This window comes from Rosa rugosa, chromosome 2 (genome assembly GCF_958449725.1).
Source record: "Rosa rugosa chromosome 2, drRosRugo1.1, whole genome shotgun sequence".
NCBI lineage: Eukaryota > Viridiplantae > Streptophyta > Magnoliopsida > Rosales > Rosaceae > Rosa > Rosa rugosa.
The window spans coordinates 45969510-46041425 of record NC_084821.1 but is presented as its reverse complement, the minus strand read 5'-3'; the positions used below and the strand labels follow the sequence as shown (position 1 = coordinate 46041425).

Sequence of the window (71916 nt, the reverse complement as noted above, 5' to 3'; positions counted from 1 at the left end):
GCCAGGTAACAAAAACCCAGTGGGACAAAAACAACCCTGGTCGAAGGAGAAAAAGAGTACAAAGCGCATATGTCCTAGGTAGCATGATTTTGAATGCTCCCCCTGATGAGAATCTCCCTCTGATTGTTGCAAGCTTCAGTCATGTATGTAATAAAATACATGCACCATATATATTAGATATGGTGTGTCGATCACATAGGTGAGACTATGTGTGCTTTGCATAAAGGGGACTGATCATGAACTGGAATTCCTGCAAAAGTTAGGGCATTACCAATAAAACTATGATGTTCTTTAATAAATCTTACCTGACATGATAAGAGTAGAACCAATTTCATATGCTCAAATTATAGATAAAGATATTAGCTAATGAATAACAATATAAAGGAACAACAATTGACACATTTACCTTTATCAGATCATTGAAATTTAAGTATGACATACTTTGCCATAAATATCAATTTGCATGTGTAATTGATAATTTCATATAGGCTCAATATGAGCTTTAGATAAATTCATAACTTCGCGAAAGTTAGAATATGTTGCAACATTATGAGTATGATTCGAATTCGAATTTCTTAGTCTTGTCATAGTACTCATTGAGGCAATAAGTCACTTTGACTATAATTGAATGAGTATGTATGAGCTTTAGACTTTTGATTCCATGAGTGAGCTTTAAGCTATTTCACTCATTCATGGACTTGCCTTTGGCAATATGAATCCATTAAGGATTTGGTTAAGCAATATGCTTATAATGACACATATGGTTTGGGGATTTGCTTTTAGTAATTTGCCTTTAAGATTTTCATAATAATCATGACAACCTGCTATAAGCCTCTCGTCAATATAATAGCTATATGTAACACTGTACTTATAGAAAAGTTGTCGCTTGGAGAAGAATGCCCATGTCTCTATAAAGAGAATTGTGTCATAGTGATTTTAATTCACTGGAATGAACACCCTCTTGTATTTTAGGGGTTATAAAGTCCAAATATATCATCACGTTTACAATATTCAAATTCATTGGAATTGCCTCTTTCTAATTTGGCCAATAGTATGATTTGTCGACACAGTGAAACGTGGTAGTATATAGCCCTTGATGATATTTAGTTGCAACTACAGATGAGATATCATCAATGAGAGATCTATCACACATTCAAAATATATGCATGCATTAGCTATAATAAGCTTATTCATATCAGGTACCCATGCCTCTTTTAGGGCATTTGTTGTCTCTCAAGGACAAATTAATTAAAGAATGTGGATCTTTGTATAACCTCATAACGAGTGTTATAGGGCTTGTATAATCTTCCCTTATAGGGAGATTAAAAACATTGGACTTGGTGGATATATCCCACATAATGCACGCCGTTACAATAGTGTTTCCTCCCCCTAACGGCGGGAAGACCATCTAGTTTGACCATTCGCAAAATATGTGTGCAAAAAATTTGGATTGGAAATCCATTAGTGGGTGGCGAGCCCAAACCAATTTTTAGGTCAAAAACTTGTCTTTAATAAGTGTCACTTTCTCAATTTCTCATAATTGATTGAGACTTTTTCTTAAGATAATAATAAGACATGGTGGATAAATATCACACACCAATTCATATCGTTTTTCATAATATTTCTCCCCTTAATGACGGGAGAATTGTCTTATTAAAGTGACAACTCGCAGATATGCCATAAATTATAACTTCCTCGTTAGGAAAGTTTGCAATTATTGTTGTATTATACAATAATGTAGAGTATGTATGTAGATGAGTCTACATGACATAGTAATGACACATTAGTCACGCCAAAATAATTTTATTTGGCTCAATGAAATTTTTAATTCATGATATAGTATACAGTAGTATACTTATAGTTGATTAATACAACTTAATGTAGGTGAAACTTTCATCACCAAATATATGCAATGGTATTCCACATATGTAACATAATATGAGCTCAGTTGGAGCTGACCATCAATCAAGATCTGCAGCTCTTGAGATGATTGTTACCTTAGCTTGTGGAAGCATCAATTGTGAAAAATTATCAACAATTGCAATGGATCATGTCCATAGTTGCATTATATGCAAGCAAGACAACTATGTTTGTCATTATATTTATCATGAACATTCATGGTTCAAATTGAATTTATTAATGAACACGTGGTTCATATTATTGTTTGACTCTGAAAACAAATGCCAAAATTATATACTCAAATTTCGAGTCTGGAACAGTAGTCCATATGAGTATAAGCATATACTCCAATAATAATAGATTTAGGGATCATAGCCCTCATACTCAAAACATTTGGTTTGAGTCTTCACAATTAGAAGCATGTTCTAAAAGTGGAGTGAACATTTGTACTCATAAAGAGAAGGGAAAAAGGTCCTGACATAATTGGAGATCAAGAAACAAGATGTTTCGATCTATTTGATTGTATAACAATCAGTGGAGGAATTTTAAGTCCTCATGAAATTGAATCAAGAAACATGTAGTTTCGATCTCATTATAAATTGACAATTTTATATTAAATTATCAGATAAGATAATAAGAGGAAATTAAATTGAAGTTGTCAAACTCATGAAAATACATACCTCGATTCTGTTGAAAATATAATTGATATTGTTGATATCAATTGGTGAGTAACATAATATTCCAAAATAGAGACAGATTTATTTAGAGTCAGTAATTGAAACATGCATTAATATAACATTGTAACAAAATAATCATAAATTTGGTGTAGTCTAGTTGGTTAATATATTTGGTTTGCATCCAAAAAGACCTGGGTTCAAGTCCCAGCTATGGAAAATAATTTTGTTATTTTTTCACAAACGACATAATCATATGAGGTAGATATGACAAAAATAATCATAAGTAATAAATGTTCATTATGATTGCATAAAATAAATAACTATGGTAAGTATCAAATAATGGTAATGGAATGAGTTACTTATAACAATAATTACCGGGAATGGTAATAAAATTGATAATAAAATGAGTTATTAATAACAATAACTACAAGATAATGGTAATTAGAAATATTATCATGATAATTGTAACTCTTGCAACAAATTCTCATGACAAATTCAGTTATGAAAGAATTGTAATAAAGGTAATTTAAACATAATAAATATGATTAAACAGATAAAGATAATGAAACATAATTATGTTTAATCGGTGCCCGAACATAGGCTTAAAATGTTTAATCAAAATAAATAGAGACAAAAAAAAACGCCTAAACATAGGCTTAAAATTTATCGGTATCAAGAAAACCGCCGCTGATCATGTAATCAATATGTTTTCCATTGTCCACAAAAAAATCAGAGACTTTGAGCTTGTTATCTTCACTGACAGATTCTCCACATAATTTTAGTTGGGAGGTAATCATATGTTTAGCGGAATTGAAAATCAGTGACAGATTTAAAGTTCTGAAGGCGCAAAATGCGTCCATTCATATCGTGCTCTAGATAGAACAATGGTTTTCTGGTGAGCAAATCGATCAGCCAATGCTTGCCAAATCTCAAGTGGATCTTTCACTGTAAGGTAATCATCTTTTAGGATCTTATCAAGATGATAACGCAAGAAAATCATAGGCTTGGCGGGATCTTGCACAGATGACTTATTGTCAACTTTGATGGCATTTCCAAGGTTTTTAGCCATAAGGTGAATTTCAGCATCAAATAGTTCTTGCCAGAAATTTTAAGAGGATCATAGTCCAATTTTGTTAGATGCGTCGTCTTTCTACAAAGAGAAAAGATGAGATATATTAGGATCCATAATTATTAGAACAATATGTTCTATGAAAAATTCATATATGAAACAAAGGTTTCGAAGAGTTCATAAATATGAACAATGGATCCCATAGGGAACACATGAGAAAAACATTCGTGTGATGTCTATAGAACCATAGGTTCTAAGACTACTCGGTCAGAGGACTCGAGTCTTGAGCAATGGAACATGTAGTTCTCATTGTCGTATATGAAATATAAATTTTCAACAATTATATTATATAAAAGATACATACAAATACATGTAAATGATCGCATAAAGAAAATTGATATTCATCTAGGAGAGAAAGAAGAAAAACTCATAGATCATTAGCCTTGGTCATAAGCAACTATGTTGCTCCATAAGGCTTGCGGATCATCATGGAGTTCAAAGAAGAAGAAGAAGAAAAATAAGAGCAAATTCGTGCTGATAACGTGTTATAAACTAGAGAAAAATATAGAGATAGAAGCGAGAAACAGAATATGGAGAAGGTAGAAGTGTGTATTTCATTCTCATTAGACCCCTTTATATAGGAGTAATGTTTACATCATAAGGACATAACTAATGAGTATTTACAGTGGACAACCACATTTATATAATATTTATAACAAAAAAAAATTACATATTTTGAACTGCTTTAGGGAATCGATATTTGAGAGAGAATTGCTGTGTGTTCTCATTGATAATAGGGGCCTATTTATATAGAGGATTACAAGGCATAGAATCTGAATTGTACAAGGAAATGTAATCATACAATCAATGAATATCTCTAAGATATTCTCCGAGATTATCTCTAATTAAAACCCTATTACCACTAGGTCAAGTAACCTAGAGTTTGGTCCAGACACAAATAAGAATTTACTTGAACACTCTCCCTTGTGTCGCCCAAACGCGGTATTTCTCTCGTTGTCTCGCTAAAAACCTTGCCGAGTAACAAAAACCCAGTAGGACAAAAATAACCTCGGTCGAAGGGGAAAAAGAGTACAACACACCCTTCACACTTCGAGACGAACATGTAGACATCTCCCCCTGATGTCTGCAGCTCCCCCTGATGACTACGATCATGGGAGTTCAGATAATTTCCGCAAGCCAATTCTTTCCACATGTCTCAAACGTTGATTTGGGCAATGACTTAGTAAACAAGTCTGCCACATTGTCCTCAGATCGAACCTAGTTTACTTTAATCTTGAGGAGCTTCTGTTGTTGCTGATTGTAGAAGAATTTAGGCGATATGTGCTTGGTGTTATCGCCTTTGATGTTGCCTTGCTTCATTTGTTCAATGCAAGCAGCATTATCCTCATAAATGCTCGTTGGCTCATATGTGGTAGACTTCAGACCACAATTTCTTCGAATATGCGTAACTATGGATCGAAGCCAAATACATTCACGAACTGCTTCGTGAAGAGCAATAATCTCTACATGATTCGAAGAGGTAGCGACTAAGGTCTGCTTTGTAGACCTCCAAGATATCGCGGTCTTTCCCATGGTGAATACATAACCAGTTTGGGAGCGACCTTTGTGTGGGTCAGAGAGGTACCCAGCATCAGCAAAACCTTCCAAAACACTTATATCGTTTTGGGATGGGGAGAGGGAACGCAGTCCACCATGTGTGGCGTCCCTGACACTTGATGGATCCGAATCCATCGTCTCTCTGTAGGGATAGAACAAGCCCATATCAATCGTACCACTTATGTATCGAAAGATATTTTTAACACTAGTCCAATGGCATCGTGTTGGCGCAGAGCTATATCTAGCTAGCAAGTTCACAACGAATGAGATGTCCGGTCTTGTGCATTGTGCTAAGTACAATAATGCGCCTATTGCACTTAGGTATGGCACTTCTGCCTCTAGCACTTCTTCGTCGTCATCTTTTGGACGGAATGGATCCTTCTTTGGATCAAGACTACGGACGATCATTGGGGTGCTTGAAGGCTTAACCTTGTCAGTGTTGAAATGCCTAAGCATCTTTTGGGTATAAGCTAATTGATGAATCAGGATACCATCTTCACGGTGCTCAAGTTCTAAATCGAGGCAAAACCGTGTTCTCCCAAGATCTTTCATCTCAAACTCGGATTTCAAGTGTTCAGCAGTTTCCCTTAACTCTTTAAGGGTGCCAATTATGTTCATGTTATCGACATAAACTGCTACTATTGCAAATCCGGAACTTGTCCTTTTTATGAACACACATGGGCATAGTTCATTGTTGACATATCCCTTACCAATCAAGTAGTCACTTAGACGGTTATACCACATCCGTCCGAATTGTTTCAATCCATATAGTGAGCGTTTCAATCTAATCGCAAACGCGCTCCGTGGTTTAGAGCCACTTGATTTGGGAAACTAAAGTCCATCTGGGACCTTCATGTATATTTCTGTATCTAGATCCCCATATAGATACGCAGTAACCACATCCATAAGCTGCATGTTCAGTTTTTCGGAAACTACCAAACTGACAAGGTAGCGGAACGTAATGACGTCCATTATGGGAGAATAGGTCTCCTCGTAGTCGATTCCAGGACGTTGTGAGAAACCTTGCGCCACAAGGCGAGCTTTGTACCTTACAATCTCATTTCTCTCATTACGCTTTCTAACGAATACCCATTTATGACCAACTGGTTTGGTGTTGGGCGGTATTTGTACAACTTTTCCAAATACCTTTCTTTTCGCTAGAGAATCAAGTTCTGCCTGGATCGCATCTTTCCATTTAGGCCAGTCAGCTCTACGTTGGCATTCATCAACGAAGCGTGGTTCGATGTCATCGGTCTCAATAATCTCACGCGCCACTGAATACGCAAATACATCATCAATGATGATGGAGCTTCTTTCCCACGTCCCATGTACACTAGTGTAATTTACAGAGATCTCTACGTTCTTAGGGATAGGTTCTGACATTGAGGCGTCCCCCAATGATGTCTGTTGGACATAACCATAATCCGGAACATTCTCATGGGACGGATTTTGAGTATCGATGATCAAAGGATTTGTTTGTGCCTCATTCGCTCTCTTTCTAGGGCGAGTAACCTTCGAACCAATTGGTCTACTGCGCTTCCTTGCGGGACCAGCGACCAATTGGTCCACATCATTGCCCAGAAGGGCAATGACGCCATCTCCTGGTGTCACAGGAGTGGCGTTATGTCCAGTATTCGGGACATCGATCCTTGCAGGCACGTTTGCAGCAGGTATGTGTGATCTCGTCACTTTGGCAACATCAGAAAACGCATCAGGCAGAGTGTCTGCTACGTTCTGAAGCTTGATTATTCTTCGCACTTCAAGTTCGGACTGTGCGGTACGGGGATTGAGATGAGACATAGTGGGGACAGACCACGACAATTCCTGTCGTTCCTGTTGAACATCTGTGTTCTTATCTCCCCCTAACGATGGGAAGACTGTCTCATCAAAGTGACAATCCTCAAATCTAGTGGTAAAGAGATCGCCTGTCAAGGGTTCAAGATAGCGGACGATAGTTGGAGATTCATAACCAACATAGATGCCCATTCGTCATTGTGGACCCATCTTAGTACTCTGTGGCGGCGTAATAGGCACATAAATGGCACACCCAAAAATGCGTAAGTGCGAGATATCAGGCTCGTACCCAGTCACTAGCTGTAACGCAGAGTAAGATTGGGTTGCAGTGGGTCGTAGACGAATTAGCGTTGCTGCATGCAATATTGCATATCCCCAAGTAGAAACAAGGAGACTGGTGCGCATAACCAATGTCTGTGCTATCATCTGTAGTCGTTTGATAGCGGCTTCCGCGAGACCATTTTGGGTATGAACATGGGGAACTGGATGCTCTACATCAATCCCCAGTGACATGCAATAGTCACTGAATGTTTTCGATGTAAACTCCCCAGCATTATCAAGTCGAATTGACTTAATAGGATGGTCAGGGTAGTGAGCCCATAGACGGATAATCTGGGCGAGGAGTTTAGCATAAGCAACATTTCGAGTAGACAATAGCGCGACATGTGACCAGCGTGTCGACGCATCAACCAATACCATAAAATATTTAAAGGTCCGCATGATGGTTGAATTGGTCCACAGATATCCCCTTGGATTCTTTGTAAGAACGGAATGAGTATTTTGGGATCCTTTGCGTAGGACGGTCTCGGTCCTAATTTCCCGAAGGAACAGGCTTTGCAAAAATGAGTGAGGGGCCTTAGAAGCAACCAATAAGGATTTTGGTTGGGCCTGAGCGTCTGTAGCGCTATTAGAAGTAAAATGTGTGACTACATCACCCATCATGGCGTTGGAACCATGGAAAGTGGCATCCATGGCATCTTGATCATGGGGAGAATCATCCATGGCGTCATGGCCATGGGTAGCGCCATTTATGGGGTTGTCATAAGGGACTTAGGCGGCCCTATGGCTTCCCAAGACAGCTGCAACACCAGATGTTGCGGTGGCTGCTGTCTTACTAAGTCCGGGAATCAATTTTCGATTCTTGCTTCTTCTCACTCTGAAGAATGGATGTCCGTGTGAAGTCTTTAGTATACGGAGCATCATATCACGACCAGGATGTCCTAATCGGTCATGCCAAAGCCAATATGTGTCTGAATCCAAGAGATCTTCTCTTATCACATTATTGGATTCAATAGGTCGAATTGTAGTGACATAAAGTCCACTAGATTGACACATAAGCTTCTCTAAGATGCGCTTTCGTCTGTAGTCATTGGAGGTAATGCAAAGGAACTCTTTTCCGTTCTCAGTATGCGTTTCCGCATGGAATTCGTTGGCTCTTATATCTTTAAAGCTCAATAAGGTTCGATTTGCCTTAGGAGCGTAGAGAGCTTCTGCGACTTTAATCAAGGTGCCATTTGGCAATAGGAATTGGGTCATTCCATGTCCTTGAACTAAACCTGATGGCCCAGCCATCGTAGTCACAAAGGAATGTGTAGGCAACATCTCTAAGAATAATTGCCTATGGCGTAGAATGGTGTGCGTAGTCGCACTATCCGCAAGACATTGTAGTTCTCCAGAATTCATTCCTAAAAGAAAAGCGGTAATTAAAAAAGAGTCATAAAGAAAAGAACTCAACTTTTATTAATAAGCCAAACGGAATTACATCATTGTTTCTTTGACCAAAGAAAATCTAATCCAATAAACTAGCTAATGCAAAACAATGGCGGTCGTCTAACTTCTTTCGGTAATTCCAATGCAAATGTGACCAGGTGAGTAGAGAGATGTCGGTGGAGCGAGGCTCACTTAAGTTCCACTTATCTCAAAACCTTCCTAGACATCACATTTACATTGAGTACGCCTACTTTGAAGAAAGATTAAACCATTGGCATCTACTACAAAAATAATATGGCAATTGCCTACATCTCTTGGAAAATAAAAATGACTTAATCAAAATCGCCAGTTTCTTGGCCCTTGAAATCGTCCACCCTAAGAGCAACGTCATCCTCTTGATCTTCTTGCTCCATGTAGTGCGCCTCCCTTGCTTCACGATACGCCTTGTATGCGTCTGCAACATTCTGGGATACTCTACATGCTTTGGCCCAATGTCCAGTTGATCCACATCGAAGACAAACATCATTATGGTCAAGCTCCCTTGATCGAGGAGCCTTTGGGGCGCGATTTGGACGACCATTCCCTTTGGTGGCGGCACCACCATGGCCGGAGGCTCCGCCTCTCTCTCTCTTCACACGTTGACCTCCACGGTTCCATGCACGCCTCTCTTGGCGGTTTCCTTCCTCTTTAGGGCGAGTATATGGACCAGAACGTCCAGAATTGTCCCTATTCTTAGGGTTTCGCTCCTTGCGTCCTCCCTTGGGGGCGCGACTATAGTTAGACTCCGGAATAGACTTGGTTCCCACGGGTCTAGCATTATAGTTCTTCACAAGGATATTGTCGTGCTTCTCAGCTCCGTTCATGGCACCAATAAGCTCATGAAACCTTGTAATACGTCCTGCATTCACATCATTCCGATAATTCTTAGAAATCATTAGTGCAAAGACGGGGAAGGTAGAGAGAGTCTTCTCGATCAACATCGTATCAGTAATGGTTTGTCCACAAAACTCCATCAAAGACTTGATACGAAGGGCTTCCGAGTTATAGTCAAGTACATACTTGAAATCACAAAAGCGGAGGCTATGCCATCTCACTTCTAAATCAGGAAGCAGGGAGTCACGAACGTTGCCAAATCGCTGCTCAAGTTCCACCCATAGTTTTCTAGGGTTTTCCTCGTTGAGGTATTCACTTTGGAGCGCGTCATTCATGTGCCTTGTCATGAGAATGATGGCTTTGGCTTCATTTGCCTCTCTAGTAGCTCTATTTTCTTCAAAAGCAGCAGCTTGTTGAGGAGTAAGCACGTCCTGACTTGGCTCTTGGATGGTTTCCAGAAGTCCATTAGCCTTAAGATGTTGGCGCACATCACGGACCCACCTATGGTATCCTGCGCCAGTTGTCTCTAGTGGAACAAAGTTCAACTTGTTCAGGTTACTCATCCTGAAAAACAACACAAGATTAGGGTTAGTTTCGGAGCTAAAAAAGGCTACCACGAAAAAACTATAAAATTTCTGAGCGTAATCGCTTCCAAGAAATTAGGGATTTTCTGAGCGTAGTCGCTTCCAGAAAATCCAATTCCAAGAGGGGTTTTGGATTAGATCGAAACAACGATGTATGTGGTCGATCGTTTTCTTCTCAACAAACTCTAAGTTTGGAGGACTCTACAAGCTCCAAGCTTGGAGTGAGCACGAACCCCCACAGTTCGGCTTTTGGTCTCCCCTATGAAGAAGAAAGAGGGGTAGAAGAAGGGAGGTTGCAAGTCCCCGATAAAAAGAAGAGAAATTGAATTAAAAAACTCTAAAAAAAGGGGAACTTTTAGAAAAAAATACCTCTAAATAGGTCGTCGGAAAAAGTGGCCGGAAAGTTGACCGGAAAATGGCCGGAAAAGTCGCCGGTGGTGGTTGACTGACGGTTGATCGGAGTTCACTGAGCTGCTGACGCGGCAGGCTGACTGGGTGCTAACGTGGCTCTGGGCTGATGTCAGTGGGCTGCGTCTCTGGGCTGAGGACTGCTTCCTTGCTTCTGGGCCGAGGGCTGCTTCCTTGGGCTAAGCTGACGTATGTGTGCTGGGTTGCATCTGTGGTAATTGAAACAAGGATGGAAGGGCAAGTGGCGGTTCACGGTGCAGTCGTTTCTGATGGCCAGTTTGGACTTCTTTTGGCCGGTTCAGGGAATAATTTTTCCAGTTTCGGGGATCTGGGGTCAAGATGCTTATGGTGGTGGAGTATGGCTGAAGGAGGTAGTGAGGAAGCCTTTGAACTAGGCGGAGGGATTTTCGTCACTTCCGAGGGCCGGTTTGGTGTTATTCCGGCCGGTTCTGGTGGTGGCGCCGCCGGTTATGGACTCTTGGAGTTGAGAGCTTCAAGGTGGGCGGCGGTGGTTTCTGGGATTTGAAGGCTACGAATTTAGGGTTTCAGGGTTAGGGCTTCGTGCTGATAACGTGTTTTAAGGAATCGATATTTGAGAGAGAATTGTTGTGTGTTCTCATTGATAATAGGGGCCTCTTTATATAGAGGATTACAAGGCATAGAATCTAAATTGTACAAGGAAAGGTAATCATACAATCAATGAATATCTCTAAGATATTCTCCGAGATTATCTCTAATTAAAACCCTATTACCACTAGGTCAAGTAACCTAGAGTTTGGGCCAGACACAAATAAGAATTTACTTGAACATGAACATATTTCTTAAACCCGGCATGCCTAGATCTAGCTAGATTAGTCGAGGCGGCTAACCACCTTCGCGCCTAGGTGGCCGCACAGAGGGATTTTTTAAACACTGATTTTAAATGCAAATATATAATCTAAAACATATGATATAAGAACCGAAACAAAACGAGCTATATATAGTTTAGTCGGTAAAGGTGTTTCTTGGTTGTTGTATGAGTTGAGTCCTATTCGGCCCCTTTTTTTCATGATTTTTTTTTTGGTCCGGTTCCTGGGACACTTTATTTTACACATATTTTTACACTTCTCTTTAGCCATTAGATTTAAATGCTTTGAATGGTCTTGATTACTTTCAAGTATGATGTGGCAAATGACGTACGTGGAAACAATTATATTTTCTTAATAGAAAAAATAAAAAACTTAAATTAAAATGATTTTATTTATAGAAAATCAAATCAAATTAGAAGATGAATGTCATCTTCTTCTTCTTCATGCAAAAAGAAAAAGAGGCATGACCTCTCTCTCCCTCCAAGTCTCCAACTGTATATTCTCCATGTTAATTGCAGTGACAACAATTATGTAATTGTTAAATATATTTCGATCGCGGAACCCAGTAAGATTGTGTAGATTGAGAAATAGAAAAACCACTCAATTTTTTTCATCTAGATCGAATGATAGGTTGTGATTTTGGCCTAAAAGAAAGAAGAGGGGTATGCAAACCATTGAAGACCCGAGAAGAAGAGAGATCTAAAAACTTGTAGTACAATTACTAATACTAACTTGACGGAATAAAAGAAGGGGATTATGGGACGATGAATTTTTACAACACAAACTGCAGTAAGACAAAATAATTTGGGTGAGAAGATTTTTTGTAGCAAATCGTGTGAAACCTAAATGAAATGAAATCAATAAGGTATCATTCAAAAAATAAAAAAGTTGATTGTTCAACTCAAGGAAATGGTGAGATGGTGCTGAAAGAAGAGCAGCCAAGGTCTCTCAATCTCTCATATTTTCCAAAAGAAGAAGAAAGACGTTCATCCTCTATTTTTTGGTTTTTGATTCTCCTTATAAAATTAGTTTAATTGGAGTTTATCTATTTTTTCTGTGAAAATATATTTATATAACTATTTCCATGTCATTTACCACATGATGTTTATAATGAATCAAGACCATTGAAAATACTTAAATCTAATGGCTAAAAAGAAGTGTAAAAATATATGTAAAATAAAGTGTCCCATGATCCGGACCCTTTTTTTTTTGTATTTTTGTTTCTGCAAGCTGTATTCTCTCTATAAAGTGACAGAGGGAGTGAGGCATATCCCAACTAATAAGTAATAACATATCAACGCAAATTTCTACAGCCCTAACTTTTACTTGTTATCTCCCCGATTTCTACATAAATCCCTATCCATACTTCCTTATTTTTTTCACGTATGTGATGCCATGATTAGTAAGGCCGGCCTGTTCAACTTTGCATCAGGCTTCCGAAATCTCAAAACCAATTAAAACTGTGAATGATTGCTAGTATATATGCATGCTTCTTAATAAAATATAAATTTATATGCTTCTCTCTTTGTGTTTAGTACTTTAGTATATATAAAAGATTTGAACTTCAATCCACTTGCTTAGTTATAAAGCTAAACTAAGATAACACATGAATCAATGTTAAGTCATATTCTTTCAAAAAAAGTCATGTCATATCCCAACAAAGCAAGTACAATGAAATTTTTGTGACTTCCATAAAGTGCAACCCAGAGCCATTTGGCTTTTTCTCTCATCAGACACGGGTGTTGTCATTAAGACACTCTAAAATGTCAATTGACAGCGAGGATACGTAAAAGAGCACTGAAGACTTGAACTGGAATCCTCTTTGTTGAATAATCTTTAATAGTTGAACACATTAAATGTTCGGTTGAACTGTAAATTTGTTTGAACAGTAGCAAGAAGCAAAAAATATGTTGATGAAGATTACAATAATTTGTTCCAGTCACGTTCAAATATGCCCAAACTCTCGATCTTCATCTCTAAATCTGTTAATTGTGATCATCACCCACATCTTACACAGACTTACTATATTATGACTTGCGGCTTCAGTAGTAGTGCTCTTCGAGCAAAGTGCTTTCCTTCATGAGGCCAACCAAAACTTCAAATATGTACTTCTTCTCCATTTTTGTATCTTAGCCCTTTTGGACTTGATACAGAGATGAGAAAACAAGAGTCTACAGGCTTCAGGGATGGAAAACATTTGAACCAAATGAAAAAGAAACAAGAAGGTACTGATGTGAAAAGCAACATCCACTCCCAGTATCATGATGTCCACGTATTGCTGATGGGGCAGCACAGCTTTAATTCCTGTTGTGAATGCTCCTGCCGTCGATAGTAGAGCAATATATGTAAGAGCAGCGGCACTTGTGAAATAGTAAAGATAGCACCCCCTGCTTTTAACAGCTCCCCAAAATAGGAGGCAAGCTGCACTAATTGAGCAAGTCATAGCAACAGCGTCGAAGATTATGAAATGTTTTAGACATTTGCTCGACTGTAGAAGAGCTAGCCCTCGATCTGATGAGCCTGCATCATTGTTGTAGCCTCCAGGCATTGTGAATGCGGCTGTAAATGTTACAGTTGTAATGAGTGTTGTAACCGTTAAAAGGGTCTGACCCATTTTCTTGTAAGTTTGCATTGCTGAAATTGCTTCTTCGTGGTCCGCTCTTGCTAAAATCTGCAAGCAAAACGATTAAACGAAATTAACAAGCTGTCAATAATTTATTTATAGTTAGAATGATGTCCATGCAAGGAAGTGGTTTAGAATAAAACCAATTTTTGGCCCGCATCTTAAAAGCGTTTTGGAACACTAGTAAACTAACAGCTCTATCAGAGAGGGAGATGATGAACAGTTCTAGTTTATTACACATAAAACCGAGAAACATTCTATACTAGGAAGGTTATATATTAAGTACTCACCATGGGAGATGTAATACTAGATTTCTTCATTGACGTATCATTGTCAAATGCTGTTTGGCCATATTTGTTCTTGGATCTTTGATTTACTCTTCCATCCCACATCAAGTACCAAAGAATCCAAGTTTTTCTTGCAATCGCTGCTAGATGCAAAGGCGTGTTTCCATCAATATCAGACTGATTTATCAACCCTTCTAGTTCTGGTGTTTCTAATATATATGTGACCACATTAGCTTGTCCACTGGAAATAGCAATATGAAGAGCATTCTGTCCATAAGGGTCAATAAGTTCTCCCGAATCTGGGCAATGTTGGACAATCTCTCTAATCACACCAGTATGACCATTCCTAGCTGCACCATGAATTGGTGAACGACCATCTTTATCCAAGACATATGCAGTAGAAGTATCAAGTTCTAGTAATCGCTGAACTGTTCTGTGGTCACCTAGGGATGCTGCATAGTAGAGAGGAGTCCGGCCTTGTCGATCAGCTTCTTTGACTAGTTCTTGCTTGAATGCTAGCAGAGCTTCCATGATACCTTACAGTAATAGAGTTCACACACGAAATCTTGAGTTTAGGGAGACTATATATATGTAAACATATTACAATAATACATATGGGACCAGAATCTTCTTCTGTGCAACATGTGCCTAATTCTTCAAGAGGAGCCAAACCGAAGTAATAGGAGCATAGCTATTAGCTAAGTGAATGTAACTAATCAGATAAAAAAAAAAGAAAAAAAAAGTGAATGTAACTAATGTTAATTTATTAAAACTCAATAGTCAATACCACAGGCGTCTATGTACAGGAAAAATCGATATAAAATCTCAAAGACAATGATATAATAGTTGTTGTAGAGTATCAGCATAACTACTAGCTAAACCATCTAATACATATATAACTGAAAGAGATCAGAACAACTGAAGGATCGATGATATACCAATATGCCTCTCAACCACAGCAGCATGCAAAGCTGTTTGGCCATCTGAACCACCATAAGCTGATGACGGAGTTGTCCTTATAATTTGATTCACAATCTCTAACATTCCCCCTCTTGCGGCCAGATACAATGGAGACTCACCCTCATCATTTTCAACAGAAGCCAAGTTAGGATCAACTTTGATTAAGAACTCGACCACTTTATGGTGACCATTCCTTGAAGCTTCGTGTAATACTGTGTTGTTCCCCCTATTTCTAATTCTCAGAGTCTCAAGCCCCAGGCCTACCTCTGACACTGATGAAATTATATCTCTAACCAGATAGTTGACAATAGAGAAGTGACCAAACCTTGCAGCCACATGTAGGGGTGTATCTCCATCTAAGTTTTGCTGTATGAGAAGTGACCCGGATCTGCTATAAATCTCAGCCACGATATTTTTGTGTCCGAATTGCGCAGCTATATGGAGGGTTGTGTTTTCTCGAGGTGTAAGTTTATATAGAAGGCTAGGATTATCACTAAGAAGTTTTCTGAGGAAGCAAACAGCCCCAGACTTTGCAGATTTGTAGAGCCTTGGATCCATGGTATATTTGTTCTGGGCACTACAGTAGTACATAATAATGCCGGTGCTCTATATAATTGTGGGAAGAAGACTTGAAAGACATGCTTGAATTTCAAGTCTTTCAATATTATGAAGGACATGCTTAAATTCTCCCGTTGTTTATAAACAATGATGATGATCTTCTGGACGTTTTGTTTTTGGTCAAATTCAAAGTCTGCAAAATGTTCAAAGTCTAACGTTTTGTTTTTGGTCAAATTCAAAGTCTAACTTTTTTCTGCTATTCACCGGCACCTGGTGACCTGACCCAATCTGACTAACGTGTATCTCTCCGTTAGCGTCGACGGCGCGATGGGAATGGCGGTGGGATGAAGGCGGCGGTCATGCGAAGGTGGCTGTGCTGCCTGGGGATCCTGATCTCCGGCGACCCCAAATCCAACAGGCTCCTCTACACCAATGGCAGATCCGTGATCATCATGAACCTCGACAGCCCTCTCGACGTCGCCGTCTACGCCGAGCACGCCTCCCCGGACACCGTCGCCAGATTCTCCCCCAACGGCCAGTGGATCGCGTCCGCCGACGTCTCCGGCACCGTCAGGATCTGGGGGACGCACAACGATTTCGTGCTGAGTTCAAGGTCCTCTCGGGTCGGATCGACGACCTGCAGTAGAACTCGAAATGGGCTTGGGTTTTTTTTGTTTTTATTTATGTTTATTTTTTATGAATTGTTTTGTGATAATAAATTTACACTTTGTTATCTCAAAATTTAGCGAGCGAAAGACCTTTTTTTGGTTTCGACAATGTACTGTCTGTTTGGACCTAAAATGAGCATTTTGGCCTGACAAGGCACGTCTTTGAGAAATTGAGTCAATCTCAGTGGTTCAAGCTATATATTGTCGACAAGTTCGAAATATATATTTAGAGGCTAAATAAAGCCTACTATGGAAGCATGGAAGCATGAAAAGTCAACTTTAGCACATTTTTCTACTTCGGCTAAGAGAAACCGAGCTAAACAAGGAAGGAGGGGCGGCAGACTAACCAAACGAAATCCAAATGAGCTAAAACTTTCTAGATTAAATCTAGAAAGCCCAAGCATCATTTCTTATAAAGAGTGCCAGAGCTATTTTTGAGTGGAAGGCTTTCAAACAATCAGTCCAATTTTCTGCAGAAGCAAAACTGGAAAACTGGACCTGTAAGAGGTCCAGCAGCGTTTCCGGCCCAACCACCATACCAAAAGTTCTGAAATTTTACCAGGATGATCTACACTCATAGTGGAACATTTGTTATGAAGAAGTCACGGTCAAAATATGAATTCTTGATGGAGATATAATTAAAGGAATAAAGGAGCCGAAAGTGCTTCCTTATCTCCAAAATTCATCATTCCTTATCTCCGAAATTCATCATTCCTTATCTCCAATTATGCTTCCTTATCTCCAAAACTCATCATTCCTTATCTCTACTATCATTTGTTTAAGAATAAACACTTTGGCATGGTAGCCTATAAATAGAGGTTACAATGAAACACTTCAACACACAATTCACAAAAACAATCTCTAAGATTATCCAAGCCTCTCTAGAGCAACCCTCTCCTTCTCTTACCGGTAGTCACACTCTAGTCCTAGTCTCCTCAAGAGCCGACTGTTAGTGCCACCAAACCTTCCAGCCAAGCTAAAGTCACACTTTAGCAAGTTCTCCTCACTTCCTAGTAGTTCTCGCTATGCTCGATCTACAACATCGAGTATCGATTGTGATTTTGAAGAAGCTCAGCAAAAGTCCTCGCTACGAGGCACAAAGAATCCCACGACGAGGTTGGTGCTCTCCTCGTCCATAATCGCTTGAAAGAAGTCAAGTCAAGGGACACCCTCGACGACCGCACCCGAACGGTGCTGGCACGCCCGCGCAAGAAAAGAGACTGTTGACCAGCTCAAGGAAAACTGGAGCCAAACATTTTGGCACACCCGGTGGGACATACTGTGAGCTGTAAATCACACCACTATTAAGAAGTTGAGGTTAGTAAGGGGTTGTGAATCATAACGGAATAGGTGAAGTCTCTTTTGTTAATATTGACCTAAACTCCTTATTGGTGCCTAGTTCAGGTCCCTTAAGGTTAAGGGCGGTTTTTATTAACACTTGTTGAACTGTCTTCACACTTATGATCTTTCTCATCTTAGTAAGTATAGCCTATGTGAAATGGTGTCTAGAAAGGGGACAACGTTCATAACAGGTTATTGAATCCAGAAGTGCGTACAAATGGGCCTAAACCACTATGTGGGAGTAGTTCATGCCAAAATGGATTCTGCCTCTTTTGTTTGCCCTCCCCCACCTGGCCATTTCAGTAAGGTTGCCCAAAGGATTTTAAAGAAAGTTTGTGTCTAGGTGACTATACTTGGGCCGCACGTCTAAACATTGATTCACAGTGTCTTATTGAATTCAGCTACTTTCAATTCAGACTTCCAGAAGCCATTGGGAAGTCAAGCGCAAACCCTTATCAAAAGGTTTACGTTAACTGCCCAAAACATAAGACCTCCAGTTACAGACCGCACTCGCGTGCAGACTGTCGTGGTCTTTTCGAAGAACAAGTAATCCAAAGATTTTCTCCCCACCCTCCATCGACAGAGATGTCAACTGAACGAGGAGGAAATCAACATCCTACTACTGAAGGCGAGAAAGTTCCCACCGCCCAGCCTAATCAGGCTGGCGATACGCCTAGCATCACCCAGGTAGCCGCGAGCGCAGTTACAACTATTGACTTTGTGCCTATTCTCGTTTCAGAAAATGCGACCATAGAAGAGCGGCTTAATATCCTTCAACAAAATTCTGCTGCATACCATGAGAAGATGGAAAAAGCCCTTGCGGAGGACCGTCGACGGCTTGATGAGTTCACGATCTCGGTCAAGAGGCTTGAGCTAGGGGCACAACAAACACAAGGGCAATTGGATGGCATGAACCAAAAAATGCAGAAGAACCACGAAGAGCTGTTGGTCGCAAGCAAACACATCGCTTCAGAAGTCACGACGATTCGCAAAGAAGGATCCAACGTCGCGACCCAGGTGGCCATGCAGAAGGCTGACCTCGATCAGGCCAAAGAGGTTCTACATAAAACACTGGGAGATCCTAGCACCATTCTAGGCTCTCTAGGTCAGTCCCCCATATCTGGAAAGTACATACCACCAAATGCTCGAGAAAAAGCAAGCGGCGGTAGTACAGCCACATCCGCTACTGCAGCATCAGTCAGAGGTAAAGAGACTACTCTGGCAACGGGTGGGAAGAACAACGCCGCGTCCTCAGTCACGCAAGGGACCAGGACTTTGAAAATCAATGAAGGGGCCTTTGTTGATCATGGCCTGTTTCCCCAATATGACAGCGACGGAGTTGAATACGTGCACCACGATCCACCTCAAGCAAACCATTATGGTACTGACCGGGTTGAAAGTCCAGCGAAGGTCACCGCAACCACAAAGGGTCAGCCAGTAGTGGGTTTTACGTCGCAGACGTTAACCTGACACAAAATGACCCATGGAGGCGGCATATCTTTGGTTAATCAGGCTTCACAGGCACCACCGCTGATCTGGCCAGTTGATGATACAATGGTTCACCCACCTCCTCCTGATCCAAGATATATAAGGAGAGATCTCATTAGAGAAGACTACGTTCAGGCTATGTGGCAGGAACATGAAGACCTTAGCGAAAAGCGCTTGGAGGCTTTAGATAATTTGGTCATGGAAAAGTAACGAGTCGCTCGCGCCTATGACAAGCGGACGCGAGGAAGGAGTTACAGCGAAGGAGAGTTGGTTTGGAAAGCAGTTCTCCCGCTTGGCGAAAAATTAGATGGTCGCGGCAAATGGACTCCAAGATGGGAAGTCCCGTACATCATCTATAAAATCTTAGAGAAAAGAGCTTTTCATCTCAAGGACCTGGATGGAGATGTCCATCATAACCCTATCAATGGGAGATACTTGAAGAAATACTTTCCCAATGTCTGGGACTCGGAGGAGTCGTAGACAGTTTATTCGCATAAGACATGGGGGACAATTCTAGTGTTCCTACACTCGCAAAGCCCATTCATGAAGGCCTGTTTTTAGGCCCATAATCATTTCTTCGCTATGCCTAGCAACACTAGGGGGCAACACTATACAATACTAAGCCTAAACCCTAAACTTTTACAGCTTTGTATATGAATATTCATGCTATTTTAAAAAAAAAAAAAAAAATACTAAGCCCATTTAGCCTAAAAAAAAAAAAAAGGTCATAAATACAACTCTTAGGGGGCAATTCTAAGTGTTCCTACACTCGCGAAGCTACTAAGCCGAGTCAGCGGCTCCGGAAACTTTTTCCAGCTTTGCCCTCGCAGGAAAGGCTGAGCTCAAGGGAAGTGTGAGAGCCACCACCGTGACCGCCACCTCCATCAGAAGTAGTCTTCATGTTGCCAAAGATGTCCTCACCATGCACGGGAAACAGTGAAAGGGTTTCAATCTCCTGGTGATCTTCTCCTCTTTGTTCCATGAAAGTTTGTTCTACATTCATGTCAAAGAAAGTAGAACTAGTTCCCCCTCCAGCTGAGATTGAACAATCCCTAGCACTCTTCTCCATGTTCATGGATCCATAACCGCCATAGTTCCCCATCTGCCCGTTAAAAGCAATCATCACACCAGCGGAAGAAGCAGAAGCAGGTGTAGAAGATCCAAAGTTAATATACTGATCCTCATGTTTCCAATTGGTAACATTGTCATCACCAACAAGCCCTGATCTTTGCATGGGCACATGAACATCCGAAGTGGACCTCTTCTTCTGCTTCTCCCGAGCCCTTTGGTTCACGAACCAATAATAGACGTTCTTGAACTCGATCTTGCCGTACCATTTTAGCTGGAGACATATCCTCTGAATCTGCTCTATAGTTGGGGACCTAACTCCCTTGTTGTAGAAAAGCTCCTTGAGAATTCTTATATGATCTGTAGTGGGAATCCACCTAGTACTGCTCTTCCTGCGAAGCATGTTAGCACTACTCCCGGCTGCTTTGTTACTTCCTCCATCCTCGGTTGGATGCCGGTTTTGTGGTTCCATTGGTGATGGATTGAGGGAATGCGAGAATTGAAGAGTGATGATGATGAGTAATTAAGAAAGATTGCTGTTAGAAATATTCGAGTTGATGAAATGATTTTTGGATTGGAAATTTGGGTTTCTAATGTGGAGGAAGATATAGGCATGCAAATATCCACCCTTGGATGGACGGTCAAAGAGAAGAGTCAAACTAAGTGTCAGTAAATCGTGATTAGTGATTCCAAATCTCGGGAAAAAAGGGACTAGCAGCATGTGAGGAGCGGTTTTTGAGGAGTTAGCTATTATTAGAGGACTAGCAGCATGTGAGGAGATCAAACGGTTTTCGAGGAGGCAACTGTTCTATTCACGAGATTATTTTTCACGACCGTTGTTTTTTCAACGAGTGATTAGTGCCTTAAATCTTGGAAAAGAAGGAATTATTGGCGCTAAGAGTTTTGAGTTGGGAGCCAGCAAGTGGATCCAAAAGATACATATTTTCTCAAAACCCTCGCCGCAAGGCTCTTTTTGACGCGGAGCATATTTTAAAAGTTCATATTATTTTCAATATACAACTATGGGGGCCTATATTTGGGGCCTTGCGAGACACAATTATTGGCTTCTCACGGATATTTGGATAGCAGGATAAGAAAATATTATTATATTCATAAAGTGGCTTTGTGGCCAAAAGCAGTACATTCATTACAAAGCCAAAAGTGGCTAGAATACAAAACAGGAATCTTCAGATATCTTCTGAATCTTTTCTCAAGTGGAAGCAGCTATGGAATCCAACGTCGGGTTGAGCCGCACCATTATCTCAAGGAGGGGCAGACTTCAGGGAAGGAAAACGAGGAGTAACGGAGCCCCCGCTCCCCTTTACATGGAAGCGGCAGAGGAATACAACATAGGCTTGGCCAACACCATTATCCATGAGAAGGGGAGACTCCAGTGAAAGAAAATGGAGCCTCCAAGCCCCCTCAATTGGAAGCAGCTATGGAATCCAACGTCAGGTTGAGTCGCGCCATTATCTCCGGGAGGGGCAGAGAGTGAAGGAACCGAATATCAACTTGAGTCCCTGCACCCCCTCTAGCCATGGTAACCACCATTAGTTGGACGTGAAGTACAGGAACAGTCATTCTGTTGCTTGAACCCATTCCTTCAAAGAGTCCATCCCTTCTCATCCCTCCAAGATTCTATCAAGAAGAGAAAGGGGGAGAAGGAGGTGAGAACCAAAGCCCATTCCATCTGGAGGGCACAACATGGGCCGGGTCCAGAAGGAAGGAAACAGAGGAGGAAAGACGAACCTCAGAGTGGCCGTCCTCCCTTTCTCCGTTTCGCTCCGCGTGTGGGATTCTAACAAAGATGATCTCGCATGATCGTGGATCCCACACTCGGAGCCCCCTCGAGTTTCTAAACCAATCTGAAGCCTGACATTGTTGTTGCAGAATTCCAGAAGGACGAAACAAGGGGTTGCCTAAGATTACGCCATAAGGCCTAACCCAGGCTTAAGATTACGCCATAAAGCCTAAAATTTAGAGGCTAAAGGTCATTTCATGAGGGGAAGATTTGTGAAGAAGGAGAAAAAGAAGCAAGGACTGAAAGGCCATTTCTTGAATATTTCAGAAAAGTTGTTGTGAGTATTCCCTTCCCGAAATACAACTATTTATAGGGACTTCAGGCAAATCCCTACCCTTGGATGAAGCTCAATTTCAAAACCGATGTCAGTAAATTGAGATTAGTGATTCCAAATCTCGGGAAAAAAGGGACTAGCAGCATGTGAGGAGTGGTTTTTGAGGAGTTAGCTATTATTAGAAGATTAATAGCATGTGAGGAGACCGAACGGTTTTCAAGTAGGTAACTGTTCTATTCACGAGATTATTTTTTTTCACGACCGTTGTTTTTCAACGAGTGATTAATGCCTTAAATCTCGGAAAATAAGGGATTAATAGCATGTGAGGAGACCGAACGGTTTTCGAGGGGGCCTACAGAGATTGGCCCGCAAAGCTCAATTTCAAGCAAAGTTCCTCCACGCGGAGGTTCGCCGCAATAGCACTAGCTTCGGCCTGAGTGGCCCGTTCTCTGAGACGGGCCAGGTTGCGGCCCATTTCTTCATAAGCAGCCAGAGGTTCATCGAGTTGGACGTCTTCTGTAGCAATCGCATTTTCAACAAAGGCTAAACCGGTATGGAGGTCCTCAATCCGAAGTTTGAAGTCGGACCTTTGGATTTGTAGTTCCCGCAGGGCGGTTGGTTCGCACATTTAAAATACCGCGAGAGATGTCCATTTCTCGAGAGAGGCTATTCAAAGCCTCTCGAGTGTCATGAGCCTGGGCGTTCGCGGCCGGTTGACTTTGGCGGGCCCCACCAAGTTCATTAAGCAGATCATCAATGGCACTAAATTGTTGCAGGGTCAATGCCTTCTCCTGGAAAAGATACCTTAGGGCTTCCAAGACTCGCGGGAGGATGTCAGTCGCCAATACCTGAGGACCCAGATGTTCGTGAAGCACCATCTTAGCCTCATCCACAGCAGAAGGAGGAGTTACCTCTAACACTCTCATCAGTCTCTCGAATCTGGTGGGAGGAGGAGGAGGCGGCGGAGGCACCACAAGATCACGAACCACCAATGCAAAAGGGTGGACAGCTTCCTCAGTTTCTTCATCTTCAATAGGTTGGTCTGTCCCTTCAGACGCGGGAGAATCTGGAAACTCAACTTGCGGCTCACCATGGGCAAGTGGAACAGATTCAAGCACAGAGCCCTCAGCTTCGACGGTTGTCTCATTTGTTCGCGAGACTTGGGGGGCACCACTACCGTCAGTATCATTTTCCATCTCTGGGGTGACTGTCCCTCCGATAAGACCAGCAGCGTTTGCAGCCACCTCCTCGGTACAAACAGAATCCTGGTCAGGTTCAGAAATGTCAGAGAGCGGGGTTGGATCTAAAGGGAAATGGAAAGTATTGGCCAAACAGTGGCTTACCTCTCGAGTTGTCGGGTCAATATCTGGTACGTGGTCACCAAGAGGAAGAGGCCCGCCTCATTCACCTCTTGAACCTCTAGTGCCGTGAGAATCTCTGTCGTCATCAGTTCCTCATAAGCGGCAGAAGTCTCAGAGTGGCTTTCCACGCTTTCATCCTCCGAGGAGTCGTCATCAGAGATTGTTATTAGAATGGTAGGACCTCGCAGATGCTCTGTAGATGTAGGAGACGGAAGAGGCGCCAAGGGGTTAGTTAATGCTTGAACTAGTGAGAGAGTTGGCTCTTCTGCAACGGATGAGGATCCAGCCTCGCTCAGGCGAGAGGGATCAGTGGTCCTCTGACGGACCTGTCAAAAGATACATAGTGAAGATCCTGCCCAGATTCTAAAATTTAAATAGGATAAGACGGGGCTAGAGCTTACCAGCCGCATTGACAGAGGCTCGTCATCCTCAAAGTCCTCTTCAGCGATTTGGGCGCGACCGCGTTTGCGAGTATGAGCAGCAATTACCTGCACAGAAGAGGAATCACAACTCAGAAAATAGAAGGGGTCTGGAAAGCCAAATGTGCAAAGTCAGAATTAGTCTGGGGCAGTTTACCTCAGCAAGGCTCACATCGTCATCATCAGAGGACTCCCCCTCAAGAGGCTCATCGGCTACTGCCTTCTGTTTCCCAGCCTGAGTAGAGGCTGCCCTACTCCGGGTGGTACGCTAAAAATAAAATAAATGCACTTAGCAATAAGGATTGATACTCAAGCCAAGGAAAAGAAATGGTGAGGGAAGTTGGAAACTTACTGATGCCCCATGTTCACGAATCTGTATTCCCGGTTGTGCTTGCCGCGAGGGCCTAGGCGGCTGCGGGGGCAGAACAGGTTGCGGCTGCGAGGGCGGAACAGGTTGATGTTGCGGAGGAGCAGGAACAGGAGGCGGAGCCTCGCCAGCATAATATTGTTCAAGGATTTCGCTGTCCACGGCAAAGGGATGTTCCAAGTCGCGGAAAAGGATGGCGAAAAGGTCACGGTTATTCATGGTCCAACAGTTGACAGACACTTCTTTCCACCAATCAGCATAGTCATCATCGACATCGTTGAGGGGGTATAGCGCTCTGACCCAAGGGGGAATCACTATCAAAGTAAACTGACTCTGAAAGGGGGCAGACCCAGGCGGAGCTAATCTCCGCCAAGAGGTGTAGTTTTTGGCAGAATCAACCAGAGGCCAGGGTACCAACTGGGCCAACCCAAATTGACGAGCAAAGTGATTGGGTGCATAAAGTTCGTAACTTAGTTCATCCGTGGCCAATTGAATGTAGGAGCAAGAAATAGTACGGCGAAACATCATCATAGCCTCTTCGCGATGACCCAGGCGAGGAAGAAACCCATTTGCCAATATCGCGGGGAATCTTCTATTTACCACCAACTTCACATCCAGCATCTCATCCAAAAGATACAAAAACGAGAAACACTCGGAAAATGCCGGAGATTCATACCTTCCCTCGAGGCAGAGCCACCGGCCCAACAGAACGTCATTTGGAGGCACTGCTGGCACGTCTGGTCGGCAAAAATGGGGGAAATAAGTCTGGAGCCAGAAATCTAGAATCCAGAAGGGGCCTGAGGATTGGACTTCGAATGGATGCATAACGACTTGATAAAGGGCTCGATAAAGCGAACCCAGAACCGGTTGACCAAGGCCAACGACTGTGCCATTATAAAGAGCAGTGGCCAAAGAAGACCAAGAGCCAGTTGGTTTACCAGCAGAAGTACAGAAAATAAACTTACATAGCCACCACTCGAGGAAGGCAATTCCCACGGTTTCGTCATGATGTCCGCGGTAGTAATTTCGCCAAGACGGGTAAGATCTGCTATGAATGCTGCGACCAGTCTGAGTCATCTGCAGTGGGAATTTCTCGTCATCAAATTGGCCTTGAACATACGGTGCCGCGTGGATAGGTAGGCCAGTGATAGCAAGAATATCCAATAAGGTAATACTCATCTGCCCAAAGCGGAAATCAAAAGTGTTGCTGGTGGTGTTCCAGAAGCAAAAGGTCGCGGCGAGAGGAGCGCGATTAAGGCCACCGGGAATTTGAAGACACAAGTCAATAGCATCCGCAATGCCTACTGCGCGCCAGCGGGCCAAATCTCGGGCACGAACCTCATTGTACCAGGCTACATCAGGAGGTTGGATTGAGGGCAAGAAACCAATTTTGACTCTATGATGTTTCTGGCCCCAACCTCCAAGATAGGCAGGAGACCGGAGAAGAGCCAGGATGGGACGGAGGATGGGAAGCCCATAATAGGCCATAGCATCATCTGGAAAACGATCGCGAGGTGTGGGACCCAGACTCGCTTGACTATCACCGCCACCAAAGCCCATCAGTCGACTTCTCTCCTCTCCGGTCTGACTTCTACATCGAACACTCATGTTAGTCCGCCATGTGAATGCGGCTTTCTCAGTGATTTCATCTCCCTGATCGATAACGAATGGTTTCTTGGATGCCATTTCTGGGTCGCAAGGAACACTTCTCCATTACACCTTGATATATAGCTCAGATAATTTTGGAGATTAATTTATTAGCTGGGCCAGTGAGTGGCCCTAGTTGATAATTAATGAATTATTATTCCATCTTGAGAATCGCATCTAAGGCGACAGTGAAGATATTCCACCTTTTCCTACCACCGCAGGGCCAGCATAGTGGCCTAATATTTTTTATAACGAATGGTTTCTTGGATGCCATTTCTGGGTCGCAAGGAACACTTCTCCATTACACCTTGATTTATAGCTCAGATATTTTTAGAGATTAATTTATTAGCTGGGCCAGTGAGTGGCCCTAGTTGATAATTAATGAATCATTATTCCATCTTGAGAATCGCATCTAAGGCGACAGTGAAGATATTCCACCTTTTCCTACCACCGCAGGGCCAGCATAGTGGCCTAATATTTTTTTAAATAAAACATGATTAAAACCGATGCGGTTTTAGATGCTAAAGTTGCAGCAAATATGGTGGTTTCACTTGGTCACACGTCATGATGTCGATAGCCAAGATCCAATCATCCTCTTCGGCATAAGACACGCGAAGGATTAAATGACAGCAAACAGTTTGCTATTTTGCATCTTATTTCGCCAAGTACTATAGGCCTTGATCTAGCCAGGAAAGCGGCTCCAACACCTACATTTGAGAAAATCAACAGAGAGCCAGCGAACAAGGCAGATACTTGTTGCTATACACATGGCGAAGCTACCACCAAGGAAGAGAAGGATCCTCATTCGCGATCAAAAGCAGTCTCCTTCGCATGGGGGGCACGCTAAAGTTCTGATCTCCTACAACCTGCCCAAGTTTCGCCAGATCCATGGGGGGCAATAAAGTTGGCAAAGGAAGCGTCAGTTCAAGACAAAGGCAATTCAGTAGTGGCATTCAAGCTTTATGGCCAATTTAGAGGCCTATATGGAAACAATCAAGCCAATACAAGTGGCTTTGGAGCAACAACATTATAAGAGTAGTGTTGATTCAAGACCTCTTCAGTCAAGACGAAGACCTTTGACTTCGAGGTCTGGGGGGCAATGTTTGGACCCAAAATGAGCATTTTGGCCTGACAAGGCACGTCTTGGAGAAATTGAGCCAATCTCAGTGGCTCAAGCTATATATTGTCGACAAGTTCGAAATATATATTTAGAGGCTAAATAAAGCCTACTATGGAAGCATGGAAGCATGAAAAGTCAACTTTAGCACATTTTCCTACTTCGGCTAGGAGAAACCGAGCTAAACAAGGAAGGAGGGGCGGCAGACTAACCAAACGAAATCCAAATGAGCTAAAAATTTCTATATTAAATCTAGAAAGCCCAAAGATCATTTCTTATGAAGAGTTCCAGAGCTATTTTTGAGTGGAAGGCCTTCAAACAATCAGTCCAATTTTCTGTAGAAGCAAAACTGGAAAACTGGACCTGTAAGAGGTCCAGCAGCGTTTCCGGCCCAACCACTAAACCAAAGGCTCTGAAATTTTACCAAGATGATCTCCACTCATAGTGGAACATTTGTTATGAAGAAGTCACGGTCAAAATCTGAATTCTTGATGGAGATATAATTGAAGGAATAAAGGAGCCGAAAGTGCTTCCTTATCTCCAAAATTCATCATTCATTATCTCCAATTATGCTTCCTTATCTCATTATCTCCGAAATTCATCATTCCTTATCTCGAATTATACTTCCTTATCTCCAAAACTCATCATTCCTTATCTCTACTAGCATTTGTTTAAGAATAAACACTTTGGCATGGTAGCCTATAAATAGAGGTTACAATGAAACACTTCAACACACAATTCACAACAACAATCTCTAAGATTATCCAAGCCTCTCTAGAGCAACCCTTTCCTTCTCCTACCGGTAGTCACACTCCAGTCCTAATCTCCTCAAGAGCCGACTGTTAGTTCCACCAAACCTTCCAGCCAAGCTAAAGTCACGCTTTAGCAAGTTCTCCTCACTTCCTAGTAGTTCTCGCTCTGCTCGATCTACAACATCGAGTATCGATTGTGATTTTGAAGAAGCTCAGCAAAAGTCCTCGCCACAAGGCACAAAGAATCCCACGACGAGGTTGGTGCTCTCCTCATCCATAATCGCTTGAAAGAAGTCAGGTCAAGGGACACCCCCGACGACAGCACCTGAACGGTGCTGGCACGCCCGTGCAAGAAAAGAGACTGTTGACCAGCTCAAGGAAAACTGGAGCCAATCATTGTCAGCGCGTGTAGCCCACGCGATGTTAACATACGGCATGTGAGGGTCATCCGGTAGATAGTGTAGCCCACGCGATGTTAACATACGGCATGTGAGGGTCATCCGGTAGATACCAAACTCTCCGCTAACTTGATAGTTGTACAAAAAGTTTTCTCTCTGTGTTTGACTTCTCTCCACACACATAGTGAGTGGGCCCTGGTAGTGTTGATAAACACTTATAATTTTATGAAAATAGCTTTGATTTAGTTGACAAAACGGATGTAACCTCCTTCTAACGACTTTGACCCCTCACTTGCTCTATGTTCAGTTTTTTTTTTTTTTTTCATTTTCGTCTCCCTTTTTTTTTCGGTTACAAGAACAGCAAAGAAAAGAAAAGGCTAATGAGCTATGTTACAACTTACAAGTGTAGAAAATTCACAGAGATCATCAATAAAAGCAGTAGATTTTCTTCTCCCTTTCTTTGCTCACAATACTTTCTTCTCTTTTTCTTTTTTTTTGTTCTTTCCCCTATTTTTCCTTATCAAGTGGTGTTCACTTGATCCGTTGCTAACCAAAGAATTTATGCTCAATAACCCTTAGATTTTCATCCAAGAGTGAAAAACAAAACACCTCAACTTAATAATAAAACCCAAAAGCAAATTCACTGTTCATTTTGTTTGCCCTTTTCTGGAATGAATAGAGCACTTTCTGTTGAGCCCTTGGCTCCAGCCTGGTTTTACAAAATTAACCGCTCCACATGGCCGCTTCCTGTGGCAACAACTGCCTCTATGGGGGGGGGGGGGGGGGGAGAGAGAGGTTCAAGTGAGGGTGGGATTTTTGATTTTTTGTGGCTGATTGAAGAAACAGAAGAAGAAGAAGAAGGGGGAGGCGGGGAGGGAAGAAGAGGCAGAGAAATCCAAAAGAGGAGAAGAACTGCTCTACTTCACTGATTCAAGGTACATTTTTTACATCAAATTAATTCTTATGCTGATTGGTTATGTATCATAATGATTAATTTCCGGCCGGTACTAGGTTTTGAATTTTGATCGAGTTCCTCTTCACTTCATTGTGTAAATTTGAACTTGAATTTCGTGAATCACTGGGCATCTCATAAGTCATTGTCCACCCCCTATACACATGTGAGTCCTGCATGATTACAGTTTATTGTAAGGAATTCTGCAATATTTGAACTTTCTAACTTCCTTTTACCGCTTTTTCACCTTTCAGTTTGTTGTCTTTTCAATGTACAGAATACATGTTGAGTTATACTGTTTCAATTTTGTGTGTGTGTGTACAGTATTTCCAGGGTTTTTCGTATTAATCTCATATTATGCCTCCTATTTGATTGTGTCTTTTATTTTATTCTTATTCTGCCTGTTACTCTTATTTGATTGTACACACACACTCTATTTCCAGTGTTTTAATCTAGACTTTCCAGATTTGCATTTTAAATCGAGCAGAGGGAGCTAATTATATTTGAAATAGTGGGAATTGCAGAAGGGTCTGAGAAGAAACTAAAGGCAAGTATTTTAATTTTACTTGCAAATAAACCTATTGTATATGCTCTCCTTTTTAATTATTTATGCAATTAGTAGTCAAAAATTGGTGAAAAGACTCAGGACTGAGTAGTTGTGCTAACATGATCAGTTTTATTATTTAGATTTATGTTTCACAAATTTAGATATTGAAACTTGGTCAATGTCTTTGAAGATTCTATATATAGTCAATAGTACACAGAAATTGTGTAATCAGGGTTAGCATATAGTTATTGTTGTTTCACATGAAATTACTGTTAAAACTCTAGAAACCAATTGTCAGACCTGAACACTAAGATTCATTTGCATTGGTCTTTTATTGTTGTGCTACTTTAGTTTTGGACCGTGGTTCACCCATTCTTTGAATTAAAAGTAAAGGGTATGTGTATTCCTAGGGTTCAAGAGTTTAAGCATTTGGAGTGGATTTACGGGGCTTCTAGATCTAGAGGTGATCTAAAGGACCAGCAATGTGTCTATTTCCACACACCGCATTAGTTCTTTGTCCTGTTTATGAAGAATCATTGATCCCCTTTTACATTGTATGATGTGTATGAAACTTTCTCTTCTGGGTAGGGGTAGTAATGTAACTTTTATTTGGGCTCAACTTTGCATTCCTGGTAATTTTTCAATAGCAAAAGCAAGTAGTGACATAAACCTAAAATTGCAGCTGAAACTTTTAGAGGTACTGCTAAATTACTAGGAACCAATAGTCTGAGAAAAAGAATAAGGAGGAAGGCTATTTAATATGTACAAGTACGTCTTCAATTATTGTGATCATTGGATTTTCCTTTAACCCCATTTGTTAGTTCAATGAAGGAATATCAGTATTTCTAGGCTGAAAGAGTTTAACCACACCATTTGAAATTCAAATTCAAACAGATTTCAATATATATAAAACTATTTTCGATTACAAGTTTATATATACAACGTATTAGTATTTATTTGAACTCTAGAATTCTCAAAAATATCAGCAGACATTGCTGATGTGTAGTTCTAATGAGGCTTTACACCAAAACTTCAAATATGTACTTCTTCTCCATTTTTGTATCTTACCCCTTTTGGACTTGATACAGAGATGAGAAAACAAGAGTCTACCGGCTTCAGGGATGGAAAACATTTTAACCAAATGAAAAAGCAACAAGAAGGTACTAATGTGAAAAGCAACATCCACTCCTAGTGCCATGATTTCCACGTATGGCTGATGGGGCAGCACAGCTTGAAGTCCTGTTGTGAATGCTCCTGCAGTCGTTTGTAGAGCAATATATGTAAGAGCAGCGGCACTTATGAAATAGTAAAGATAGCACCCCTTGCTGTTAACAGCTCCCCAAAATAGGAGGCAAGCTGCACTAATTGAGCAAGTCATAGCAACAGTGTCTTGGATTATGAAATGTTTTAGATGTTTGCTCGACTGTAGAAGAGCTAGCCCTCGATCTGATGACCCTGCATCATTGTTGTAGCCTCCAGGCATTGTGAATGCGGCTGTAAATGTTACAGTTGTAATGAGTGTTGTAACCGTTAAAAGGGTCTGACCCATTTTCTTGTAAGTTTGCATTGCTGAAATTGCTTCTTCGTGGTCCGCTCTTGCTGAAATCTGCAAGTAAAACGATTAAATGAAATCAACAAGCTGTCAATAATTTATTTATAGTTAGAATGATGTCCATGCAAGGAAGTGGTTTAGAATAAAACCAATTTTTGGCCTGCATCTTAAAATCTTTTAAGCGTTTTGGAACAGTAGTAAACCAACAGCTCTATCAGAGGGGGAGATGATGAACAGTTCTAGTTTGTTACACATAAAACCGAGAAACATTCTATACTAGGAAGGTTATATATTAAGTACTCACCATGGGAGATGTAATATTACTAGATTTCTTCATTGACCTGTCATCGTCAAATGCTGTTTGGCCATATTTGTTCTTGGATCTTTGATTTACTCTTCCATCCCACCTCAAGTACCAAACAATCCAAGTTTTTCTTGCAATCGCTGCTAGATGCAAAGGCGTGTTTCCATCAATATCAGACTGATTTATCAACCCTTCTAGTTCTGGTGTTTCTAATATACATGTGACAACATTAGCTTGTCCACTGGAAATAGCAATATGAAGAGCATTCTGTCCATAAGGGTCAACAGGTTCTCCCGAATCTGGGCAATGTTGGATAATCTCTCTAATCACACCGGTATATATGACCATTCCTAGCTGCAACATGAATTGGTGAACGACCATCTTTATCCAAGACATATGCAGTAGAAGTATCAAGTTCTAGTAATCGCTGAACCGTTCTGTGGTCACCTAGGGATGCTGCATAGTAGAGAGGAGTCCGGCCTTGTCGATCAGCTTCTTTGACTAGTTCTTGCTTGAATGCTAGCAGAGCTTCCATGATACCTTACAGTAATAGAGTTCACACACGAAAACTTGAGTTTAGGGAGGACTATATATATGTAAACATATTACAATACATATGGGACCAGAATCTTCTTCTGTGCAACATGTGCCTAATTCTTCAAGACCAAAATAAAAGAGGAGCCAAACCGAAGTAATAGGAGCATAGCTAAGTGAATGTAACTAATCAGATAAAAAAAAAAAAAAAAAGTGAATGTAACTAATGTTAATTTATTAAAACTCAATAGTCAATACCACAGGCGTCTATGTACAGGAAAAATCGATATAAAATCTCAAAGAAAATGATATAATAGTTGTTGTAGAGTATCAGCATAACTACTAGCTAAACCATGCATCTAATACATATATAACTGAAAGAGATCAGAACAGCTGAAGGATCGATGATATACCAATATGCCTCTCAACCACAGCAGCATGCAAAGCTGTTTGGCCATCTGAACCACCATGAGCTGATGGCGGAGTTGTCCTTATAATTTGATTCACAATCTCTAACATTCCCCCTCTTGTGGCCAGATACAATGGAGACTCACCCTCATCATTTTCAACAGAAGCCAAGTTAGGATCAACTTTGATTAAGAACTCGACCACTTTATAGTGACCATTCCTTGAAGCTTCGTGTAATACTGTGTTGTTCCCCCTATTTCTAATTCTCAGAGTCTCAAGCCCCAGGTCTACCTCTGACACTGATGAAATTATATCTCTAACCAGATAGTTGACAATAGAGAAGTGACCAAACCTTGCAGCCACATGCAGAGGTGTATCTCCATCTAAGTTTTGCTGTTTGAGAAGTGACCTGGATCTGCTATAAATCTCAGCCGCGACATTTTCATGTCCGAATTGCACAGCTATATGGAGGGTTGTGTTTTCTCGAGGTGTAAGTTTATATAGAAGGCTAGGATTATCACAAAGAAGTTTTCTGAGGAAGCAAACATCCCCTGATTTTGCAGATTTGTAGAGCCTTGGATCCATGGTATTCATACAGTAGTGCATAATAATGTGGGTGCTCTATATAATTGTGGGAAGAAGACTTGAAAGACTAGCTTGTCAAGCATTTCAAGTCTTGCTCTTGCTGACAATTCAATATTATGATAAATCGACCTCGAAATTCTCACATTGTTTATAAACAATGATGCAGATCTTCTGGACAAGTGGAAGAATCAAAGTCTGCAAAATGTTCAAAGTCTAACGTTTTTTTTTTGTCAAATTCAACGTCTAACTTGATACCCTATTTCTAATTCAGTCTTGTCACTCTTGTGGACAGGGGCGGATCGACATTGTACGTAGTCTACTTGGGTCGTAGCATAATCTAAAATTCTCATGTTTCATATAGTCGAAGTTACAGGTCTAGAAAATTCACAGAGATCATCAAAAAAAGCAGTAGATTTTCTTCTCCCTTTCTTCTTTGCTCACAATACTTTCTTCTCTTGTTTTTTTTTTCTTTGCTCTTTCCCCTATTTTTTTCTCCCTTCCTTCTTTGGTTACAATTTTCTTCCCCTGTTTCGCAAATTTTCTTAAAGTTTCTTTACAAATTTTTCCTTGTTTAATTCCTCTTTTCTGTTTTTGACTGCCCACCCCCCCCCCCCCCCCCCCCATTCTATTCTCCCTTTCTTCTTGGTTTACAATATTTTCTTCTCTTGTTTTTTCCTGCTCTTTCCCCTATTTTTTTCTCTCCCTTCCTTTTTTGGTTACAAATTTCTTCCCTTGTTTTGCAAATTTTCTGGAAGTGTTTCTTTAAAAAAAATTTCATGTTTAATTCTTAGTGCATGTCTCAAAGTTCTTGGAAACATTATTGACAAAATAATAGTATTAAATTAGCCCACCCTAATTTTGTATTTTAAATCCACCCAAGGTTCGAAAAAACGCTAGGCGCTAGTCGGGCGGTGGTTAGGGGACTAGCGCCTAGAGGCCTAGGTGGTTTTTATTTTTATATTTTTAATTTGATTAAATTATTTTTATAATAAATACAAATGAATATAATAGTTCACTTACTCTTATTAATTTAATTGCATAATTATTTGATCACACTCTAAATACTAAAATTACTATTAATTATTATAATAGTTCACTTACTCGTAATAGTTGTTAGAATGCTTGACAGTTATCTATAACTATTACAAATCTTATCCAAAAAAAATTGGTAAGTGGGCTCCTGCCTACGGTATTTCTCTCTCTCTCTCTCTAAAGACTAATCAAGTCTTCATCTTCTAATGGTTCACGTGCTCTTGGGACCGCTCTTGAAGACAAATCAAGTCTTCGTCTTCTACCTACAACCAATCACTCTCTCTCTCTGACGGTGAGAGTACTATTCTCTAAACAAACACCGAAGAAGATGAAGAAAACTCTTACTTTCTGATACCGCTCTCTTCAATCCGACAATAGTTTGCTGCCCCCAAACTTAGGCCTAGGATTTTCAAACCGGGAACCGGTGGAACCGGCCGGGACCGCATCGAAATTCCCTGTTCGATTCGGTGTCTAGTTCTGGAAGAGGTGGTTTTGTGAAAACCCGAACCGTTTACCATCTTCCGGTTCGGTTCCAATTCCGGAATTCCCTAAATGCTCGGAACCGGGAGAAACTGAGGTACTGGGCTTCTGTATATATGGACGTGTATTTTGGAAGCCCACTAGCCCAGTTTAGGTAACCCAAAGACAAAAAAAAAAACCCTGACCTCCTACTCATTCTCGACCAAACTGACCTAGCCGGCTAGCCCTTCTTCAGTTCTCTGACTTCGCACTTCTTCAGCTCTTCTTCAGTTCGTTCATCACTTCATTGAAGACTGAGATGCCCAGTTCATTCAAAAAGCCAAATTCTTCCATTTGAAAAGCCAGAAACTGATAAACCCCTAGTTCATCTTCTGATCTTCATCCCCAATCGGCGATTCCCAATTCGAACTTTAGAAGGAGATGGCTTCTAATCCTTCAATTTCGTCCATTCCTTTGAATTCAAATAGTCATTCTCGGTCTGGGAATGAGATTGTACCTGTTGCAGCGGCACAACAAGGAGATGAAGAAGTTGAGTCTCACGATCCCGGCATATCGAAGAAGGGTGCTGCAAAGAGAAAGAGGGCACCGACACAGAAACAATAGAAACCTCCTCGAAGCTGGGTTTGGGAGCATTTCACCAAGGTGGAGCACCCGCTCATGGGGATTGTTGATGGAGTTGAGCAGCAAGTTAGGCACACCACAAGAGCACAATGTAAGTATTGTCTAACTCACCTTGCATGTAATTCGACTGGTAATGGAACTAGTTCTCTTATAAAACACATCGAAATTATATGCAAGAAATATCCGGGTAGAAATAAGTTGGCAGGGGGTCAAACTCAGATTGTAGGTGATGATTTGGATGATACTATAACTGCTAGGCAGTGGACTCAAGAAGGTTGCATTCAAGCTGCTACCGTTATGATAGTCATGGATGAAATGCCATTTAGTGCCATAGAAAGACCCAGGTTTAGGTACTTCTGTAAGGTGGCTATTCCAAAATGGAAAGTTCCATGTAGGAAAGTGATTGTGAAAAATTTTCTGAAAATGTATGAGACGAAGAAGGAAGAGTTGAAAAAGGAATTGAGCTCTCATTGTGTGTGTTTGACAACCGATACTTGGACATCGGTTCAGAACATTAACTATATGGTTTTAACTGCCCATTTCATAGATAATGGGTGGAAATTGCACAAAAGAGTTATCAATTTCTGTGTGATCCCAAATCATCAGGGAATTACAATAGGAAAGATTTTGGAGTCGTGTTTGAGGGCTTGGTCTATTGAGAGGGTGTTAACTATTTCTGTGGATAATGCTTCTGCAAATAAGCATGCAATAGACTACATTAGGAGAAAAACGAACAGTTGGGAAAAGGGAATTATTTTGGAGGGTAAATTTCTGCATGTTAGGTGTCTAGCACACATCATCAACCTTATTGTGAGGTCTGCATTACATTTATTGGAGAAATCTATTGGTAGTATCCGAAATGCAGTTAGATATGTCCGAAGTAGCTCATCAAGGTTGGATGCATTCAAGGCTTGTTGTGAAAAGGAGGATGTTGAATCGAAGAAAATTTGTGTGTTGGATGTTCCAACACGGTGGAATTCCACCTACATTATGTTGGATACAGCTTTAGGGCTTAGGAAGGCATTTGATAGGTTGCAAGATGATGAGGATGTGAAGTACACGAGTTACTTTGATGAAGAAGAAAAGTTGGTTGAGGAGGATGGTGATGAACCGGATGATTTCAGTGTGCCTTTGTCTCAAATTAGGAGCAGGGCATCTCGTAAGAGAGTTGGACCACCTAATAAGCATGATTGGGCAAAGGCAGTGGTGTTCACGAAGTTTTTAAAGGTGTTTTATGAGGTTAGTTTAAGAGTTAGTGCCACAAAACACCCTACCTCACCTCATGCTTTCCATGATATTGTTGCGATACATGCTGAAATTGAAGACTTGTTTACGCAGCCTACAGATGGTGATGCAAGTGAGACACAAAAAGTCCTTTTTCAGATGGCACAGAAGATGAGGGCTAAGTATAAAAAATACTTCGGTCAGCTTGAGGACATTAACCAGCTTTTGTTGGTTGCCTTGGTTTTGGATCCTAGGTATAAGCTAAGGAATGTTGAAAGGACATGCAAATGAATGTTGAACATGGAAGATTTAGTAGTGAAGCAGAAGAGTAGTGAGTTGAAAGACTTGGTGATGACTCTAACTGATTTGTATGCCTCTTCTAATGGTGCTACAAATTCACAAAAGACCAAATCATCATCTGACATGACTCAAGTTGGTGGCAGTAGCAGTGTGAGTGGCAAGATGGCAGATATGCTTATGGATTGGGAGAAAAAGCTTGAAGATGGTGATGTTGTTGTCGTGAATAATGAGGTTGAAAGATACCTTCTAGACCCTATAGAAAAGCCCCCCCAAAGGCACTGAATTCAAGATGTTGACATGGTGGAAGCTAAATGGCCCTAAGTATCCCAATCTGCAAGCCCTAGCAAAAGATGTTCTTGCCATTCAAGTGTCAACCGTGGCTAGTAAATCCACTTTCAGCACTGGAAAGAGGGTTATAGATCCTCACAGGAGTTCTTTAACCCCAAGATCAGTTGAGGCTTTGATTTGCCTTCAAAACTGGCTGAAATCAGATGCCATTACTAGCTTGGCTTATGTTCCTACTCTGGAGGAAATGGAATGGTTTGAAGAGGTTGAACAAGGTCTGTTTTTAACCTTATGTTCATCTTGGTATCACACTTTAATTTTATGTCTCATAACCTGTTGTAACTGATTTGTTTTGCAGAACAAGATAAAGAAGAAAGAGAGAGGAAGAAGAAGGAGAAGGAGGCTACTGCATCTACAAAGGCAAGCAAAGTCAGCAGGGCATCCACAAGCACAGATGCGGCAAAAGCCATCCAAGTGTCTGCTTGAGGTGATATAGCCTACTGTAGCTTGCTTTGTTCTTTTTTTTTGTTTGGTTGTGTGTATGGTGTACCTATGCAGCTTAGGTTCATTTTAAGTTGATTTTGTGGCTTCTGTTTGGCTATTTGCAGAGAAGATGGTGGCTTTGCTGTTTGCATTTAATTTTTAGCTTGCCTGTTTGCATTACAATATGATGATTAAACTGATTCAAGTGTGCAGCTTGCTGTGTTTATTTTTCTTTTTTCTGTTTGTTATGTGTACCTATGCAACTTTGCACTTTAGGAGTGTTTAGGTTCATTTTTGAGATTGTTTGGTGGCTTCCAGCTTTGCACTTTGCAGTTTGCACTTAAACTGATTTAAGTATGCAGCTTTCCACTTAAACTAATTAAGTATGCAGCCTTGCACTTAAATATTGCACTTCAATTGATTAAGTATGGAGCTTTGCACTTAAATATTGCACTTCAATATTGCATTATGAATATTGCTTGTGTTATGGAAGAATACTAATAATGTCTTGCTGTGTTTTGCTGTGTTTTGCTGTATTTTGGCATCTTGTTGTGCAAAGAGTTTTGGGATGTTGCTGTGTTTTGATAATGACATAATAATGATACTATCATGTTGGTTTTGCAGAATGCAGTTGGAAGAATCAAGGTTGCAACTCTGCAAGTCAAGAACCAGCAATCCTTTTTTTTTTTTTCCTATGAACTTTCTAGTTTCTATTGTGCTCAACTGCTCATTTATGATTGGATTTGTGCAAGACTGCATTGTGATTCAAGTTCCATTTGTGAATTGTGCAAGACTGCATTGTGGCAGAATGCAGTTGAAACTCTTTATTCAATTCATCACTTCATTGTGGAATTTTCATGACATTTGTGAGCTTCTGTATTGCTGCTACTACATAGTTGAAGAAGTTAGAAGTTCATGAACTCATTGAGCTGTAATTAAAGACTTCCAACTGTTGAAAATTGCATCAAAGACTTGAAGTTCTTTAAGAGGTTGAACATTTGAACTGTAATGTTGAACTGTTGAAGTGGTTTTGAACTTTTGATTAATTTGATTTTATATTTTCAATGTATTGTACTACTGATTGTTTCATTTCATTGTCTTGGTTGTGTTCTGCATTGAAGTTTAATGATCTGTGAAGTTATGAACTGCAATGAAATGTGGCTGGGAAACTGGAAAAAGTCATTTGTTTTCTTTCTGGCTAGGAACCAGTTCCAACCTGTAACCGAACTGAAAAAAAAATGGTTCCAGTTTCGTAACAATTCCGGCAAAAAAAACGGAGACACTGAACCGGAAAAGAGACTTCGGTTCCGGCAAAAAATGTCAAAACTAGAACCGATCCCAGGCCTACCCAAACTAATCCAGTCTCAACGGCAAGCTGAAATCTTTGAAGTCAGAGGTCAGAATAGGCTTGAGCAGGTGTCTTCCATTTCCAATCTCTCTCTCTCTCTCTGTCTCTCTCTCTCTCTCTCTCTCTCTCTCTCTCTCTCTTTCTCTCACACACACACACACACACACACAGACGATGAAAGTATTCGTCTTCTGGGTTTTTCAGTTTTTGACAAGTTTCGGCCGTATAGTGAAACCAAAAAAAAAAAATGAAAGATGCCCAGCCGCCTAGACCGCCCAAGCGCCCGCCTAAAACTAGAACGCCCAGAGCCACCGATTTGGCATTAGTTGAGGCGGAGAGGCACCACCCAGGCGGCCTAGGTGACCGAGTTTTAGAACACTAAATCCGTCACTGCTTGTAAGGTTCTACATCCTAAAATTTGATAAATGGTTCATAAGTGTAACAAATAGATTTATGTATGATACCAATCGGAGCTTTCAGAGATGAATGTGAGTACAAGTGTACAACTGTTCCACTACGTAGCTAATACGTACATAGAAGATGTTAAAAATGCTGATTGAGAATAAAAATTGCAGAGAATGATTCTCTATTTTCTCATGTATGTTTAGTAGAATGTGTTACAATTATATACAAAGGAAAAGAAAATTCTAGAGGCTGAGAATCAGCTATACAATCAGCCTATAATTACAACAAGATATGACAATATTAATTGCCAAATTTGTAACCTATCAATTACAATAAAATCCCAACAATTAGTCTCATGTAATCAAGCTAATAAATCAATGATATTCATTGTGACTTTCAACACTCCCCCTCAAGTTGGAGCATGAATGTCTAGAATGCCCAACTAGCATGAATGTGAATGGAAAAGCGTAGCACCTAGCTAGGGGCTTCGTAAATATGTCTGCAACTTGTTGGGTAGATGGCGTATAGGCTGTTGCAATCACTCCCATTTGAATTCTTTCACGAACAACATGACAATTCATTTCAATGTGTTTAGTGCGCTCATGAAATACAGGATTTGCTGCTATATATAGAGCAGCTTGGTTGTCACAAACTAACCTTGCAGGTTCTGGATGATGTACCTGTAAATCTTGAAGAAGATATTTCAACCAAGTGAGTTCACAAGTAGCAGAGGCCATAGAACGATACTCTGCTTCTGCTGATGAGCGAGATACAACACTTTGTTTCTTGGATTTCCAAGAGATAAGAGAATCACCAAGGAAAACACAATAACTAGAAACTAATCTCCTTGTTGTGGGGCAACCACCCCAATCTGCATCACAATAACCTTTTAGCTTTAAAGAACTTTGTGATGGAAACAATAAACCCTGACCTGGTGTGCCTTTTAGATATCTTAAAACTTGTAATGCTGCCTCAAAATGGGGTTTTCTAGGTTGATGCATGAATTGACTGAGGATATGAACTGAATATGTGATGTCGGGCCTTGTGACTGTGAGATAAATGAGACGACCAACCAACCTCCTATATCATGAAGGGTCTTTGAGAATCTCTCCATCTATTGCAGTCAATTTCAAGTTCTGATCCATAGGAAATTTTGCTGGACGTGCACCAAGTAAACCAGCATCATCAAGAAGATCAAGAGTATATTTTCTTTGGGAGATAGCAATGCCTTTCTTAGAACGAGCAACTTCCACACCAAGAAAATATTTCAAATTTCCAAGGTCTTTGATGCGAAAGTTGTTACTCATGAAATTTTTGAGATTATGGATGGCAGATTCATCATTCCCTGTAATGATTATGTTGTCAACATAAATCAAAACAACTGTAAATGAATTTTCATGTAACCGAGTGAATAATGAATAATCTGCCCTTGATTGTCGAAACCCTGCATTTTGTAAGGCATGTGCAAATTTTGAAAACCAATTGCGAGATGCCTGTTTCAACCCATATAAAGATTTGTTGAGTCTACACACCATGTTCTCCCCCTGTCGACGTAGGCCTGGAGGTGGGACCATGTAAACTTCTTCAACCAAGTCACCGTGGAGGAATGCATTTTGAACATCAAGTTGATGCAATGGCCAATTGCGAACGGAGGCAATAGTTAAGAGGCATCTGTCAATAGTAAGTTTGGCAACATGAGCAAATGTCTCTTTATAATCTAGTCCTTCCTTCTGAGTATACCCTTTGGCAACTAAACGGGGTTTGTAGCGTTCAATGGAGCCATCAGAGTTGTATTTGATTTTGTACACCCTCTTACAACCAATGGCATTTTTCCTCGGGGGCAAGGAGCTAAGTGTCCAAGTTTTGTTCTGTTCAAGAGCCAAAAGTTCTGCTTGCATAGCTTTCCTCCAGTTAGGATCAAGCTCAGCCTGAGAAAAGGTTTTTGGTTCGACAAGACTAGAAATACTAGCAACAAGGGAATGGTGAGATGGAGATAAAGCAGCATATGAAATAAAATGGGATAAAGGATAACGAGTACCTGACCCCGAAGAAGATGTTGACCTAGGAGCATCATAAATAACTTGTGAGCAATGAAAATCACGGAGGAGTACTGATGGTTGATGCTCACAGGTACTACGGCGGGGCACAACTTCAGAAGGAGGTGGTGATGGGTCCAAAGGTTCATTTGGAGGAATGGTAGGTGTGGGTTCATTGGGAAGGGATTCATTTAGAGTGATGGTAGGTGTATTTGTAGGTGGAGTAGGAGGATTTGTAGTTGAAGGATCTGTGGGTGAAATGATAGTTGGAGGATCTGCAGGTGAAGTAGTGGTAGGAGGATTTGTATGTGGAGGTAGAGTGATGGTAGAAGATGGTTGAGAGACATCAGGTACAGGTAACGGTAACGTTGCATCATCGTGTAGGTCGTGTGGCATGGTGGAATAGGGAAACAGATTTTCATGAAAAACAACATCACGACTAGAGAAAATTGTTTTAGATGTTAAATCATACAACCGGTAAGCCTTTTGACCCAAAGGATAGCCCACAAAAATACATTTTCTGGCTCGTGAATCAAACTTTTGAGAAGGTTTAGGGTTAGTTGCATAACATAAACAACCAAATACACGGAAATGTTGGTACTCAGGTGCTTTTTGGTAAAGTACTTCAAAAGGTGAACGTTTTGAAAGAAGTAATATGGGCAAACGATTAATAATATATGCAGCTGTTTGGACACACTCTCCCCAAAAAGTTAAAGGGAGATGTGCTTGGAAGCGCAAAGCACGGGCAACATTAGAAGATGACGATGTTTGCGCTCAACAACACCATTTTGTTGGGGCGTTGAGGTGCAAGAATGTTGAAAAAGAATTCCTGAATCATTGAAAAATGAACGCATAGAAATGAACTCAGCACCATTATCAGCACGAATTTGTTTGACATTACGCTGAAATTGAGTTTTGACAAACGAAATGAAGGTTTTTAACAACCCTTGGGTTTCATATTTAAAATGCATGAGGTGAATCCAAGTTTATCGTGAAAAATCATCAACAATGGTTAAAAAGTAACGAGCACCAGTGTGAAAAGGCTCTCGATGTGGACCCCAGATATCACAATGTATTAAATTGAAAGGTGCACTTGTTGAAATAGAACTTAAAGGAAAGGACAACCGAGTTTGTCTAGCCATGGGACACACATCACAATGAGAGTTAAAGTCAAAAGTTATACCAGATGTTGATTTTTCCAAAAATTGGGATGGTGCGGTAGATGGATGACCAAGACGACGATGCCACAAATCATGGGTAACAGAGACATTATGTGTTACGGGTGGTGGTTGGACCGCGGTGTTTTGGGACAAGTAGTACAAGCCATTGTGATGCTTCCCTATGCCAATCACCTTCTTCGTTGCCAAATCCTGTAAGACACAAAAATCTGGGTGAAAGAGGATAGTACAATGGAGTTGACGAGTTAATTTGCTAACAGAAAGTAAATTGACTCGAAAGGATGGCACGCAAAGAACATTGTTAATAGGCCAATTTGAATTGAGTTCTATTGACCCAACAGAAGTGATACCTACGCTAGAACCATTGGGTAGGTTGACAAAAGAAGATTTTGATGATGATTTGTCAAAGAATTTGGGTGATGACACAAATAATCCAATATCAATAATCCAATCTTGAGATTGTTGTGATAAAGAGCGAGCGGAATGACAAGATGGAAAGAATGTACCATTTTCTGTATCTGATTGAGTTGGCTCGACCTCCATGAGATTCTTTATAGCTCCACATGTGCAAGGTGGAATATCATTGTTGAACACCAGTTCCTCCCAAATAGACTTCAACTTGGAAATAAGGGCACTTCTCGAAAGTTTTGAGTGATTCGCCATGCTGAATAGCTAAGATAATAGAATAACTTTCAAAAGGTGAAAATGTATAGAGCAACCAAGATCGGTGCTCTGATACCATGTTAAAAATGCTGATTGAGAATAAAAATTGCAGAGAATGATTCTCTATTTTCTCATGTATGTTTAGTAGAATGTGTTACAATTATATATAAAGGAAAAGAAAATTCTAGAGGCTGAGAATCAGCTATACAATCAACCTATAATTACAACAAGATATGACAATATTAATTGCCATATTTGTAACCTATCAATTACAATAAAATCCCAACAATTAGTCTCATGTAATCAAGCTAATAAATCAATGATATTCATTGTGACTTTCAACATAAGAAAATCATTTTAATGGTGCTAGGGGAGAATTAAAAGTCGACGCCCTGCAATTTTTTCTGCAAAGTGAGAATAAGCTTGGAAGTAAAATAATGCTTGCATGATGATGGCTAAAACACCAAAATGATGATCCATTTGAACAGTGAATTTTGCAAAGCTTGTCTTTAAGCAGAATTGCTGTATAAAAGTACCATATAAACCTTGGAATTAAAAATCTAAGCTATCATCCTCACATTAGATCACAATGCATTATTTTACCAAGATATCGAATAAGGGATTCACTATCTTGTGGAAAATGCTTTTGGAGGTAGTGTGCATGCAACATCGATCTATTGCAGTCATACGATCGAGATCTTATATATTTTAATTTTTACAGTGATTCAATGCATATTTATACAGAAACTTAGTTAATAATGTATATCAAGCCAACACATATACATAACTGTGCTTAGGACAATTAGACATAGTAAACTAATGATGTACGTTGCATGCTTTGAGATCACTAACCGATAGAATATACCAATTTTTTCTCCTAGCTGCTCAGTAACTTCTTCCCAGTTTTATAAGCAACATAAGCATCAATTGTTGCACACTCGATCTGCTCTGCGGTCAGAAACTCCTCAGTCCAGCTCATCCAAGCCACCTTCTGAGGCCTTTGCTCAAGCCCCAGCTTCAAAACATCTCTTACCAAATCCCTTGCTCCATAAGCAAAAAGTTGCGGCTTTCGAAGCCCATATGCCGCCAATTCACTCAGCTCCACCACATTCCTAACCACAACCCCATAATTCTCCTTCAACATCCTCACGTCCTCGTTGACATGAACTCCAACAAAACAATGTCCTTCATCATGAAGAAGTTAAGCAGCGAAGGGCACACGGGGCCTGACTTATGGTTCAATCTTATAAGGACACACTCGACGCAGGAGAAGAGTTTGATAAGGACCACCCGAGGTTCGACTCGGCCGTCTTCCGTGTCTACCAGAGAACATTCATTGCCAAACCCTACAACCATGTCCTTCTCGTCACGGATTTTCTGGGTGATAAGGTAGAGGCAGAGGTGCACTGCACCGTGTTCGGACTTCGAAGACGATCTCGGCCGGTGACTACTTTGGTGCCGTCGCTCATGACGTTGGTGAAGCCTCTTAAGGGTTCATTCATTTTGGTGTAATGGTCTATTATGATCGGAGAACCATGAAGTGAATGCGATGCGAATGATAATGTACGTGTAGCCGGAGTTGGGAAATATGTTGGGTTTCTGTAACACTATTGTTTCTGGAATACATGGTTTTCGTGCCAAGAGTAGGGCTGGTGGGTTCTCTCCAGTCTGTCACTCAAAGCGTGACATGCTGTTGGATTACATATACCTCTGGGCTGCTGAACAAATTCGTTACTAGTTAGTGAACACAGTGAAATCTCCAATACCCGTAATTTTCATCAGTTGATCGAGAAAAAAGTTTGTGGGCAATTAGGGCGTAGAGCAATTATTATTATTATTATTACTACTGCAACTCTAACAATAGTGTCAAAATCCACCATGGAGCTCCCACAGATATAAATGACATATAACAACATATTCAGCCCATCCTTCAAATCCAACGTGAATGACAGTTCTCATTTCATCTATCAAATTTGATAGCCACAAGTCATCTGTTATCTTTTTATTTATTTATTGTTTCTCTCATTCTCCTCTTTCCATCTCTTCTCACTTTTGTCCTATCCAAGCTAGAGTCATTCATGGCAGACCTTCAATCCTTCTCACTATTGGCATCTTTTGGAGTAAATTGCGGACTTCGTTATTGGAATTAATTAGCCTACGTGGTAAATGAGGATGAGAAAGTGAGTTAGAATTAGGTTGGGGGCCTTGAGAATTTGGGGGCTCGAGGTGAATGTCTAAATCCAGCATTCTAGTGCATTCGAGATCTTTATGTACATTGAACTATTATTTTTATCTGATACAAAAAAAAATCGATTTTGTTTTAGGAAAACTGAAATTGGGAGAGAATTGAGTCGTGCTTTCATTGATAATAGGGATCTCGATCTTTATATAGAGGATTACAAGCATAGAGATAGAGTTGTACATGGAAACATAATCGTACATTGATTGGATATCTCCTAAGATTCTCCGAGAATATCTCTAACATAAACCCTATTTCAACTAGAGCAAGTAATCTCGAGTTTGGGCCAGACACATATTCTGGATTTACTTGAACACTCCCCCTTGTGTCGCCCAAACGTGGTGCTCTTTTCGTTGTCTCATTAAAAACCTTGTCGAGTAACAAAAACCCTGTGGGACAAAAATAACCTCGGTCGAAGGGGAAAAAGAGCACAAGACACCCTTCACGTTTCGAGACCATACATGTAGACATCTCCTCCTGATGTCTGCATCTCCCCCTGATGACAACGGTCACGGGAGTTCGGATAACTTCCGCAAATGATGCTACCAACATGTTTCTCGAAAGTGGAATTTAGGCAATGACTTAGTGAGCAAGCCTGCCATACGGTCCTCAGATTGAACCTAAGACCATCTCCAACAGATGGGTCTTTTGCCAGATGGACAGCTAACGTTTATTTTTGACCAACCAAATTATGTTCCAACCCATCTGTCTATTACACGTGTATTTGACATAAGAGCATCCTCTGTCAAATTTGACAGATTCTCCCCTTTCGGTCTTTTATTTTTTTATTGTTTCTTTCTCTCGCTCTCTCTCGATCTCTTTCCCTCGTCTTTCTTCCTCATGGATGAGCGCATAGGGTGAAAAAGGTAAGAGAGACAGTGCGCATTATTAGCCAAGCCCAAGTAAGTCCCCAACCCACCATAGTCGGAGAAGGGAGCTTTGCTAGGTCTGTGTGTGAGAACCGCTCATTCAAGGTAAATAGAAGCAAATTTTGGCCACCCAAATTCTCTCTTTCCTTGATCTGGTATTTCCCGCTGTTTGATTTTTCCTGCAATCTCATTCTTCTATATTCCGGTTTTGATATGGCTTTTTTCGCCTTTGATTTGGTTATGTGCAGAGAGAAAGGTTCGATTTTGAGTTTACAAACGTGTTAGTCTCCATTGATTAGGTGAAACCCAGAAATGGCTGCTCCACCAGCAAGGGCTAGAGCCGATTACGATTACCTCATAAAGCTTCTTTTGATCGGTGACAGCGGTGTGTGATTCTGCTCGCTTTTGTTTTGTTTCTGAATTTTTGTTTCAGATCAGTGGAATGCTTGGAGAGTTGGATCATTTTGGGATTGAAAATACGAGTTTGGTGATTTAGGGATCGTAAATATGTGGGGAAAAATGAGATTTTGGGTGTTGTTTAGGTTGGATCTGGCTTGATTGGTTGCTTTTGAGCCTGATTTGTTGAAATGGCTGTTTGAGATTTTGAATCAGATATTGTTGGTTGAAGAAAATTGGCCATTTTGCTTGGTTTAGTTGTGTATAGGGTTGCTTTCATTGCCTGTCTATTGGGTCCATAGGCATTTTCAAAAATGAGCAATTTGGATGGTTGGTTTATTTGTCTAAGGTTGCTAAACATAATGCTGTCTTGATAAATTGAATGCGCAAGTTGAGTGTTATGTGCCGATAAATTAGGAAGACTAGCCCATTCATGTATAATAATGGTAGTGAAGACACTAGAATATATTGCATATATGTGCATATATTGCAGAACTGATATATGTGCATATATTGCAAGACACTAGAATGAAGAAATGTTATGTTGACTGTTGAGAGCCAGTTTTTGTGACTGTTTGAAGTATTGAACAACTGAATATGATTTTGGGGACTGAATCTTATTAGAAAGATTGCAACTTTATAGCCTTATGCTTATGTTTTTTGTTTTTGTTTTTACAGGCCTGTAACAGCCATACCATTACATATGTTCCACATTGTAACAGCCATGCCATTCTATGGATACATCTACTATGAATCCTGAGCAGAGGGCATATTATTCCAAACTTTAGATGAAAATTCTCCAAGGTGATATATGAAGTGTGAGGTTGTTGGTTTGTTGGTTTCCATTTTAGTTTGTATCAGTTTGAGGTTTTGTCCAGTGATCGTGTATTTGACTGCTTGCAAACCCTTTAAGAATGACTATGTTTCCTGCTATTTGACTGCTAGAACTGTGCAATTTCTGTTTCTGTTTTCAATCCATTTCAGTTTGTATCAGTTTGTTGGTTTCCAGTGATGTTGTATTTGACTGCTATCAAATTCAAGCTGATTCTGTTTCCTGCTATCTTGACTGCTAGTTTTCAAGCAGTTTCTGTTTCTGTTTCAGGTGAGCAAATTCTCATAATCTCAATTGCATCTCTTTAAATGGAACCATTCATTGTATGATCTTTGATTACAAGAAAAAAAAAAAAAAAAAAGGAAAAACAACATAAATAGAATTTTATATATTAAAGTAATATTCAAATTTGACATCTCCATTGGAGCTAAAAATAGTCAAAATGTTGCTACATCAAATTTGCCATGTCATATGTCAAATTCAAATTTGACCAAAGCCAAATAACAAACCCATTGGAGATGCTCTAATTCACTTTGATCTTGAGGAGAGTTTGTTGTTGCTGATTATCCTTGGTGATGTCGCTTTTGATGTAGCCTTGATTCATTTGTTCAAAACAAACAGCATTATCCTAAATGCTCGTAGGCTCATATGTGGTAGACTTCAAACCACAATTGTTCGAACATACGTAATTATGGATCCAATCCATATACATTCACGAACCACTTTGTGAAGAGCAATAATCTCTGCATTGTTCGAAGATATAGCGACTAGGGTCTATTTCTGTAGACCTCCAAGATATCATGGTCTTTACCCATGGTGAACACTTAACCAGTTTGGGAAGACTTTTGTGTGGGTTAGAGAGATACCCATCATCAGCAAAACCCTCCAAAACACATGTTGTTTTGGGATGGGGATAGAGGACGCAGGCTAGTGTTGGCGGCGTTCCTGGTGTGTGATGGGTCCGAATCCATCATCTCTCTGTATGGATAGAACAAGCCCATATCAATCGTACATCTCAAGTACTGAAAGATATCTTTTACACCAATCCGATGGCGTCGTGTAGGCGCAAAGCTATATCTAGCTAACAAGTTCATGGCAAATGAGATGTCTGGTCTTATGCATTGGGCTAAGTACAATAATGTGCCTATTGTACTAAGTAAGGCACTTCTGCCTCTAGCACATCTTCGTCATCATCCTTTGGACGAAAAGGATCATTTTCAGGATCAAGATTACGGACGATCATGAGGGTGCTTGAAGGCTTGACCTTGTCAAAATGCCTAAGCATCTATCGACACGATGCTCAAGTTCCAAACCGAGACATAATTGTGTTCTCCCAAAATCCTTCATCTCAAACTCGGATTTCAAGTGTTCAGCGGTTTCTACCGTGATAGAATCCGAAACTTGTTATGGAAATGCGCGGGCATATCCCTTCCCAATCAAGTAGTCACTTTAGTGAGCATTTCAATCTTATTGCAAACGCGCTCCGTGGTCTAGAGCCACTTGACTTGGGTAAATGAAGTTCACCATGAACCTTCATGTATATTCTGTATCTAGATCCCTATAGAGATACGTAGTGACCACATTTGTAAGCTGCATGATCAGTTATTTGGAAACTACCAAACTGATAAGGTAATGGAGTGGAATGACATTCATTACGAGAGAATATGTCTCATCGTAGTCGATTCCAGGGCGTTTTGTGAGAAGCCTTGCGCCATAAGGCGAGATTACCATCTCTTTTTTCTCATCACGCTTTCTAACGAAGACCCATTAGTCAATAGATTTTATGTTAGGAGGTGTTGACATCACTGGCTCAAAAACCTTCCTCTTCGTTAGAGAATCCATCTTAACCTGGATCGCATCTTTCCATTTAGGCCAAATTTCTCTACGTTGGCATTTATTCATCAACGGAGCACGGTTCGATATCATCAGACTCAACAAACTCATGCACAACGAAATGCGCGACTACATCATCAATTATGATGGAGTTTTTATCCCACGTCTCATGTACACTAGTGTAATTTTCAAAGAGCTCTATTTTCTTAAGAATAGATTCTGACGTTGAGGCGTCCCCCAACGATAACCATAACCCGGAAGATTCTCATGAGACGGATTTTGAGTGTCGATGATCCAAAGATTAGGTTGTGCCAAAGCATCCTTCGAACCCACGAGCCTCCCACGCATCCTAGCTAGGGCCATGACCTATAATGCCAGAGTGTCACTGTCTTTGGCGTTGGCGCCATGCCTACCTCTGTGTAGGATGGCGCTACGTCCTCTAGTAGGGACGTACTTCCTCGCAGGCATATTTGCAGCATATGTGTGATCTCGTCACTTTAGTAGGGATCGAGATGAGACAGAGTGGGGACAAACCACGACAATTCCTGTCGTTCCTGCTGAACATCTGTGTTCTTATCTCCCCCTAACAACGGGAAGACTGTCTCATCAAAGTGACATCCGTAAATCTAGCGGTAAGGAGATCGCCTTGCAAGGGCATTAAGTGGCGGACGATTGTTGGAGTCTCAAATCCAACTGAGTTGCCCATTCTTCTGTAAGGACCCATCATAGAGCGTTGTGGCGGCGCAATTGGCACATAAATGGCACACTCAAAAATGCGTAAGTACGATACTTGTACCCAGTCACTAGCTGTAACGCAGAGGTAGATTGAGTGGCAGTGGGTCATAGACGAATTAGCATAGCTGCATGCGATATTGCATCACCCCAAGCGGATATAAGGAGATTGGTGCGCATTACCAATGTCTGGACTACCATCGTAGACATTTCCGCGAGACCATTTGGGTGTGTTCGTGGGAATGTGATGTCCAACATCAGTCCCAATGCAATAACCATCGAAAGTCTTCGATGTAAACTCTCTAGCATCGTCAAGTCCAATTAACGGAATAGGATGATCCGGGGAGTGAGCCCGTTGTCATATGATATTTGCTAGGACTGTAGCATAAGCAGCATTACAAGTGGACAATGGCACAACACGTGACCAGCGTGTTTGCGTGTCAACCAACATCATGAGATATTTAAACGTCCCCAAGTTGGTTGAACTAGTCCACAGAATCCCCACAGATTCTATGTAAGAATAGAATGAGTATTTTGATATCCTTTGCATAGGACGGTCTCAATCCTAATTTACCTAAGGAACGGGCTTGGTAAAACGAGCGAAAGGCTTTAGAAGCAACCAATGAGGATTTTGGTTGGGCCTGAGCGTCTAAAACGCTATTTGAAGCAAGTTGGTGATTGCAGCATCACCTGGGGCGCCATCACCATGATGGATGCCATCCATGGCGTCATGGATAAGGACTGCGCCAGCCCTAGGCTGGTGGTGGATGGAGGCGGTGCCCTAGGCAACAGCGTCGGTCACACTTAGTCTAGGAATCAACTTTTGATTCATGCTTCATTTCGCTCAAGAGAATGGATGTCCGTGCGAAGTCTTTAGTAGATGGATCATCATGACCAGGATGACCTATCCTGTCATAACAAAGCTATTATGTGTCTAAATCCAAGAGATCTTCTCTCATAACTTTATTGGATTTAATAGCTTGATTAGTGACATAGAGTCCACTAGAGAGAGACATAAACTTCTCTAAGATGCGTATTTGTTCGCAATTATTAGAGGTATTGCAAAGGAACTCATTTCCGTTCTCTACATGCGATTTTGCATGGAATCCGTTGGCTAGTCATAGGTGCGATTTGTCCTAAGAGCGTAGAGAGTTTCTGTGACAATAATCAAGGTGCCATTTGGCAATGGGAACTTGGGCTATTCCATGTCCTTGAATTAATATTGATGACCCAGCCATCGTAGTCACAAAAGTAATATGCTCAGAATCAAAATGGAGTCATAATGAAAAGAACTCGAAATTTTATTCATAAGCCAACGGAGTACATCATTGTCTCTTAACCATTAGAAGAATCTAATCCAAATGCTAGCTAATGCAAAACAAAGGTAGTCGTTTGACTTCTTTTGGTAACTCCAAAATAAATATGACCAGGTGAGTAGAGAGATGTCGGTGGAGCAAAGCTCGCTTAAGTACCACTTATCTCAAAACCTTCCCAGACATCATACTTATTTTGGATTAGCCTATGTGAAGAAAAACTAAACCAATGGCATTTACTACAAAGTATATGGCAATTGCCTATTACATCTCTTGGAAAAATAAAGACTTAAACAGAATTGGCGATCTATTGATCCCAGCCAGATTTGTAGTCTTCAACCTATCACTCTAGATCATCTTCTTGATCTTCTTGTTCCACATAGTGAGCTTCTCTTGCTTCACAATATGCTTTGTAGGCGGTGACAGTTTCTTCTCAAGCTCTACAAATGTGTGCCCAATGACTGCTACATCGAGAACATACATCTCTTTGCTCAAACTCCATTGATTGAGGCGCATTGGAAGCGTCATTTAGATGGCTCCTACTGTTGGCGGCGCCACCAACATGGCCAAAGGCGTTGCCTCCCTCTCTCTTTCCACATTGACCTCTTCGGTTCCGTGTTCGCCTATTTTGGCGGTTACCTTCCCAAGTAGAGCGATTATATGGACCAGAACGTCCAGAAGTATCCCTAAGATTAGGGTTTCGCTCTTGGCTCCCTCTCTTAGGGGCGCGACTATAATTGGATTCCGGAATATGCTCTGTTTCCACGGATCTCGAATTATAGTTTTTCACAAGGATGTTGTCATGCTGTTCAGCGACATTCATAGCTCCAATGAGCTCATGAAACCTTGTGATCCGTCCTGCAGTAACATCGATTCGATAGTTCTTAGCAACCATCAATGCAGAGACGAGGAAGGTAGAGAGAGTCTTCTCAATCAACATCGCATTTGTGATCTCTTTACCACAGAATTCCATTAAGGATTTAATGTGAAGTGCTTCCGAGTTGTAGTCAAGAATTGACTTGAAATCACAGAAGCGGAGGTTATGCCATCTCACTTCTAGTTCAGGAAGCATGGATTCACAGACGTTACCAAATCTTTCTTCGAGTGAGACCCACAACCTTCTGGGGTCTTCTTCATTCATATACTCCTACTGGAGCGAATCATCCATGTGACAAGTCATTAGGATGATGGCTTTCGCCTTATTTGCCTCTAAGGCTGCTCTATTTGCTTCCAAAGCTTGAGCTTACTCAACAGTTAGCACGTCCTGGCTAGGCTCGAGAATCGTATCCAGGATTCCATCGGCCTTGAGATGCTGGCGAATATCACGAACCCACTTGTGATATCCAGAGCCAATTGTTCCCAATGGAGCAAAGTCCAATTTGTTCAGGTTACTCATCCTGAAAGAGAACAAGAAAATGGGTTAGTTTCGGAGCGTAAAAGGCTACCACGAAAACAATAAAATTTCTGAGCGTAGTCGCTTCCAAGAAATCCGATTCCAAGAGATATTGGATTAGATCGAAACAATGATGTAAGTGGTCGATTATAAATTCTCTACAAACTCTAAGTTTGGAGATCTCAACAAACTCCAAGCTTAGAGTGAGCACGAACCCCCACAGTTCGGCTTAATTAGGTCTCCCCTATGATGAAGAAAGGGGGGTAGAAGAAGGGAGTTTGCAAGTCCCCGAGAAAAAGAAGAGAAAAGAAATAAAAACTTTAAAAACGGGAACTTTTAGTAAAAAATACCTCAAAATAGGTCGCTGGAAAATTTGACCGGAAAAAGTCGCCGGAAAGTGGCAGGAAAAATGCACAAAAAAGTCGCCGGAAGTGGCCGGAAAAGTCACCGGAAAGTTGACCGAAAATGGTCGACCGGCGTTGACCGATGCTGACGTGGCGCTGGGGCCCGCTGATGACGTGGCAGTTGACTGGTTGCTGACGTGGCTGCTAACGTGTGTCATTGGTGGGCATGCCGGCAGTGGGCGGCTTGGGCCGTGGCTTATTCTCGGCTTGAGCTTGGCTTATTCTTGGCTTGGGCCGTGGCTTATTTTCGGCTTGAGCTTGGCTTATTCTTGGCTTGGGCTGCCTCCTCTTTTTTTCTTCTTCTTCTTCTGCTGGATGTTCACAGTGCCAGTTCAGGATCTTCCAGACCGGTTTTTGGGATATTTCTTCCGGTTCCTGAATGGTTTGTCTGAGGAGCTCTTGCTGCAGAAATTTGGTAGAAATTGGAGGTCCGGAAGGTGGTGAACCGGTGGAGTATTTGCTGCGGGTGGTTTGGAGCTTCCGGTGGCCGGTTCGGTAGGTTTCCGGCCGGTTCTGGACTCCTTCTGTGTAGGGCTTCAAGGTGTGAGGTGGAGGAAGAAAAGGATTCAAGGTTTTGTATTCGAATTTAGGGTTTTTGCTTCTTGAATCAGGGTTTGGCTATTTGTTTCAGGGTTAGGGCTTCGTACTGATAACGTGTTTAAGGAAAACTGAAATTGGGAGAGAATTGAGTCATGCTTTCATTGATAATAGGGACCTCTTTATATAGAGGATTACAAGCATAGAGATAAAGTTGTACATGGAAACATAATCGTACATTGATTGGATATCTCCTAAGATTCTCCGAGAATATCTCTAATATAAACCCTATTTCAACTAGAGCAAATAATCTCGAGTTTGGGCCAGACACATATTCTGGATTTACTTGAACATATTTCAATTTTTTTTTTGGCAATGAGAACCAAGATCAAATTATAAAAAATTAAAAAAAAAATTAAAAATTCAGAATAGAAAATCAAATTCATACGATATGCATAACCTTAAAATTACGCATGAAGAAACTTCAAACTTCAATATCAACTAATAAGAAGAAGAAAAAAAATTGAAGAAGTTAGAGTTAAAACTAAGGCTTATGATTATTCTCTCCCGTTTATGAAACTTTGCCTTGATATGAAACACGTTAATCACAGACTATCACGAGTTTAACACATGTAAGAAGTCAAGTAGAAACTTTTTTTCTTTTTTTGTGATCAAGCTAGCTCAATTTTTTTTTAAATCAAGTCACTTAATGATCTAGAAATTTTTTATTCGAAAAAAAAAATTATCTAGAAATTTAGTGCAACTAATGGTGATTCTAGATGTGGTGGGTTTTGGGGGTAGTCAACATTTCTGGACCTGCAATTATGACAAATGACCCGGATATGAATGAAATAATAATTTTGGCCATAAAATGCGGTAATGATTATAGCTATAAGTGTAGAAATGATTGCAGCCATAAGTATGGTAGTAATTGTGACTTGCCACTAAAGTAAGAATCCTCTTATAAGTAGGAGGCTCGACAGCTAGGTAATATATCTCATCTACAACTAGTTTACTACACTCGACTAAGAAAGATACTAACACCCCCCCCCCCCCCCTCCCCCTTCTTCGAATTGACGGCCAAACTTCAAAGTCAACAGTCAAATATCAAGTCAACGGTAAAGGGAAGCTTCTCGATTGTTCCTGATCAACTCCCGCTCCAGTCTTTATTTATTGGTGAGTCAAATTTTAATCGAAATTTTTCATCACCAACATGGGGTTTGTTGTCTGTGCTTCCTTGTAGGTTTAATTAATGTTTTTACTCTATTTATTTTGGGGAAATTCGTCCAAACAGTGTCTGAACTTTTCCAGACTATTAATTTTCATACCTATACTTTGAAAAATGTCATAATGGTACCTGAAGTTTTGGCCCCGACCTAATTTCCGTACCTAGCAACAGTAAAGTCGTCAAGGGCGTTAAATTTTGAGGGGTAAATCTGGAACTTTAGGTATTCTCAAGGGAAAATCTTCTAAACAGTATCTGAACTTTTCCAGACTATTAATTTTCATACCTATACTTTGAAAAATATCAAAATGGTACCTGACGATTTAAGCCCGACCCAATATTCATACCTAGGAACAGTAAAATGGTTGACTCCGTTGAACAGTACCAGAAAAGTATGCCAATAACTACCATGCCCAATACGAGATTCAAATACCAATATCAACATGGTATACCTAGATCTAAATATTCATATACCCGTATCCAGAAGAACTCAGGAAGATCGGCGTACGATGCCAGACCACCGCCAACAGCCGTACTCAGACCCATACTTGATCGGAACCCGACCTTCATCTACATCGACGACCTGAATTCGGAATCGTCCTCCGACACCCCAGAACCTGACTTAGGGTCTCGCGTCAAGGCTGTCTAGCAGATTGCCCAAACTACGACATCTCGTTTTGACAGAGATCGGAATCGCTTCGCCATTCCATTTCCAACAGAGATCGGACCCAGACTTGACCCAAAGTGGAATTACCAAAATTTCAGATTCCTTTGCTATCAGACTCGTCGGATTCCAACCTAAAGCATTGAAATTTCCTTGTGCATCCACCCGAATAATCTCCATGATTCCAATTATCTGGTGAACTAGGCTTAAAACCGAGCAAACCCTTGCAAACCAAACCATTTTTGCTGTTATAGCTACCAAAATTTCCACATGCATCTACCTAATCACGACTTTTCTTTCCTTCTTCTCTGTTGTCTTCTCCCAAACCCATCAAAAAAAGAAAAATTGAAATTGATTTCAGCTGCAAATAATTGAATTTGATTTTTTGGATTGTGGGTTTTGGGATTTTTGATTGAAATCGAAGCAGAGAAGATGCTGGAGAAGATCGCGTTGCCGGCGAAGCCATCACTGAGAGGGAATAATTGGGTGGTTGACGCCTCACATTGTGGATTCGATCTGTAATAGCGAATTCCAACATATCTTCTAGTACCAGAGCTTCTGTTAGGAGTAAAGAACCCGAGTTCAATTTTTTCTCCTGATAGAAAACTGAGGTAGGTAGCTGAGTTCTGCGGCTCTCAACTGAGGTAAGACGAAGACCTTTGACTTCGAGGTCTGGGGGGCAATGTTTGAACCCAACGGTAGTTATTGGCATACTTTTCTGGTACTGTTCAACGGAGTCAACGGTTTTACTGTTCCTAGGTATGAATATTGGGTCGGGCTTAAATCGTCAGGTACCATTTTGATATTTTTCAAAGTATAGGTATGAAAATTAATAGTCTGGAAAAGTTCAGACACTGTTTGGAAGATTTTCTCTTGAGAATACCTGAAGTTCCAGATTTACCCCTCAAAATTTAACGCCGTTGACGACTTTACTGTTGCTAGGTACGGAAATTGGGTCGGGGCCAAAACTTCAGGTACCATTATGACATTTTTCAAAGTATAGGTATGAAAATTAATAGTCTGGAAAAGTTCAGACACTGTTTGGACGAATTTCCCTTTATTTTGTTGGTTTGGTTTGTTCTCTACTTTCGTTCTCATTTGTGTATGAGAATATGCTTTGTCTCTTCCTTGTTTGTTCTTGATTGGGTTTTTGTTTTGGTATTCCCCAAACCTTTGTGTTTTTCTCTCTTCCTTATTATATTTAAATAGGACAGACGTCATGGGGTGGGTTCTCAGAGTGTGACAAACCTTCCTCCGAGATTGACGGTACGTGAAACTTGTTCCATACATTGATAGCTTCCAATGAATTAACATCGCATGATCCTTATTTATTTATATAAACAAAAAAAGTCACTTTCGGTTTAGATTAAAACACTTGTACCATATTCATCTAATCTCAGTCCTTCATATACACCGTCTATGGGTAAGTAAGTGACTATGCAAAAGTTTATAATTTTTCTTTTAAATTACCAATACATTTTCCCAAAACTTTAACGCACTTTTTTTTTTTTTTCAAACAATGTCATGTACTAATAATTAACTTTCTTACATAATATAGCAATATAGCTACATCTGTTTATACTTTCTATTTTGTATTGAACTTTTTTTTTCTTTGAAATGTCAGTAGTAAATGGGATAATTTGAAAAGAGTAGTGACTGATGTGGTTTCTATTTTGAGTACAGATAAACTTGTGAGTTGAAGATATCAATAATCTTAATGTTATTCTACTGTAGTGAGATTGCATAATGTTACTGCATGACAATAGCTTTGTTATGGAGATAAATAAATAAAAAGTTCCTAATACTACAGTCTTGAACTATAGAAAATTGGATTGGGATTTTACACTAATAATTTTCCTTGTAAAAAATATCTTCATTTTCAATAGGTGCTTATTATGTTAACGGATCACCATTGTAACTAACACTTAAATTATAGTTTCTTAGCATGTCAATCTAATATAAGCTCACCAAAGATCTTGAGCGACCGATCCAATAGAGAATGATGGACCAAGAAGTCTCTAGGTCCTACTATTGGCACGTGGGACCAAACAATGCAATCAGGTAGGACAAATAATTGAATCCTCACTTAAAACTGTGTATGGCTAGTATGAGATATCCTTAATTGATCGATGCTAATAAACTCAAATATATCTAAATATTTAGAATTTCATTCGTCTTCGTATCTGACTGAGTGCATATATAATTTTGAAATAGTGAAATTCACACTCCCCATTTTACAATACATAAAATTAAGTTATTAAAAATAAAAATCTAAGTAACCGTAAAAAAAAAAAAAATGATAGAGTGTGAGTTGTAAAATAAAATTTTATGAAATTTTTCAGAAAGTCATGGGTCCACTCGGGTACGATTAAAGGGTTGGATTGGACCATGCATGGCCCGACACAAAAAGCGTAGAGACACGCTTTAAATAGTTTCTGATTCAGAAACAGGGACATATGTCAGTGACTCAGTCAGTGTGTTATACTTTTCGAAGTCATGGACGCTTGCAGTGCCATATGCATCTCTTGTTAAAAATGCTAACAACCTTCTCTTTTCCCGGTCATTCGCGTCGTTTCGGCGCGAAATGGCTTGGCAATGCATCGCAAAAGAATGAAGAATCCTATCAAGATGGTCAAGACCTTTCTTTCTCAATGGAACTCTCTTCAGTTAACTGGGAAACGACAGCCGCAATTCCCTCTTCTGCAATTTGGCCTTGCATGCAATTCTGCACAGATCACCGAGAGGTACCATTTTTTCACCTTTTCTTTTGGATTTATGAACTTTTACTGCATTCCTTTTACTCAAAAATGGTAAGTGCTTGCTTCTTTTACCTTTCTTAGCTGCTGTTTCTTCAGTTACAGCAATATGAAACAGGGAGAGATCTAAGATGGAGATCTGATAAGTGGAAGTTTTTTCAAGTTGTATATGTATGTTTTTCCAATATCAGTTTTTTCTTGCTAAAGAATATGATCAAAATTAAAGCCCACAAAATTGTTGGCCGATGGTATTTAGTGATGATTTTTAATTCAATGATTATGATGGGTTATACCCTGCTTGGGTTTTCTTTCTGGATTTTGAATTTTGATGGCAAAAGTGTAGGCAGAGCAAACTTTATACTACTGAGAATACTCAGAGGGTTTCAGTTCTGTGGTAGAGTCCAACTAGTAATTATAGGGTTTCTGACTGAGAAAACTATCCAAGGAATAAGAAAGATTTAATGTAAAGTAAGGCCAGAGATTTGTGAGGTTGGAATGAAAATTAATGGGTTTGAACTTCTCTCATATAAATACATATTCAAAGTCCCTTGTTCTGTTTAGTTCATAGCAAATTTTACTGAGGGATTCATTTTCTTGCAAATTGCTGTATTATGGCATTATGATATAATGAGTCGATAAATTTACTATCTATGAGCTATTGATCTCAATCTTAGTACTAACAGGGTGTGATTGTAATGCGACTTGTGCCTAATTGCAGATGTTATTGATATTGTCCTTCTGCTACTTTATCATCATGATTCATTGCCAGTTGCCTCTTTTTATAGGTGTTCAACTGGTTCGTGCCAAAAAAAATACTAACTTGCTGTTAGCAGTTGATTGAATAAAATTGTGTCTCTCTCTGGCTTTTCCTCTGTTTCATGAACTGTCATGTGCCAATTACACACATGCATAACATTTCTATGGAAGATTTTATCTCAGCTTTGCTTTTAATCAAACTATGGTCTGTTATAAATATAATTTAGGCAGGACACACAACTTAAACCTTCGAATCTTACACTCATATCAAAGCTATTACTAGTTGTTTCCTGCATATTGTTATTGCTGTCATCATATTTTAAAGTATGTAAGATAATAGTTAATATTTTCAAGAAAGGGAACAAGCTTATTTAGTAAGGTCATGACAAAATGTCCATAATTTTGCTCATTCCGCAACCAGAAACTGATTAATCATTATAGCAATCTTTTTTGCTACTGACAATTGATAAAATTCAACCGTTTAGTATCCCTTTCTCGAGATTCTCACTTGCCAATCCCATTTCACCTACCATTTGTTGCAATGCAAAGGCTTATATTGCCGTGTGCCATAGCTGCTGAAATTTATAGGTTTTAAGTTTCTTTCGCCTTCATTTGAGAAGAATAGTCAGTCTCCCTTTGAAGACAGGTCTGTAGGTACACCTTCACTGGTAAGTTCCCTTTGTTATCCAATTTATCTCAACTACTACTCCATTCACATTTTGTTTGGATCTGTATTGAAAGAGGGAAGAAGAATCAATAAGGATTTCATCAAGATTGCAAAATTGTGTCATTTAACAAAATAAATTCCACAAAAATTGGTTAGGTTGCAAATCTTGAAGTAAAATTTCAGACCTTGAAATTGTTATTAAACAAAGGTTATGATTTTGCAAGCTCATGATGGGGGCAAGAAATCTGTTAGGTTGTAAATCTTGCAAGCTTATGCAAGAAGGGAGAACTCTTCTTACCCCAGTGTAAGGAGGACCTTGCTTTCTTGGATTTATATTCATTCCTGGTGATTTCCTGTAGTGTTACATGTCCTGATGTCCTCGTAGAAAATATCCAGATCTCACAATTATAAGATTGTTAGTTTAAATAATTCTATCTTATCTAATCAGTTCAAAATTATTTTCTTAGCAGAATTTTTGTAATGGAAAAATGATACTAATTGGATCAAGTTGGATCGCTCAAGTCGAATTTTTATCCAACATTTGTGTGTGTAGTTTAGAGAAAGAGATTTCACCTGCAGTTAGTTGGCTAGTGATACGAAAGCTCAATTAGATTGTACATGACAGTCAGAATTGAGTGACAATTCGAGGCTGTTGTAGATAATTCTTGTTAGGAAGAGTGTACTCTATGATTTAGATATGGACTATTTGTTTATGTTTCTGCTTGTACCTTTTCTCATTTCCTTTTTCATTATTGCCGGTTACATATTTGATTAAATAGTCTTGTATGTCTCTGTGGGTGCAGAGACACCTGTGTGGTAAATTAACTTTACAAGGGATAAAAAGCCTAGGTTCAAGTCTATCCCATATCCCTCAGTTACATGATGTCTTATCCATTTTGATTTCCAAAATATTTCTCCTAATTTCCTTCAATTATTAGTCTTAAGTTTTTAAAAATAATACACCAAGGGAAAGTTGGAAGGCTTTGCCCAAGACTGATATTAACTTTTGGTCTCGTCAGTAGTACTGTTATTTCTGTCAAAAAGAAATTTTTTTAGTGTTTCCTCGTAATAAAGTTGAAGGACAATAAACTATAAAACCTCGAATGCGCTGGAGTATCTCCCTGTAGTGTTTCTCTTTTTGTCCAGATATTGCTACTGTTTAAAATAGAAGTGTAGAACAGAAAGAACCTAAGCTGGAATGTTTTTATTTATCTATATTGTAGATGTTGTTGCTGATATTTGTTCCCTCGTCATAACAATTTGAAACAAATCTTTGACATCCTCTTATTGCAGTTTTGGATTTCTCTTGAAGCAAAATAGAAGATGAAGCAGGATGAATTTTTTGTTAATCTTATCCAGAGGAAGAGTGCTGGTTGGTTCAATGTGGAATCTGCTGAAGATCTGCTTGGCAATATTCTTTCAAGGCTTCCAGTTAAGCTCCTTCTAACTATCAAGGTCATTTCTAAACTTTGGCATAGATTGATTTGCAGTCCAAATTTCACTAGACTGCATTTAAGCAAATCAAGAGAAAAGTCCATCTATATACTTTATCCTTTTATGGATGCTAAAAGAAGTCTGTATTTCTTGGATGCTGACGGCGTGATCACCGGAACAATCAGTCTTCCTGGTTTAAAAAATATACCATCTCTATGTATGATTGCCTCCTACAATGGGTTGATATGTTTCACTAATTATCCTTGGTTTCCTCATTCATTTAAGACTCGAGCAGTAGTGACAGGCTTGGAAATCCGAATTTGCAATCCTGCAACTCGTGAAGTTTGGCTACTTCCTAATGGGAGCCAAATGAAACAGGAGCTAGGAATTGGGGTTGCCTTTGGCCCTGGAATCAGTGAGTATAGGGTACTTCGGTTTTTCTGTTCCAAATCCAAATCTGATGTAATTCACCCTGAGTGTGAGATATTTTCATCAAGCAGTGGAACCTGGAGAAGCTTAGGTTTTGTTCAGCATTGTCCTATGGGTGCACATCATGTATTTGTTCATGGAAAAGTTTTTTGGTTTATTCCTTCAGAAGAAGATCATAATATCCCTGGATCCATTCTTTCAGTTGGTTTGGACGAAGATTTTAGAATTATCAGACTTCCAGTTGCAGTCACTGAACATGCCTTCTTGGTTGATCTTGAAGGTCAATTATCACTGATCGTTGTATTTGATGATGATGACACTATGGTTATATGGATTTTGAAGGATGAAAATGAGTCCATTTGGGAGGAGAAATGTCGTGATGGTATTCCCTATGAAACTGTGGAGTGTCTTGACTCTGTAGCTGCAAGAAAAACTGACATTTTTTTCATCACTGAAGAACACTATTTCATCTTCAGTATGATAAAAATGTCCTGGAAAGAAACTCATTTCAAAGAACTATTTGAACAACATTCTCCTGTTGTTTTTACGTACACAGAAAGCCTCCTCCCTTGTAAGTAGTATAAATCCTTTCAGTTTATATTCTTCTTTTTTCTAATTAATTGTTGAAGTTCACTCTTATAATCTCCCCGGCCTGCTTCAAACTAGTTTGTATCTCCAAGTGTATTGTTTTGTTTACCAATTAATTGAAACATCTTATGATGTGTATTTAATTATCTAAAACAGGTCACTGACTTGTGCATTCTACAAAAAAGAGAGCAGCTGAAGAGAAGCATGATTCTGGTTCCTTTGGTTGTGAGTTTCAAGTATGACGACATTCTGGTGGTGGGATACTTTTCATACTTGGCATCCCTCTGTTAGTTTTTTTATTTTATTTTTCCTTCTATGATACATGTGAGATCTACCAGTGGCATTTTTGATATGCTTGAGTGTTTTAATAATATCCTCTTCCTTCTTTCTTTACCATATGTTCTGCTTGCTTGCTTTCCCTTGTGACTTGTTTCCTTTACCAAGTTTCCTAAACTCTAATCCTGTCCTCATATGATATTCAAAGTGAAAGAAGTTAGATGGAAACTCATCAAAAGTTGGCTCTTCCCCATTAATTTACTCGATCTGTAATGTTGTTCTGGTGGTGGTTGCGGACTTGCAGAGATAGCCTCCCTAGGAAAATACCTTTTTGATAATGTAACCAAATGGTAAATGGATAGTCTCTCTAAAATAAGCCTCTGTGTTTTCTTTTATCTGTTCAGTGATCTGAGCTCTAAATAGTAGATCGATATTGTTTATTCAAGATCCATCCTATTCTTGCCTTCACATCCTTTCCAAGCAAAGAAGAAAACTTCCTTCTCTTAGTTTTTTACCATTAGTTAGATTCTAATCCATTATAGTAGTGATTTTCTTTTGCTTATATGTTTGGTGTGAAGCTCTGTTACTGTTCAACATCAGTCTCATTGACCATCTCAATAACACGATTCTTCTGGATCACCTTCAAAACCATTTTTGTTTATTTCAATGAAAAGGAAATGGAGTTCGATTTGGGTCCAGCAATAGGATCTTATATAATCTTCTCAGTTGACCTTTATTCTTGGTTTATGGGTACTTTTCCTCTTGGTTTCTAAGGCTTAATGCTCTTGTAACAAGTTGAAATGTTCTTAAAAGATAAGGGAGCAAGTCAAAACTTCAAATAAAGCCCTTTATCAGATTCAATTGATTAGCAAATGCACCCATGAACCAAGGGCAATTGCTGATTTGCCAACCAAATTGGTACTACCAATCCACTATTCATCCCAAATTGGCAATTGCCTCCAGCTTATACAATGCACCAATGAAAGGCAATTTGCCTGCCAATCCACTATTCACACTTCAAATTTGAATAATTCATTAAACTTATAATTTAATTAACTAAACAATTAACAATTAGATTAATCATACAATGTTAATTTAATAAAAAATTAATGCATAAGTTTTAAAAATAAATAAAATTGTATATCAAGTATAAATATCGTTCTCGGAAAAAAAAAAAAGTTATCGTTATGATAAAAAAAATATATATATCTATGACAATTGGTCAGTTACTTGACAAGTTACAGTCACTTGGTCAGTTACATGGTCAGTTACTTCTCTTGGTCAGTTACTTGGTCAGTTACTTGACCAAGAGAAGTAACTGACCATGTAACTGACCAAGAGAAGTAACTGACCAAGTAACTGTAACTGGTCAAGTAACTGACCAAGTAACTGATCAAGTAGCTGTAGCTCACCCTGACCAAGAGAAGTAACTGACCATGTAACTGACCAAGTAACTGTAATTGGTCAAGTAACTGACCAAGTAACTGATCAAGTAGTTGATTATTTTTTTACCATTCGGATTATTTTTTAGGGTGGAAAAAATCTTACCGTTGTCAATTAATTGCAGCCATTGGATCACATGATCCAACAGCCACAATTAAGTGACCGTTGCACAAAGGACAGTTAAAAAAAAAAAAACAGCGTTGGCAGCAGGCCCATGTGGGTGTGGAGCCCACCACCAACGGTCGGGCAATCCATTTGCTGATCCTTGGTCATCCAACTGCCTGGGCAGGTGGGGCCCCCAAAAAACTGCAAATCAGTCCGGCAATTTATTGCCGCTGCATTCCACTTTTCCTTATTTCTCTCCAATTGGTCATCCAATTGGTCTGCTGGTGCATTTGCTCTTAAGAAGATTGCTTGCTACTAGCCGGGGCTAGGGTGAGTACGTTGGAAGAGGCCGTTGCCTCAGACCTGAGGCATTTTTCCGACAAGAAATAGGCCAACTTTCTACTGTTATTATATATAACTAAAATGTTAATAAAAATTTAGACAATGCATGTGTGATAGCGGTGAGATTTGTTAAAGATTGTGAGTTCGAAACCTATTCACTACAACTACCATTTAAAGAAAACAAAAAAAACTTGCCTCGAGTCTCAAAATCTCAATTTCAGCCCATGGTAGTTGATTGTAGGGCTGGGATCGGTCCCATTTTGGCAGTTTTTCATTGGAACCGAGACCGAACCAATTACTATATTTTCGGTTCGGGTTTGCATTTTTTCATCTTAGGAACGAAGATGGGACCGAACCGATCACATACGGTTTGGTTCTCGGTTTTTTCGGTTCCTGTTTCAAAACTGACCTGATTAACAAAAGTTACAGAAATTCTGCAAAATTGCAATATGCAAAGTCATAAACACATATGCCATTATGCCATTACAACGTTCCAAACTGTCCAACTTGCAAATGCAAAGTAGAAACTACAAACTGGAAGTCTGAAACAAAACAAATAATGCAGAAACAATTGAAAGTTTGAAACAACTAAACATTCCGACTGAAAGTATGAAACATAATAAGAAAGGCTGAAATTCTAAAGTCTGCAACATTCCAAGTTTTCAACAGAATCACAATGAGCAGTTTGACACACTCCACAATAGGTTAAACATTTTAAAGCAATAAGCATGTGCACAACTCCATCAGCAATGGCTGCAATGCAGACTCCTCTCAGCTTCCTCATTACACCATTCCACCAATCCAAGAATCAAATGAGCAATCACCAAAGCGAATAGGCATACAATGATACAAGCAATTCTGCATTATTCAAAAATTAAGATTATGACATATTGAACAATATAAACCTGCCATTCACTGAACTGCCATTAACTAAATGAAAACAGAAAACTAAGAAAACAATTGAAGCCTTCAAAAATTAAAAATCTGCAAACTACAAACTTCATACCTTGACAAAGCAAACCTACATCATTTTTTAAGTTTCTTCTTCTTGGTTGTAGGGGCTGAAACTGAAGCCTCACTACTTTTGGTTTTTGTTGTTTTCACACTTGGTGCTTCTGCAGATCCACCAACATTGTCAGCCTTGTCTCTGTCCTCCTTTTCATGTTCTGCAGAAAAAGAACAAATCAATATGGTTCAAGGGAATTTTAACAGAGAAAAAATGAATAAAATTTAAGTCTATAAGCACGGAAAGTCAGAAACACATACCAGCTTCAAGTTGTTCATAGGTCTCCATTTCCTCTACACTTGGTACATATTCCAACCCCATAATTGAATCAGACTTCAGCCAATTTTGCAGACATATTAACTTTTCAACTGTCCTAGGAGTTAAAGAGCTTCTATATGGATCTATCACCCTTTTTCCAGTGCTGAAACTGGACTCACTTGCAACTGTAGACACTTGTATTGCTAATACATCTCTGGTCAATGCTTGCAAGTTGGGATATTTACCTCCATTCAGCTTCCACCAATCCAAAATCTTCCAATCATCCTCTTCTCCTTGCTTGACTTCAAGTTTTTCTATAGGGTCCAGAAAATAACGATCCACTTCATGTCCCACAACAACTTCATTGTTTTGTTCAAGCTGCCTATTCCAATCTTCAAGCATAACAGCCCTTTTCCCACTTATTGCCCTCGATCTGCCTCTACTATTACTAGTTGTTGTTTCACTAGTAATTAGTGTTTTCTTCTTCTGTCCTCCACTTGATGCATCATTAGACCTACTGTACAAGTCACAAAGTTCTATAGTAAGTTGCTTCACTTCCTCCGATTTCTTCTTGATCTCCCCACTAGGCAAATTCAGCCACACCTCACACACTCTACCAATGTTTCTCAACTTATACCTAGGATCTAAGACCACATCAACTTGGAAAAGTTGGTTCATGTCATCCAAGGAACTAAAATACTTGTCATACTTGGACTTCATTTGAACTGCCATGTCATACAATACCAGGTCAGAGTCACTTGAATCAGGCCCTACACCAATTGAGCTTAGTTCTTCAAGCTCAGCTTCAATGGTCACAACATCATGGAAGGCCTTGTGTGCAGTAGGGGTAAGTGAAGCACTTACATTAACTGTCACATCATAAAAGACCTTCAGGAACTTCACAAAAATGGCTGCATTGTCCCAATCTGTTTTAGTTGGACGCCCAACTCTTTTCGTAGGCACTCTCCTCCTACTTGTAGTCTCTGCCTCATCTTCAACAACTTCTTCATCTTCATCAAAGTAGCTACGGTACCTTTCATCATCATCAGACAACCTCTCAAAAGCCTTTTTCAACTCCAAAGATGTGTCCAACATAAGAAATGTGGAATTCCACCTTGTTGGAACATCTAAAATGCAAATCTTATTGCATTCAACTTTCTCCTTCTCCACAGCCTTTTTAAATTCCTCTAACCTAGCACCTGAGCTCCTAACATACCTCACAGCATTCCTTATGCTTGCCACTGACCTCTCTAACAACTTCAAACCAGACCTCACAATGAGGTTTACAATGTGAGCTAAACATCTCACATGCATAAACCTACCTCCACAAACTGGTTTAATATCCCAACTACACATTTTCCTCCTAAGATAATCAATAGCATGCTTGTTCGCAGATGCATTGTCAACCGAAACAGTTAAAACTTTATCAATTGACCAATCAATGAGACAAGACTCTAACAGATTACCAATTGTTACACCATGATGATTTGGAACTACACAAAATGCAAGCACTCTCTTATGCATTGTCCATCCCCGATCAATAAAATGAGCAGTAACTACCATGTAATTTATATTCTGACAAGAAGTCCAAGTGTCAGTTGTCAAACTAACACAATGAGACTTCAATTACCTCCTCAACTCCTCCTTCTTCGCATCATACATGCGAAGAAAGTTTTTCATTATCACTCCTCTACAAGGGACTTTAAAAAGAGGCACAACAACACTACAAAAGTAATTAAACCCAGGTTTTTTGATGAAACTAAAAGGAAGTTCATCGACAACAATCATATGAGTAGCAGCTTCAATGCAATTATCCTGACTCCAATTCACAGAAACTAAACTACCCTGCCCTCTTTTACCATCACTGGTTAACACTTGTTGCCCAGATTCAACCTTAACTCTACCCGGGTACCCTTTGCAGACTATCTCTATGTGTTTCCTAAGAGAGGAAGTTCCATTATCATAAGGATTGCATGCCAAATGCGTCGGACAATACTTACATTGAGCTCGTTTGGTATTGCCAACCACCTTCTGAACTCCATCAACAGTGTCGATTAATGGATGATCCACCTTCGTGAAATGATCCCAGACATCTGACCTCTGTTTGGCTTTCTCTCCTCGTTTTCTTTTCACAGGAGCAGTGCTTCGAGCTTGCTTGCTTCCGGCTTGTTGCTTGCTTCCAGCTTGTTGCTTGCAATAACGATTTCATTGCAAGCAGAGGATAACTTAGATTGTTCAGAATTAGAAGTAGCAGACTGGTTGGACCTAGATTGTCCGGCACCAGAAGTTTGGGGCATGATGGAAAAGAATGAGCCTGCATAAAATTTGAAGTTTGCATGTCAAAATCCACAATTGAATTGTATGAGTCTGCTCTCTTTCGTCCTACATTAAATTTGAGAATCATCGACGGTTACAAACTTACAATACCTTCAGAACAAATCTCCCCAAGCTCAGAAGCCGCCGCAAAACATCAATTTGGAGGCAGGAAACACCAAACCTGCAAACCAAACAAGGCAATCAGACTCCTAGACCACCACAAATGAAGTTTATAAGTTATAACAAAGAATCAAAGATTACAAACCTGTAAAGCTAACAGGGCAGATGATGATCAATTTCTACGAGCACCAAGTGATCGGCTTTCACTTGATCTCAAGTTCTCAACACCCGAGCTCTTCAACCTCTTCCCGCTCTGCGACTCCTTGGACATATCAAAGCTCGCTCCCTTCATCCTCAACTCCCTTCATCCTTGTACCAAGTTTGGAAATGTTTGGGTATTCAAATCGAAATCGAAATGGCGATCTTAACGAGAATGGGAAGCTGGGGATGAAAAAGAAATGTTTAGGTATTCAAATCGAACTCGAAATCGAAATGGGAAAATGGCGATCTCAACGAGAGTGGGAATGGTTTGAAACTTTGAATCGATTAATTGAAGGACTAGAGAAGAGGCGAAGAAGTGAAGAACTCATGAGAGGAGGCGTTTTTGGGTTCTGACCTGTTTAGGCGTTTAGCACTTTAGGCCTTTAGGGTTTTAGTTGATTTAGGCTACGTGTCGTTTAATTGATATTCGGTTCTAAGAGATGACAGACACCAAACACCGGGACCGAACCGGGTCGGTTCCTCGGGTTTTCGGTTCAAAAATCCCAGCCCTAGTTGACTGTGATGATTGCCCTGACTCGGAAGCTGCTTCCAAAACTTTCAGTAAGATTGTTTTTCTTATGCAGCCTGATTTACTTACTTTTTAAGAAAATAAAGCCCCACGTAAAGCGTCAGTTATGTCAGACAGCATTCCCACTATATCAAATGATTTCATATCCGTTATTCAAAAAAAAAAAAATGATTTCATATCCGATTAAAATTAACAACAGCAGCTCTACTAATACTGATCAAGGGAAGACCCAACAATATCCAAACGAAACGGATTCAGTTTTCGGCTTCACAACTAAAATTTCTCATTTTGATTAAATTTATTAAAAATAAAATAAAAATATAAAATAAAATACATAAGAAGAGTCCTAAGAGTTGGCCAAGGCAAATTTGGTACCCTACAAAGAAAGACAAGATTTTGGTAAAGCTAGGGCTGGGCACGGGCCGGGTTCAATTTATCATTTGCTGGGCCCGGGACCGGCCCGTTTTTTACGGTTCGGGCCCAAAGCTTGGTTTACACCCAATAGGGACCAGCCCATTTCATTTCAGGCCGGGTTTCCAGGCTTTCGGGCCCAAAATACATGTTTTTTTTTTTTTCTTTTTCTTTTCAGATCTCAGCCTTCTTCCAGCCTTCCTCTTGCTCTTTGGTGGTCTAGGAGGCCGAGCACATGTCGGAGTCGGCCTTCCCATTAGCAGCCATGGTACAATCTTAATAGGGAGAGGAAAAATTATATCAGAAACACCCAAATGAACTGAAAATTTACTTCAATCCACACCAAGAACATAAATTTACTTCCATCAGATTTCAACATAAACTACATCAAGATTCAAAATCAAAACATGCATCAAACAATCAGTAAAAGCAATCATCGATCCGTTTAATCAAAGCCACCAATTACAGGAAAGTGAGAGATTTCTGAGAATCGAAGTAATTTAAAGGCGAAATTGCAAAAAAGAAAACTAGGGTTTCGAATAAAGCTACTACCTTTCGGTCATGTTCTTCCGTGAAGAACTCCCGATTGACGTCGCTCTTGGGAATAGCTTCGTCGGAGCCAATAGCAAGGGCGGTGTCGCGGACCTGGACGGGGAGGCCGTAGTCGAGATCGAGGAGGCAGACTGGACATCGCTCTTCACTTTCTTGGCGAAGCGGAAGAGGAAGATCCGAAGAAGTAAAGAGGAGGAGGAGGAAGAAAAAAAATGGAAGGAGAAAGAGGAGAGAGAGTATTTGACGTGTGGAGAGAATAAAATAATCAATAAATACCTAATAATGGTATATACGGGCCTGACAGTTTTTTTTTTTTTTTTTTTTTTTTTTTTGAAAACACAAGGCCCCGGCCCGACCGTCTTTATCTACTTCAGGCCCGGACCGAACCGTTTTGCGCAAAAAAAAAATTAGAACCCAGACTGTACAGACCGGGTTGTGACGGGTCGGGCCGGTCTTCCGGGCTTTCGGGCTAAAATGCCCAGCCCTAGGTAAAGCAAGGGAAGCTAAACTTGGCGTGCATGCCAGCTAAGTCAAAACACGTGGCTCGCTTCCATTGGATAGCTCCATTAGGTGAGTCGGCAAATGGTGCTATATAAGAAGGCTGCTTCTTCCCCAAACCCTTCATCATTCAGATTTCAGAGGCAAAACAAATCCATTCTGTTGAAGCTTTTCAAATTTCTCTCTCGCTCTCAAGGTTCGTAGTTCTATTCTTCCAGTTGGATCTATCAATTTATTGTGTATTTCGTTTAGATCTATCAATTTTTTGTGTAATTCGTTTAGATCTGTGTGTTTTTTTACGATTTGTATAAAATTCTTTGATTCTTTCTAGCACCATAACGAATTTGGATTGATCTGCGTTGAATCGGATAACATGGATCTAGAAATTACTGGATGTGAATTTGATTTTGGTTGAGCTTTGTGTTTTGCAATTCGTTTACGCCAATTCTGGATGAGAATTTCAGTTTGTTCTTGTTTGTGATGAAGTTGTTTTCTGATCGGATCAATTTATTTTCTAGATTGAACGTCAGAGTTGATAAAAAAAAATTGATTGTACTAGTTTCTTTGTTTATGTTATTTATTGAAATTTGTTTATGATAAGGATTGGTCTCTTTTGTTTTGTTTTACATCTCGAAAGGGGTTTGTAGTTGTGTTTGGAAATTCCTTCTACAACAAGTTTTGTTTGATTGTAAAGTGTGTATGAATCTGTTTATTTTTATTAAGACAATCTGTATGAAGGGATTCTTTGTTAAATTGATTAAGGTGACTGACATAATTTGTTGTGTGCCAACAGATGCAGATCTTTGTGAAAACCCTCACAGGCAAGACTATTACCCTCGAGGTTGAAAGCTCCGACACTATCGACAATGTCAAAGCCAAGATCCAAGACAAGGAGGGAATTCCCCCAGACCAGCAGAGGCTGATCTTTGCTGGCAAGCAGCTTGAGGACGGCCGGACACTTGCTGACTATAACATTCAGAAGGAGTCCACTCTCCACTTGGTGCTCAGACTCCGTGGTGGCATGCAGATCTTTGTCAAGACTCTCACAGGGAAGACCATCACCTTGGAGGTCGAGAGCTCTGATACAATCGATAATGTCAAGGCAAAGATCCAGGACAAGGAGGGCATCCCCCCAGATCAGCAGAGGCTCATCTTTGCAGGCAAACAGCTAGAGGATGGCCGCACCCTTGCAGATTACAATATCCAAAAGGAGTCCACCCTTCACCTGGTGCTTCGTCTCCGTGGTG

General features: G+C 40.2%; 4 protein-coding genes, 1 long non-coding RNA gene and 1 pseudogene across 8 annotated transcripts in view; 4 read left to right on the top strand and 2 right to left on the bottom strand.

The window, feature by feature from the left end:
• Positions 1 to 13556: 13556 nt before the first annotated feature.
• LOC133730857 (protein ACCELERATED CELL DEATH 6-like) lies at positions 13557 to 16647 on the bottom strand. Its single transcript, XM_062158369.1, has 3 exons — positions 15328 to 16647; positions 14393 to 14925; positions 13557 to 14150 (listed from the first exon to the last, which is right to left on the bottom strand). The coding sequence occupies exons 1-3, from the start codon at positions 15938 to 15940 to the stop codon at positions 13557 to 13559; spliced, it is 1740 nt and encodes a 579-aa protein (XP_062014353.1). The 5' UTR covers positions 15941 to 16647.
• Positions 16648 to 31064: 14417 nt separating this feature from the next.
• On the bottom strand, positions 31065 to 33494 carry LOC133734026 (protein ACCELERATED CELL DEATH 6-like; annotated as a pseudogene).
• A 2165-nt stretch (positions 33495 to 35659) lies between these two features.
• Positions 35660 to 37138, top strand: LOC133730856 (zinc finger BED domain-containing protein RICESLEEPER 2-like). Its single transcript, XM_062158368.1, has one exon. The coding sequence runs from the start codon at positions 35660 to 35662 to the stop codon at positions 37136 to 37138; it is 1479 nt and encodes a 492-aa protein (XP_062014352.1).
• A 9478-nt stretch (positions 37139 to 46616) lies between these two features.
• LOC133729241 (uncharacterized) lies at positions 46617 to 47828 on the top strand. Its single transcript, XR_009856313.1, has 3 exons — positions 46617 to 46758; positions 46902 to 47038; positions 47728 to 47828. It is a non-coding gene; the product is annotated as an uncharacterized LOC133729241 (long non-coding RNA).
• Positions 47829 to 58457: 10629 nt separating this feature from the next.
• LOC133734853 (putative F-box protein At1g19160) lies at positions 58458 to 63003 on the top strand. Of its 4 annotated transcripts, none has more exons than XM_062162456.1 (4): positions 58458 to 58726; positions 61455 to 61592; positions 61881 to 62595; positions 62769 to 63003. In XM_062162456.1, the coding sequence occupies exons 2-4, from the start codon at positions 61485 to 61487 to the stop codon at positions 62774 to 62776; spliced, it is 831 nt and encodes a 276-aa protein (XP_062018440.1). In that variant the 5' UTR covers positions 58458 to 58726; positions 61455 to 61484; the 3' UTR covers positions 62777 to 63003. The 4 variants fall into 4 exon arrangements, with proteins under 4 accessions (XP_062018440.1, XP_062018439.1, XP_062018438.1 ...); XM_062162455.1 differs by adding an exon at positions 58838 to 58909 and having other exon boundaries at positions 61455 to 62595; XM_062162454.1 differs by adding an exon at positions 58823 to 58909 and having other exon boundaries at positions 61455 to 62595.
• A 7723-nt stretch (positions 63004 to 70726) lies between these two features.
• LOC133734606 (polyubiquitin) overlaps positions 70727 to 71916 on the top strand; it is a 2070-nt gene continuing 880 nt past the window's right edge. The window contains exons 1-2 of the mRNA XM_062162223.1: positions 70727 to 70865; positions 71463 to 71916. The exon at positions 71463 to 71916 is cut by the window's right edge and continues 880 nt beyond it. Of these exons, the coding sequence (XP_062018207.1) occupies positions 71463 to 71916 (454 nt within the window). The 5' untranslated portion in view covers positions 70727 to 70865. The remainder of the gene's footprint in view (positions 70866 to 71462) is intronic.

What these genes read in the sequence shown, in the direction of transcription:
- LOC133730857 (XM_062158369.1), bottom strand. Translation starts at nt 15,940, where the DNA reads ATGTACTACTGTAGTGCCCAGAACAAATATACCATGGATCCAAGGCTC. An exon ending in TGTGGTTGAGAGGCATATTG is followed by an intron (nt 14,926 to 15,327) that starts GTATATCATCGA and finishes TATTACTGTAAG; the next exon opens with GTATCATGGAAGCTCTGCTA. An exon ending in CTAGTATTACATCTCCCATG is followed by an intron (nt 14,151 to 14,392) that starts GTGAGTACTTAA and finishes TTTTGCTTGCAG; the next exon opens with ATTTTAGCAAGAGCGGACCA.
- LOC133734853 (XM_062162453.1), top strand. Translation starts at nt 61,485, where the DNA reads ATGAAGCAGGATGAATTTTTTGTTAATCTTATCCAGAGGAAGAGTGCT.
- LOC133730856 (XM_062158368.1), top strand. Translation starts at nt 35,660, where the DNA reads ATGGGGATTGTTGATGGAGTTGAGCAGCAAGTTAGGCACACCACAAGA.